Source organism: Malaclemys terrapin, chromosome 5, assembly GCF_027887155.1.
Source record: "Malaclemys terrapin pileata isolate rMalTer1 chromosome 5, rMalTer1.hap1, whole genome shotgun sequence".
NCBI classification, from domain to species: domain Eukaryota; kingdom Metazoa; phylum Chordata; order Testudines; family Emydidae; genus Malaclemys; species Malaclemys terrapin.
This window is the reverse complement of record NC_071509.1, coordinates 114772634-114831356: the sequence shown is the minus strand read 5'-3', so window position 1 is coordinate 114831356 and position 58723 is coordinate 114772634. Positions and strand designations below refer to the sequence as shown.

At 40.9% G+C, this 58723-nt stretch overlaps 3 protein-coding genes across 4 annotated transcripts; all 3 read right to left on the bottom strand.

Annotated features, from left to right (window-relative positions):
* Positions 1 to 5022: 5022 nt before the first annotated feature.
* Positions 5023 to 20211, bottom strand: LRIT3 (leucine rich repeat, Ig-like and transmembrane domains 3). The gene is made up of 4 exons (XM_054030266.1): positions 19952 to 20211; positions 18146 to 18621; positions 8296 to 8601; positions 5023 to 6416 (listed from the first exon to the last, which is right to left on the bottom strand). The coding sequence occupies exons 1-4, from the start codon at positions 20065 to 20067 to the stop codon at positions 5350 to 5352; spliced, it is 1965 nt and encodes a 654-aa protein (XP_053886241.1). The 5' UTR covers positions 20068 to 20211; the 3' UTR covers positions 5023 to 5349.
* Positions 20212 to 20729: 518 nt separating this feature from the next.
* On the bottom strand, positions 20730 to 32870 carry RRH (retinal pigment epithelium-derived rhodopsin homolog). Its single transcript, XM_054030370.1, has 7 exons — positions 32684 to 32870; positions 27468 to 27658; positions 25997 to 26096; positions 25044 to 25197; positions 24492 to 24660; positions 24204 to 24382; positions 20730 to 22325 (listed from the first exon to the last, which is right to left on the bottom strand). The coding sequence occupies exons 1-7, from the start codon at positions 32820 to 32822 to the stop codon at positions 22223 to 22225; spliced, it is 1035 nt and encodes a 344-aa protein (XP_053886345.1). The 5' UTR covers positions 32823 to 32870; the 3' UTR covers positions 20730 to 22222.
* Positions 32871 to 38270: 5400 nt separating this feature from the next.
* On the bottom strand, positions 38271 to 47964 carry GAR1 (GAR1 ribonucleoprotein). 2 transcript variants are annotated; one of them, XM_054030961.1, is made up of 7 exons: positions 47761 to 47964; positions 45405 to 45613; positions 45167 to 45321; positions 41551 to 41610; positions 40746 to 40869; positions 39756 to 39830; positions 38271 to 39402 (listed from the first exon to the last, which is right to left on the bottom strand). In XM_054030961.1, exons 2-7 carry the CDS (start codon positions 45604 to 45606, stop codon positions 39389 to 39391), a joined length of 630 nt encoding a protein of 209 aa, XP_053886936.1. In that variant the 5' UTR covers positions 45607 to 45613; positions 47761 to 47964; the 3' UTR covers positions 38271 to 39388. The 2 variants fall into 2 exon arrangements, with proteins under 2 accessions (XP_053886936.1, XP_053886937.1); XM_054030962.1 differs by lacking the exon at positions 47761 to 47964 and adding an exon at positions 45709 to 45734.
* Between the last annotated feature and the right edge of the window lie 10759 nt (positions 47965 to 58723).

The window sequence follows — 58723 nt, the reverse complement described above, 5'->3', positions numbered from 1 at the left end:
CTCCCTCCAGGCCTTACACATCCCTGCCCACGCCCCCTAAGTCTCCTGCAAGCCCATTCCATGTCCTTCTGTCTCCTGCTTCCACCTCCATCTCCTCCATCCCTTTTTCACACTCTCCCCTCTATTCCCCCCAAGACCTTGTATTGCCTTCCATTCTCCAACTTCCATGCATTTCTCTATCTCCCCACTCAACCTCCCCTTATCCTCTGCACTCCCTATCCCATGCTCCCATTTCAAGACCACCCACATGTCTAACTTATGTACAGAGCTCCAATCACTGCAGTATATAGGAAATATCTCAGTACCCACTTCATCCCTCCTTCCACACCTTGCCAGTCTGCTGTCCTACTAGATCCCCTGCCACATGCACCCTAGACCCCTAGGAAAAATCCATGTCCCATGTGGTCCCCTGCCATCTCATCATACCCCCTTCCCTATAAGTCTCAGTCTCCTACCTCCTTACATTCTTTTTGGTCTCCTATCCCCATCCAGGCCTTCCTCCTCTGGATCAACACACTTCTCTTCACTGTGTAATCCCAAGAAATAAGCTAAATCTAAAAGAAAATATCAGAGATCAGGCAAGCATTTATGTATACAAACAGCATTTTATTTTCACCTCTTAAAACATTTTTGTAAATGAATATACTATTTGAATAACTTTTTGGAAAAGGTAATGAATTTAAATGCCTTTTTATGATCTGTGTTCATTATCCTCTTAAACATAGTCGTTTCTTCAACTTTTGCTAGCCATATACATTTTCACCATATATATGTAAGAAGTTTCCCTTTTACTGAAAAAATGACTCAGATATATTTTTAATTTAAAAGAAGAAAGCATATAGTAGTTAGCTATGATAGTTTAAGGAATACAAAGTTTCTCTGAGAATAATGGCCAAGATTTTTAAAATTGCATCCCTACAGTTAGGCTCCTAAATCTATATTTAGGCACTTAATTGAGTAGCCTATCGAAAGTGCTGAGGCACCGTGAAAGCCATTGGGAGCTGCTGGGTGCTCGTTACTTTTGCAAATCATGCCTCTTACTTGGGAACCTAACCATAACCACCTATGTCTTTGAAAATCTCTTTTCAACTAATGTAATAAAAAAAACTAGGTCTAGCCTCCGATGGGAGAAAGAGAGAACAAACAGCCCTTGTAGCTACCCCTCCCCCCCATAGCCCTAGGAAACACAAGTCAATGTGTATCTTGACATCATTTTTACCACTGCATCTATCCATTGGCCAGATCCCTTCTTCCCCAAAAACTGGTTTACATTATGGATTTCCATTGTTTATGTTAATGATTTGTTCAATATTTTTCAATCCCCTCTCTCTGTAAATAAAGGACCAACATGTTTTGTGATTTTTGTGTGAATTTCTGTTTAGTTCTGGAGTTAAAAATGATTGAAAGGGGCATTTTGAGGTGATTGGAAGAAGTATCTATAGAACTCATGGTCTTTCTAGCATTGTACCCAGATGATTTTCCAATCTCAAGAATGCCAATCTCCAAGCCGCACCCTTTGAAGAGACTGATGGTGTTCCTAGTATAAAGAATACAAAAATCAAACTAGGATTCACTGTTCACTAAGCCATAGAGAGCCAAGTATAAGGCTCAGGACAGACAGCTTGGCAGGCAATGGAAGAAATCTCCAAAACCAGATGTATGGTGCACCAGTATCGTCGTGTCATACTGCACCCCTTCTGAATCATCATGATCATTTACTGTAACATAGCAGGGCAGATTTTCCACCCTCATTCATGTTGATTAGTACCATTATCTACAAATAGTTCCATTGAAATCAATGGGACATCTCCCAGATTAGGATATTATTTGGCTTGAGTAAGGGCAGCTGAATCTGTCCCATAATGATTCTCTCATGATTCTCAGCTGCTGGCAGTAGGAGACTGAGGCTATGAAAAAAAGTTAGCAGGGGCTGATTTAGAGAATTGTGTTACCTATATTATATCTTTCCTAGCAATGGAGTCACAGCATTTGGTTTTATGGTAACTATGAGTGAAGGTGCGCAAATGTGTGTGTTGTGCTGGCAGAGTTGTGTTGTTTTGTGTGTGGGTTATGTTACACTGGGAAATGTGTATGGGTGTGTTTGTTTGGGGTTATTGTGTGTGCTGGTTGTGTTATTGCATGGGTGCTTGTATCGATTAGTGTGTGGATTGCATTGTGCTGGGAAAGTTGTGTGGACTTGTGAAGGTTCCCAATGAAATTCACTGTTGATAAGTGCAAAGCAATGCACACTGGAAAAAATATTCCCAACTAAGCATACATACATGATGGGTTCTAAATTAGCTGTTACCACTCAAGAAAGAGATCTTGGAGTCATTGTGGATAGTTCTCTGAAAACTTCAGCTCAATGCACAGCAGTGGTCAAAAAGGCTAAAAGGGTGTTAGGGACTACTAGGAAAGGGATAGAAAATAAGACAGAAAATATAATGCCATTATATAAATCCAAAGTATGCCCACACCTTGATACTATGTCCAGTTCTGGTCGCCCCATCTCAAAAAGGATATGGTGAAATGGCATGGCAACAAAGATGACCAAGGGTATGGAATGGCTTCCATAAGAGGAGACTAAAATATTAGGACTGTTCAGCTTAGAAAAGAGACAAGGAGGATATGATAGAACAGTGGTTCTGAACCTTTCCAGACTACTGCACCCCTTTCAGGAGTCTGATTTGTCTTGCGTACCCCCAAGTTTCACCTCACTTCAAAACTATTTGCTTACAAAATCAGATATAAAAATACAAAAAAGTATCACAGCTCACTATTACTGAGAAATTGCTTACTTTCTCATTTTTACCATATAATTATAAAATAAATCATTTGGAATAAATATTGTACTTAAATTTCAGTGTATAGTATATAGAGAAGCATAAACAAGTGATTGTCTATATGAAATTTTAGTTTGTACTTCACTAGTGTTTTTTATGTAGCCTGTTGTAAAACTAGGCAAATATCCAGATGAGCTGAAGTACTTCCTGGAAGACCTCTGCCTACCACCAGGGATATGTGTACCCCTGGTTGAGAAGCACTGTGATAGAGGGCTATGAAATCATGAATGGTGTGGAAAAAGTGGAGAGAGAAATGTTATTTACCCTTTCCCACAGTATGAAAACCAAGGGTCACCAGATTAAATTAATAGGCAGCAGGTTTAATATGAATAAGAGGAAATACTTTTTCACACAACACACAATTAACATGTGTAACTCTGCCACGGGATGTTGTGATGGCCAAAAGAATGACTAGGTTCACAGAAGAGCTGGATAAGTTCAGGGAGGATAGGTCTATCAATGGCTATTAGCCAAGATCATCAGGGACCCAACCTCATGCTAGGGGTGACCCTAAGCTTCTGATTGACAGAAGCTAGAAGGGAAAGACAGGGATGGATCTCTCCAGAACTGCCCAGTTCTGTACGCTCCCTCTGAAGCTCTGTCAGCTCTGGCCACTGTCAGAGACAGGATACAAGTCTAAATGCACCATTGGTCTGACCAGTAATGCAGTTCTTATCCATTTAATAAACTGCAGAGCTATTATGCAAATAAATTTATCATACACCTTTGACTAGCTTACCTGCTCTCTGCCCACTACTCCATGTTTCTCTAGCACTCCTTTTATCATCCTAACTCACTGAGCAGTTTCAAACAGATTCCTTGGGATGAAGAGTTTACACTAAGTCAATTTAGGACAAAAATATTTCTTCCTCCTTACCCAAGTTTTCTCCACAAATTGCACCTGCCCAAGATGAAAAAGATTTAAACCCAGCCTAATGACACCTAAAAGTGTTATGCCTTGAAAATCCATTATGTCATGTTATTGTAGAGGCAGAAACAGGAGCTTTATCTTGTTTATCCAAGAGGCCTGGGTTCTATTCCCAGCTCTGCCACTGGTCTACTTGGGCGAGTCACTTTACCCGCTCTGTGCCTCAAGTTGTCCATCTGTAAAATGAGGAGAAAAACACTGGACTGCTTTGTAAAGCACTTTGATGTCTATGGATGAAAAGCACTACATAAGATCCAGGTATTATCATCATCATCTCATTGGGAAGGGAAGATTCCCAGCTTCCCACAGCACTCACATGGAAAGATATCAAGATATCAAAGATGCTTGCTCTTTTTTAAAAAAATCCATTTTGGCAAGTATTGTGTTCTCCCTGTTTACACACAGTGATACTCATGGAGTTGGAAGCTGCAGCAACAAAGTCAATAGGAGTCTTGTCAGGGACTTCAATGGATGCAGGATCAGACTCATGGTAGGCAATCCTAGATGTTTATTTTTAAAATATATAATATGATTTTGGAAATGTTGAGTTGTGCTCTTAATTCGCCTACACACTTACACATTCCAAATGTTACCCTCACCCTCTCGCCTCATTCCCTTTTGCTATTTGTTACATCTCCTGTTGCATCTTGTCTGTAGCTATTGGAGGACAAGACCTCATCTTACCACGTGTCGAATACATAAACGTATGTATGATATATAGTGTCAAAGGTAAATAATTGTCAAAGAAGTTAATTAAATTGCAGTATGTATAGTGTTCTAAGGCTGGGATTTTGCAATAGGACCATATTAAGTACCAGTAGTTTCAACTTATTGTTAACATTTGTCCCTTACAAAGCTACCCACAGCAAAACCTTACCTTAAATTCACCAGCCAAGAGAAGCTCCTTCCAAAAGCATCTGTAACTTGATGAGGATGGTCTATGTTGTATCTCAAGAAACAAAGCACATGATCTCTGGGTAATTGACTTGAGCCTTGATTAACCCAAAATCACTCCCACTCCAAGACATTATACAATGTAGTGCTCTATCACATTTTGAAGCACAAGCTGTCATTGGAAAATCTGTATTTTAAAATATTAAGTATAAGTGACTATCTTCGACTCAAGCAAAGCCAGAATTTAAGCTCTACTCCTATAGCTTTTCTCCAGTACATAATATTTTTTAAAAGAAATGTGGGAAATATTTGATAGCTACAACTTGCATGTTGTACACACGAAATCAGATGACAAGATAAATACCAGTATGTTTAATAAAAACAGAAAATATAAGAACATAAATCAGGCAGAGTTACTTTATGCTCTATTTACTCTCCAAGGAACATCACTATCTCATATCAGAAGTCACAGGATGCATAACAGGATGTAAAAAAAAAAAGACAAAAAACATATACTGGCATCAATTTCCCTTTCCCCCTCCTACCACAATAGTCTGCGTTGTATCAGATGCTATCTGATAGTGGTATTTCCTAACTGGCACTGACCTGCTTTCAGATACAAGACTGCAGTTTGGAATTAGTTTTACCCTTAGTGTATTTCACATTGTCCACTGTATACAACATTCAACAGAAGTACTCAGACCTGGAGCCCTCACTTTTGAAGGTCATCTGAGAATCCATGCTTGACCTAGAGCAAAGCAGAAGTCTTTCTGACTCATCAGTGTTTCTTCGAGTCCAGAGCTCTCCTCCTGTGCCCACTGAACGGGGCTTAAGGGAAAGTGTTTCAAATTTGACATAGGTCTCTTTTGCAAGGTCAGCTTCCCTAGCAGATTTTGGTTTCCTGTGAAGTTTTAAAACTTTATAGAGCAAAAAAAATATCAAAGGTAGAACAATCACACATGCCACACTGCTAGTCATGACCAAAATGGAAACTTGAGAACCACTCTCATCGTTTAGTCCATCAGTGGAGAAAATAATGCATTGATCTTTTGTAGGTGGGACTCCTTTGGGACAGACGCATGCCATGTATTGTGTACGAGGCTGCAAACCATCTATTGTGACTTTGTTTTTGCTGGGATCTGTACTCAGAGGCAGCATATCTTTCTCACCATACTTTGAGTACAATACAGTCAGTGCAGAGTTGCTTGTGGCATTGATGGTTTTCCAAGTTAAGGTAACTCTTTCATCCGTTTCACTAATAACTTTTAGGTTCTTTATGGTGACGTTCTGTTCAGCCAGTGCTGCTGCATTCAATGAAGTCTCCTCATCTTTCTTGCTTGTTTCTTCAGACTTTTTGTTGTTTCCATTTGTTACTCCCTTTGAACTTTTTTTCCCATCAGCCGTGGACTTGGATTGTTTTTTGTCTGTAATCTTGGCACTTGTTGCCCTTTCAGTGGTAGCCATTGTTGTGGGCAGCGATGTTAAGGGTGGAGGAGGTGTGGTGCTTTTTTCAGATTCTTGCTTGGCTTCCTCCTGTGTGTTATTTTGTTGCTCTGCTTCAAACTTCTTCCCATACTTTTGTGGTGACACAGTCGTAGTGACAACACCAACCACAGTGACAGTAACAGCAGCTTCTGACATTCCCGCCAAATTTTTGGCCTTACATCTGTAGTCCCCTGCATCCTTGTATGAAATCCCGGTCAAACTTATTATGGACCATCTGACACCCTCTCCTGGAGTTTCTTGAATTACTGAAGGAAAATGAAATGCATATAGTAAAACAGTGTAACAGTAACATTAAAAAGAAAAGGCAAGGCTATGACATTACCCCTTCCATGCTTTTGCTATGTTAGAAAAAAACATTTGAACTGAACATATTGTTTTTTTAAACAACTTGCAGAACTCCCTGGCATATGATAGTATTGAAAAAAAGAGTTGAGGTCTGGTGTACACTACAGACCTACATCAGTATAATTACACCATCAGGGGTATGAAAAATCCACACTCCTGAGCGACATAATTATACCAACCCAACACTCTATGCAGACAGAGCTCTGTCGGCAGGAGAGCTTCTCCGATTGGCATAGCTACCTACCCCATGGGTAGGTTATTGCATAATTACCCATTATGGGGCTTTACGCAACTGTCTGAGGCACTATTTTGGACTACATAGGACAATTATTAAGTCTATCACATAATCCAGGAACTTTATACACCACCTCACAAGGGAGGTTAAAGTCTAAACTTGTATTGGAAAGGGAATTATCCTGTTTCACCTAAAGGTAGCCCTCAGGTCAGGCTTGGATCATGTGGCTGGAGTAAGAAGCAGCAGCCTGCACTATCCAGGCTTAACCTGTCTTGTGGACTGAACTTTCCCAGAGCTGTCTATCTAGACCCCTTAAGAGTGTACACACACACACACACACACACACTTACTTTTAATTATTGTAAGCTCCAAAGGTGAAAGACAGGCACTGTAAATAATTAAACAATTGTAATGTATAACATATCGATTTTACAGACTTCTGTGTCTCCACTATTTGTGTGCTCTACAATGACAGTTGTGACATGAACAGCAAAAGCAAAGACAATTTTATATATAGCATTCCAGTTACAAAAGCTCTCCAAATTTTGGAAAAGTTTGGATTTGAATTCACACTTCAGAGTTCAAACCCACCTCTACAGAATATGTAATCATCAAAATACTTTGAGTTATTAAAATAATTGAGTTCTGAGGCACTTTAATTTCCAGACTTTTCTAGGAGCTGCAGATTTTATATATTCACTAGCTTCCCCTACTCTCAGACCCTTACTTTTTCTGTCTTTCCTCTTCTACAGTTCTTCCTTAAATCCTAAAGATAATCCTTGGATGCTAACCATGGTGCCATCTACTGGCAGCCTCCAATATTGCACTCTAACAATTCATTTCCACTGATATGCTTATTTTGTTTTAAATGAGTGATATTAGCTTGCTGCTTTGAGTTAAAAGAATTTTTCATAATAAATATAACCATTTATTATTATGGGCTTACAATAAGTTGTCATACAGTTTCATTCTCACGAATCCATTACTTAGAAATAAGAAAACTTCTGAATTGCTAGATGCAATTACTAACATTGGCTGATATACAAAAACAGTATCAGATATTCACTGTCTCTTTACTGTTCAGTATGGACATTGGTGGTAAATGACCAAAATTCAAACAAACTAATATTTATGACGAAGCCAATACTTACAATAAAAATTGCTGTGTTTAAATAGCTCAGTTATGGCTGCACTGGCTTTTTTACTTGCATTTTGTCCCGGAGACAAGCCAAAACTGAAATTTCAAGTCCAAACCACCCCCTCCAATTTTGGGATCCTGAATCTAAGCCTCCTACCCAGTCTTGGTTCCACGTCATGTTCTGAATTGGAAGTGACCTGTTTGCCCTGTTCATGTTCAGATATGGATGAATTTAACACAAATAGGGGCAAGGAGATTCTGGACCCAAACGGTAGAACTATTGTGAGAAATATCTGGCCTTGTTCATTTTTCACCATTCATAATAATGATCTCAAAGATCATTTCCAAGCACAAACGATCAATGTTTCTAGGTTCTCATATTTCTTAGTAATAAATTATGAAATACCTGTATAGTTCACCGGTAAATTGTCTGACCTGATCCAGGTAAGTTGTGGGGTTGGATATCCAGTAGCATCACAGCGTAGCAGTACATTGCTTCCCAGAGGCGATGTGATTTTTGTTGCTGAAGTCATCACTGATGGTTTAAGACACTGTTCCAGCTCTGCTCTCTGGAACAAGATACCTGCCAGGCTCTCAGGTCCACTACAAGCCACAAGAGGATCCAGAAGTACAACAGATGTGTCCACTATTTTGGAAAATTCAATTAGCTTTGAAATCCGACAGTCACAAAACCATGGATTGTCCTGCAAACCTTAAGCAGAAAAAAAAAACGTATACACTTAGTTTCAAGCATTACTTGGATTTCATTATTAGAGTGGGACATACCATTGTGTCTAAATGCTAATAGGGAGAGTTGTGTGCCTCTTTTAAGTTCATGAAATATTTAATTTGTTCCTTATATACTTTTTTTTTTTTTTTTTTTTTTTTGAGGTTCAGGAAGGAGGGTTAAAGCTGTTTTGTTAACATTTGATAAACTAGATCTTTTCCCCACAACCACCTGCACAGAAAATGGTACATGAGTTGACATATTCTACACTAAATTGTACCATTTTTTCATTCCTTTGGAACAACCTCAGAAGTAGCAGCCTTGGTTAGCTGCCAAGTAAGGTGTTTCACCAGCATTTGGCTTCTTGGCAGACCCTTCAAGTACAAGTAGATCTTCTAACAGCTATGGTTGTCTTTTGACCTCCACTGCTCTCCTTCTTCCCCTTCATTGAGCATGGAGTTTTCTAAGCTTCTCTTTTCTTTTCAGGCACCTTTTTCAGTGCTTGGATTCTGGCTGAGGAGAGAGCAATGATAAAAGTGTTTATGACTTATACCAACTCTTCTGCCATTGAACAGAGATGGCTTTAAGCCAACAAAGTTTAGATCTGGATCTGAACTTTCCCAATGTTCAGGGGTGTTTGGATTCAGAGATCTTGTTCAGGCCAATCTTTTAAATACAAAATATTTAAAAGTTGTGGAGGGATGCAGAGAGAGAGAGGGAGGAGGGCAGAGGAACTGTCAAAATAATTAAAGGATCTTAGCATTTTTGATGGCACACAAGGACCCTGCCTCTCCCCATTTGACTTCAGACTATTTGCCCTTTGATTATGAAGAGCATAAGTGAGGGGACATTTCTTCTATTATTGAATTTGATTTCAGGTGAATTACATTGGCCATTTTATAGTAATATAGGTCCAGCTCTTATATTGGTGTAAGACAGCATAGCTCTGTTGACTTCAATAGAGAAATATCTATTTATACCAGCTGAGGATCTGGTCCACAGTGTTTCATTCCTGCCTTTAAATAGCTTCTGATTTGACTTTAGATCTTTGTACACATCTCCCTGGAACACTCCATTTCCTTTGAATATTAACAATAAATAGAACTAATTCCCAATGCAAGCTATTGTTGTAGGTAACACGGGATAGCCTCCAATGCTATGATGATGGGTGCATTAAAAGTGAACAGGCAGATATAAAATAAAAGCTACTACTTTGCAATGAAAACCTGTAATTACTGGATACTCTGAACAGTTTAGCAAACCAGTCATGACTGAAACCCAGATAAGGAGACATAGTACACAGCTCATGATGTGAAAAGATGCATTAACTTTAGGAATAATTAAATAAAAAATTGGAATTATTCCATGTTACCAACATCTTTCTTTTTCCCTTTCTGAATATTTCATTTGCTTCTAATGTCTTTGCATTTTTAGAAAAAATCTGTAGATGTAGAAATACATGCTTCCTTTAACCACCAGACCAAGATTAGGTTATCTTAAGCACAAAGTCAGTGATTGGTTAAGACAGTGGTAAACCCTGACTAATCTCACCCTTTAAAACAAGACTTGACCTGAAGAGATTCCTTGACTATGAGTTTATGACATCACAATCCAATTGTACTCCTTCCAGACACGAGTGACTTTAAATCTATTGACTAATTACCCACAAGAAAAGGAATAGGCAAATCCAAGAAAACTGGTTCAAGTATTGTATTTTAAAAAGCTAATCAACAAAAAGAGAGCGAGAGAGAGCGCGCACACACTTTGGAGATTATATATAGCTTTGGAGACGTTTATATATATATATATATACACACACACACACAACCTGACAACCTCTGGTGAACTGGGCATATATATAAAAATATATACATAAAAGACCAGTTCACCAGAGGTGAATTTCAACAGGTTTCCTCTAACATCAGTCCATCCTATCTATAGCTGCCCCTTTGCACCGTATACTTAAGATGGGAACGTGGGTAAAACTAGCAGGGGAAGGAGAAGGTCAATGTTCTCAATTTCCAGCCTACTCCCTTAGTAGATAAGATAAACTTCCTTCCAATTCATATACGCAGTACAGGTGTCCCAGAAGCCATTAATTGTAAACAAATCCAATGTAATGCCCCTGATTCCCAGGATGTCTAAATGTACATGTCATGTAAGGATGTTGAGACCATTGTGCAAAGTAAAGGTGTCCAAGAACATAAGAACAGCCATGCTGGGTCAGACCAAAGATCTATCTAGCCCAGTATCCTGTCTTCCGACAGTGGCCAATGCCAGCTGCCCCAGAGGGAATGAACAGAACAGGCAATCATCAAGTGATCCATCCCCTGTCGCTCATTCCCAGCTTCTGGCAAACAGATACACCATCTCTGCCAGGGTAACTTAATGTTATTTACCCACATTTCCTAAATATACATTTCCCATATATTGGAAAATTTGTATGTTGCTGAGTTGGGACAATTATGTCTCTTTAAAAAAAAATTAAATAACCTAAATCACATTTTTTAATGGTCTGATCCTGCAAAGTCTTACTCGTGTGAGTAATAATGATAATAGGGATTTGTAGGATTAGTCCCTTAGACAGGTAAATTATTCACCAATATGACTGAGTGATTGAAATATATAAGCCTATTGTGAAATTTTTAAAACATACAAAGGCGCACAAAAATATCAACAAATAATTCCACTGAAAGCAATTATGGTAAAAGAAAGTGAAGGTTGTAGGATTAAGCACTTAATAGTCAAGCACCTCACATGCAAATGAGCTTCTTAACTCAAATTCATTTCTCACTAATCTGTCCATGCTTTGAAAAATGCTTATTAGGGCAATACATGGTTAATGAAGTTTGTGTGACATATTAATGCCGTGTAGTAAAAAAACAACCTCCTACTTAGAGAGACAAGATGGGTACAATGTAGTTATAGCCTTGACTCTCTAATATCCTGGGACCAACACAGCTAGAATGACGCTGCATACACCATCCTGCTTGTGCCACCAATCTCATTGCAGAGAATTAATTGTAAGACAGCTTCTCAGTGTCCAGGGAACCCCAGCATGCTCTGGAGCATACTTATTCTACTGAAAGTGGTCCTAACGCCACAATCCTTTTCTCAGGGAATGCTCTCCCTGAAATCAGTATAAGTTTTGACCGGAAGAATGGCAGGATCAACTGCAGCGTTTGTTCCTACTGCTGTCAAAAAACACAGATTCCAGACTGACAGGAAACAATGTTTCTCCTAGTGCAGCGGTCCCCAAACTGGAGGAGTGTTGGGGAAGGCCACAGGCCAGGCCAACCCCCCTCTTCCCAGGATGGCAGGGAGGGAGTGCCACCCAGCCCCCTGCTCTGCCCCCAGATTCGTTCCAACCCCAGCAACAGCTCCACTCCACCCACAGCTCCACTCCACCCCCAGTCCAGCTCTGCCCTCATTTCTCTCCACCCCCAGGCCAGCTCCACCTCTAGACCCAGCTCCTCCCCCATTCCCAGTTCTGCCTTTAGCCCCAGCTTCTCTGCTGAGCCAAATGTGCAGTAAGGGGGCATGGACTGGTTCCATTACTGGTAAAGTGGGGCATGGCAGGAAAAGTTTGGGCACCACTATCCTAAAGGAACATACCACTATTTCAGTTGCACAAGGGGAATTCTTTTCCCAAATAAAACATTCAACGCACATAAAATATATGCTAGGATAAAATCTGAGCTGTAATAACACATTAGGGAAGCTTCTTGTGGAATATGTTGTCTCATTTGAGGTATTGATGTCAGGATTATTTGAGCTTTGTTTTGTGCTGCATTAACCTCTAATAGTCATTGCAAAATTCTTATATATAAGGTAAACACTTAAAGATGTGTATTACTCAAAAAGGCAACTAACCCTAATAACCTGTTGAACTCTCTGCCACTGGAAATTATTAACATTTGCAGAGACAGAGTTTCAAAGTCAGGCATGTGCAACTGTACATTGACCTTTGAACATGACTAACTGATGCCTGGAAATAACTGGTGTTCACGAACATGTCAGATACAACATCTGAGGGTGCACAAGTTGAGTGCCTGCCGTCCATGTGTGAATGCACAGATATTTGCTCACAAGTCCAACTCACTCAAATACACAACTGCATGTTTAAAATCTGTCTAGTTTTATTTTTTAACTGGTCTAGAGGCAGATGCCATTCTTATTCAGAGAAATGTCCATTCCTGCTTGATATTTTACAAAATGACCTGTTCTCTTCCCTCTGGACTGGAGAAAAAGAGTATAAGGAGATGGAAGTACTCCTAAGATATTGGAAGTGGCTTCTCCTGAAAAACCCCTTAAACGCCAGCAGCTTTCCACAGTAGTAAATTATGCTAAAAACCAGGTTAACTCCCCTATAAGGCCTCTGTTCTTTGTGGTTCAAAGAAGATAGAAACATACAGCTGAGGGGATGAGGTGCAGTGGGGAAGTGAAGTTCAGGCATCAAGAGTAGGGTGACCAGATGTCCCAATTTTATAGGGACAGTCCTGATTTTGGGTTTTTTTTTCTTATATAGGCTCCTATTGCCCCCAACCCCCTGTCCCAATTTTTCACATTTGCTGTCTGGTCACCCTATTCAGGAGACCCCAGGATTCTCAGAGTTAGACGTTTGCTTTCTGCATGGACCCTCAAGATTGGTAGGGCTAGCAGCTTGTCTCCCTTCACAAGATGGCTGAGTCCTTCTCCCCATAGACAGCTTGTAACAAAACCTCTTTGGCTGACTTTTTCCCTCTTGCAGGTTTCCCAATAGGAAGTTATGATTTGCTATTTATTGCTCATATTGCAGTAGTGCCCGAAGGATTCAATCCAGATCCAGACTCCACTGCCTGAGGCACTGTACAAACAAACATGAGACAGTCCCTGACCCACAGAGTATAAAATAGAAATAGACTGAGCAATGAGTGACAAACAAAAGAAGAGACAGGGAAGCAAAGAACAAGATAATACGGTTACATGGTTATTTAGGCTAGCCTTGAGGGTTCTAGATCATTTGGAAGCACTGGATTTTGTGAATGAGGAAAACTGTAGAACTCCAGACCCACTCCCCTTGCCTCTTTCCCAACATATAAATATACTCCTGCATCTGCAGGTAGAGACGGAGGCTCTTTTCTTAACGTCTTCCATAAGAGAGACAAAGATTTTCATAAGTTATCTAATTAGTTCTGAGATAAATAATTGTTTTCACTGCAGGCAGACAAAATGCAGTTATTTAGAGTGGATTCATTAACATTGTTTCAGTTCCACGGGTCCAACATTGACTCTGAGGAGGTAATCTCCTCATTCACATGATGGCTATTTCCAGCCAGTTATGAGCCAGGATTTTCTTCTAATATGAAACTAACACTTAAAATTGTTGCACAATAAACATTGATTTGCCATACATAGATATGGTATGGTACAAGTAGAAAACACTGCACAATGAGCAACTGACAAAGCTTCCTTCCTAATGAACCACAATGGAGTTTCTTTGCAAATGGACAGAAAATGGCAACATCCCACAAAGTGTCCTTATCTGATTCATTTGGAGACAAACCTCGATGCTGCAGTGATCACAACAAATTCAAATAATTTGCTTCCTCAGTAACTCATTGGTTATTCATCCCCATCAATGCCTAATAACAGCCCATAGTTACAGTTGTGAATTATAGACTCCAATGTGTATCACAGAAGAATACAGTTATGAGGTCCCTCCTTCTTGGTAAACAGAGTTTCCCCCACACCAGTACATGCTGCTGTGTCAATATGGACTTTAGCTTAGAGGCGAGCTATGTAGGACATTTTCTCTGTAAATCAGTAACCAGCCTCAGAGTGTAATTAAATGCACATTATTCCCCTTTTAGTGGGTTGTAAAGTGGCAATAAATAAAATATTCAAGGTTCAAAACGAAATCCAGATGTTATTAACAAGGTGATGTTTCCTCCACCCCAGCTGTGATGTTTCCTCCACTCAAGGCTCTCTGTAACTGCAATACCATCTGCAGCCCCTGCTGCTCAGCTGGGGTTTAGTCAATGGCTTCACATAGTAAAAGATTGACTGGCCCCTTTTCCCACTGGCTCCCTGTGCTTCCCTTTCCCCACACTGCCACACACAGTGCCATGGAAACAATCACTACAGAGCAGACCCCAGGAAGAGCCGAGTCTTCCCAACTGCCTGGCCAGCACATTCTGCAGAAGCCTGGTGGTTCTGCTGCATTCAGGGTCCTTGGCATGTGGGAAGGCAACGAGGGCAAGATGTCACCCAGCGCAAACAGCAGCTCTATCATATGCTGTATTCCCTCGTCCTCTCAATGGCTCTCTAGGAGGGAGACCACAAGGGGAATGATATTACCCTTGTGCATGCCTCAGATTTCAAACCACAGTATGCTCCTGCAGCCATGTCCTGCCACCATAGACTTCGGAGGGAGTGGGATTGAGCCCTTGGTGCCCAAATTGACTGAAGAAACATAAGGAATTAAAATGCGTCAAGCAAGGGTAAAGTTGGAGATTACTAACAAGCCTAGTGAAAGGCCAGGTTCTTCTTAGCTAGACAAAAGCAGCTCCTGGTTTTCCAGGGGCACAGTCAGTCACGTCGCCTGAAGATTTGGAAAGGGAGCCTTCTCCTGCACTCTCTCCTCAGGTTCACTTATGACACTGCAGCTAGCAGAGTCTTCTAAATGTTAAAAATCACTTGGTTTGGGTTTGAGGTTTTGTTTTGTTTAAACACACCAGCGAATAATCTTGTTTTCCTGATTCTGCCAACCATTGCTCACATTGTGCAGAACGCTGACTGCCATTTTACTGGCAACATTTCAACAACTTGACTTTGCTGTAAGTACTGCTAGGAAGCTCTGAATTTCAGCTTCGAGTGACACTATGCTTTCAGCTAACAAGCCAGCTAGAGCTAGGGCACCTAACTGGATGCTCCCACAGGAGGGGGACAAAGTACCCAGAACACTCTGCAGGTTCACTTTGCAGAATTTTCATCCAGAGAAGGCAGAAGGTGCAGAGAACTGCAGATCTGTGAAGAAGTGAAGCTTTAGTCCAATGGTCTAAATGGTTTAGTCAGCTCCTTTGGCCCCTTCTTATTCCTGGCAATGTGGTTCCTGCAGGAGAAAGGTTACCATTAGCAGGCCAGCCTCTCCGAGAGGTGCAGAAATGTAGCCTTAGTTAGCACTGATTCAAGCAGAATTAATTAAGGCATGGAATCCAAACAGATACTCACCACCTCTGGGAAGGGGGAAAGAGCTACACAGAACAACTGCTCTTTGGTTCCTCTCCCAGCCCCAAAAACCTCAATGAGCCCCAGCATATCTTCCACGGGACATCAGAGAGGGCAATGTCACAGAGCCACCAGTCTCCCTTTTTCATGGTTCCTACCCAGAATCCCTTCTGCTTGGAGAAGTGAAGAAGATGGTCAGGCTCATATAAATCCTACTCAACATGGTACATTTTTAAGCAACAAAAGTACAGCAGGGAGGGCCTTTCTCTCTGATTTTGTCACCAGATCCTAAAAATCTATCAGGTAGTAACAGCCATGCCCCTCTGGCACAGACCTGAGGGTGAGACTCCTGCAATGAGTGTGTGTGCTCATGCGTGAGTGTGTGTGTGTGCGCACGCCCTCGCACATGAGTGAGAAACACGACCAGGGCTCCTGGGCACTACAGTAATACATTCAATAAAGAGGACGAAAAAGCAGGTTTAGTGGGAAGGGGATTATGGGCTTGTCATGGAACAATCCAAAACACAAGCAGTGTGACACTTCAGATCTCCAGATGTTCACATTCAGATTAATTGTATAACAATCATTGTCTAATTGCACTCTAATAGACTCACAATAAATGGCTTTGGTAATGACTGGAAATGAAGTGAATCATTCACAGCTAGCCTAATTTATAGTTGCTCCAAATTCTGCAAAGAAATCATCATTTTATTTTCAGGGTATTTGACTTCAGTATGTAAGTCTGAAGGTAGGTAATTGCATACTATCTCCACAGAACATAGGATCCAAAAACTAGAGGCAAATTGGCGCCTGAATCCAGTGAATCTACTGCCCTTTCATCTCTGGAGATACGGGTTCAAATCCACACTTGGTTCACAAATGAAAATGAGCTAAAGGTCTCATGCTAATTCCCCTGAGGACATTTTTGCACATTATAAAATCATCACATAACATGGCACAATCAGTCACGTGTGCTCAAGGGAATACAGATGCTACGGCTGCAAGGCTTGTCAGGATTAAAGCCTATTGACAAACTTTGCGAGCACTCAACCAGATTCCACTATCTTTGCACAGCAAGGGCAGCACAAAGAGACTGGAACTTGGCTAGATCTCCCAAGATGAGGATTCTGATATGGGCAAAATCCTCAGCAGGTTTAGAGCTGACATACACAGCAGCTGGGAGGTTAAATTCCCAGCACGGGTAGATAGACATGTGCTAGCGCTGCTCGAGCTAGGACTTAAAAAGAGCAAGGTTGCCACAGTGGTACGAGCAGCCGTTCAGACTAGCCGCCTAAATGTACAGTCAGGGGGTCAAGCAAGAGTGTGCCAGGGCAGCTAGCCTGAGCTACTACAGCCAAACTAGCTCATGCAGAGCGAGCACACGTATGTCGACCTGGAACTGCACGTCACATCTGCTGTATAGACATACCCATAGCCAGCTCCTACTCTCCTCCCTCCTGTAACCATCAGTGTAGAGGGAGTGTGCAGGGGTAGAGACAGAACACACTGTGCTCCAGCCATCACCAGGTGTGTAGATTAGAGCAGCCCTCACCTACGTGAAGGCTGGTTGTCCCAGGATCAGGGAGTCACCCCCTGCTCCCACATGCAGTCCATCCCCTCCGGACACGCTGCATCCACAGAAACTGAGTGCAGTGGAGAATCCCTCATCAATTATACCTACTCCTACATACGATTATTTTTGAGCACCCAACGATCAACATATTATAAAAAACAAGTATTAGCCAAAATATTTACAGAACTGATGAGTGATTCCTGTGGGCCACACAAGTTACAAAAAGCTAAGTGTGTTATACTAACATTTTAAGACATGCATTAGTATTTTCTACACAGTGTTTGTCCCAAACGTTAGCAGTAAAAATATTTAAAATGAAGAGCAGGCAGCAATCAGCATAGCATAAGCAGCTTCACACTATATTTTAACTAACATATTTGCATTGATAGAACAATATTTTGCATGTTTATAGCATCTTTTATCCTGAATGATCCCAAAGCCCTTTGCAAACTATGACCTCAATCCTGCAAACACTACACTAAGCTGCTTCCCTTTTAAAGAGAAATATTTTGACATGTTTTATGGAGATATACCTATACCTATCTCCTAGAGCTGGAAGGAACCCTGAAAGGCATTGAGTCCAGCCCCCTGCCTTCACTAGCAGGACCAAGTACTGATTTTTGCCCCAGATCCGTAAGTGGACCCCTCAAGGATTGAACTCACAGCCCTGGGTTTAGCAGGCCAATACTCAAACCACTGAGCTATCCCTCCCCACAAATAAGGAATCCAATGGCCTCCTGAGTTTACCTAATATGACTCTCTGTGCTGCTGGATCTGTGTTCCTGGATGGTGTAGCTTCTGAGAAGGGGGGCCAAATGTCCATTAGTTCGGATGGCAGGGTGGTTAGTTTGTTGCTGGATATGTCCAGGTAGGTGAGGTTTCTCAGGTATCTACCAGCCTCAGACGGAATGCTGGTCAATTTGTTGTTATGTAAATCAAAGGTTCTTAAGTTGGGCATCTCCACAAGAGACTCCCAAGGGAAACTTGACAGCAAATTCCCATCCAGACGCAACTCATGCAGCTGCTTCAAATTATAAAAGCTGCTGGCATCAATGTTAGCCACACAATTGTAGGTCACCCACAGGTATTTAAGGTCCACCAAGTAGTAAAAGGCTTCAGTGGGGATTCTTCGTATGACAGTTTTTTCTACGCGAAGTTTTACTGTGTCCACAGGAACATTCACAGGAATCTCAAACATATCAGGGTCATTACACAGCACAGACCTAGCACCAAACAACAAAGAGAGATCTGTATTTCATTACCAGAGACTTGCATCTCAAATACATAAGTGCTAATACCTTTTTCACCACCACTACTGCCAAAATAGCAGATCAAGCGCGATCTTCTATGTTTAAAAGATAGTAACAATTAGGAGGTGGACTTTCTTTCTAAAGAGAAAATAAATATAAAATAGCAATGATACTACTGCATTAATTCCAGATAAATTCAAATGCTATCTTTTACCCAGTCATTTTAGGGCCAGCAATGTAATTCAAGAACAGAAGGATTTTATTTGTATTTTTATCATTGAAACAGGAGATTCATGACTTCCGTTTTAATAAAAAGTCTATAATTCTGTGAGTCACTTTTTCTAATTTCTCTTCAAGTGTGGAGATATCAAATATTTAAGGCATGAGGGTAAATATATTTGTGGAACTTTACTTTGAAATTAGGTTGAAGAATACGAGAAAAAAAAAAGGAAAATTTTTCAAACTGGGTGCTTAAATTTAAGATTCTAAATCCACAGGTAGTCACCTAAATAGAAATGGCCTAATTTTCAGAGGTTCTGTGGACTTTCTACTTCCATTGACATCAGAGGTGCTGGGTTTTCTCAGAATCTCTGAAAATTAGGCCATTTCAATTTATTTTAAGTTCACACATATGGATTAAGGAGTCTAGGCATCCAGGTTTGAGAATTTTGACCAAAGTTAATGTCTCTCCTTTCTCTCCATATAGATGCTGATTTATGAAGAATATCTCCTTTCCTTTCTCCCCACCAGAACTTTGTATGAGATATAGTACAAGAATAAAATTAGCTGAAATTGTAATTCCCAAATGAGCAACAATGCAATGTCTAGTGCATCTGCTGTAAAATATTTCAAAGTGGTTAAGCTCTTTCTTTATCGTCACACTTTTTCTATTGTCTAACAATGAAATAGAGTAAAGAAAACTTTTGCATTTATCTAAAACCAGGATTACCATACCAGGGATAACTGGTTTGAGAATGGAATTTTCAAGGAAATATCGACATTTAGTAAAGTAGAGTGCAGAGAGAAGTCTCTGTAAAAACTGAAGATTTAAAAGGCGTCCAGCTGCTAAGTAAAAACCAATAAGACAAGATATTATTGCTACCTGTTAATATCCATGCACATTGCTTACCATGTAAAGTGGCCTAAAAATGGAATAAACTTCCCCCTTTATACTTCTAAAAAGTACATGAACTAAAACTACACAGTCTGCACTCATCAGTGGTGTCAGAGAATGTTATTCTAAATTTCCATCAACCTATTTTCCTATCATTACGTTGTGTAACAGCAATAAAGAAAGGCATACCTTGTTCCAGTGCCATCACTTCTGCCATGGTAAATGCAAGTGCATTGTGAAGGACAAAAACTGTTTACCTCTTCAAAAAAGCTAATCATGATGCATAAACAAACAAACAGATACATGACTACCTCCCAGCAAAATTGATATGAACAAAATCTAAAAACTTTTATTCCCAGGCACTCATGTGCTGTGTGCTATGAATGTGAATGTAGACATCCATTTAGTAATAGCAGATTACACTGGATTAGCTGAGATCTGTAGCTACTTAACCTTCAAATGTATCCTTAAAGGGATCAGTTGAACCAGCTTGTTCTTTATTATGTCAAAGGAACATATTCTGTTAAAATTATATCTATCACATATCAGGACATAATCTTTATAGTTAATTATATTGAATACAGATTTTCTAGATATATTTTGACATATCCCTTTATTTCACAGGGGTGTTGTGCAGTTTAGTTAGCTAATATTTGTAAAGCACTCAGATTCTGGAAGGAAGTGTACTATATAAGTGTAACATGTCAAAGACAGTACTAAAAGGGGCTAAAAGTACTGAAAGGGGCATATTCTAAGACTGAATAACTATACAGTGCAGACTGTACCTGCATTTTAATATTAAAAACAGTCAAGATTAATAGCACAATGAGGTTTTACAACTTTTTTTAAACAATTTTTTCAGGCTTTACCAAAAAGCTTAAATATGTTTAAATAATAGTTGAATTCTGAAAAGAATACAGATGACTTCATATAAAACTTAAATGTTAATAAAACAGTCAAAAAATAAACTAATTGTTGGTACTATCTACTGATTATCAATTGATAGCACCAAAAATATCACGTGAAGTGAAATCCCCTTAGATTGTGCTTTAAAATGTGTGTTCTTCATTCTTCCTTGAAACATGAGAATGTTTGCTTTTTAGAACAGATTAGCGGATCTTAGAACAAACTATATTCTCTCTCTTTATTTTATTGTTAGTGCAAGGTAAAGAGTTCAACATCCAACATCCAGCATTCCAACATCCAGCATTCTGTATCACTTTAAAAAAGACACAGGAACTGGGTAACAGGAAGTGAACCCAATATATTAAGTAGTGGTCGTTGGATGAAGCAGTTTTAGTTGAGGTCAACCTGAGTGTTGTTCATATTTTATATTACCAGTAGACAAGATATTTATTCTCCAAACATCAGAAATACCAATATCAAGTTAACTACCACCTACAATTGAATCTTTGAAAAGATATTCATCCCTTCAGCCCTGAATAAACTGATTCCCAAGATGGCCAATCCTAGGCATTCAAAAACCATGAGTCAGGCCTCAAAAATCATGAGATTATCTTAAAATAATAAATTTGGGGGTTTTTTACTTGCCTTTTGGTTTGAACTTTTAACATGTGCTTGGGTCACATTTTCAAGATTTTTCTCTGCAGTCACAAAGGTTAGAATCTTACTATTTTAAAAATGAAAGCTGAGATTCTCACATACTCACTTGGCTCCAGGAGCCAGAAAAACACCAAATACACCTCTACCCCAATATAACGCTGTCTTTGCCAAAAAGTCTTACTGCGTTATAGGTGAAACCGTGTTATATCGAACTTGCTTTGATCCACCGGAGTGCACAGCCCCGCCCCCTGGAGCACTGCTTTACTGCGTTATATCCGAATTTGTGTTATATCAGGTTGTGTTATATCGGGGTAGAGGCGTATCGCAAAACTGATAAAGAGAGTTGGCAACACTGGAGTTTAAATACACCTGCATACTACAGTACTCATAGAAGCAACCTTTTCAGGTCAGATCAATCTGCGTTTGAGATATGGAAGGGAATGCAGGATACAGTAGTACTGTGCCTGAAGTTTTGGGAACTGCTTTAGAGTTCAAAGGGGGAAATTACACATACCAAAAGAATTATCCATACACAACATTTATTTCTGTTACTGTAGCACAATTAAGCATGTCCTGCTTTATTCTCCCTCCCACACCATTTTATCCCACTATCCAAGAGTTGCAAAACACACTGAGCTTTCACGATCGCCTTTTGAGAGGGATAAGCATATTATGCCAATTGGCCTAGTCTTCAGTACTAAAATCTTGGGATTTTTAAAAAAAACTGTATTAAATATTATTGGAACAACGAGAAAAACAACTGGCATGTTGGACTGGATTATTATTACAGTGTGATACAAATTTAATTGTGGCCCAGGTTTGACCACTTTTTTCCATGTAGTGTACAAAACATATACTATAGGGTAAATAAAGTGGCAGTGCTTTCGAGCAGCCGCGTTATGTTAGCGTGCTTTGAGAGACACTCATTGGTAAGGCATTATTAATAGTTATCTCCTGCCGAGTCTGACATCGAACCATTGCCAGGATTGCTCTCCGGAACCTGCAATGTGAGGAGGGAAGTAAAAATTCAGATGATTAGAGGCATAGATAAAGAAGCAAAAACAGAGACAAATTAAGATCAAATTACTCAAATGTGCTATAACAATAAGGCTTATTATTTTCATAAAACTTTTAGAATTCAATTAGTCTCTAGTGTCTTCCTCTGCCAGTGTAAATCAAGAGGAACTCTGCTGAGGTCCATGGAATTGCATCAATGTGAAACTAGCATGAGTGGAATTTTGTTCGAGTGACTTTACAATCCATTTTTTTCAGGACAGTCTCATTTTTCAAGTGGTCTGTCTCAGAAATTTGGCTCCTTAAAATGGGATACCAAAATATCTCATTTTATCATCATCTCCTAAGTTCCCTGTAAGCTGCGCAGCCACCTATTTAGCACCACGCAGGCAGTCAAGGAACCCACCCGGGGACCTGCCCCCAACCTGCTGCAAGAGGGGCGCCCCTCCCCCGGCCCCAACTCAGCCTGCGGCCCAGACCTGCTGGGGTGGCTGGGGCAGCGCAGGCCGAGCCACAGCGGCAGCTGCCATCCCCCAGCCCAGACCTGCTGGGACCAGAGGAGGGGTGCCTATCCTGCAGCCCAAGTCCCACAGTTCCTGTGGCGGGGAGAGGCGCCTCTCCCTCCCAGCCCAGGTGCTGCTACAGGGAGACAGTCCTGGGGAGAGTCCTCTCTCCCCACCATAGCCCTGGAGAACCATCCTGCACCCCAAAGCTCATCACCTCCATATTGGTGCACATAACAAAATTCATTCTACACATGGGTGGGAAAAATTAGAGGGAACACTGGTCATCTCCCTAGCAGGAGGCACAGGTGCAAGCTCTAGGCCTTGATTTAACTTGGCCCTAGCCCCTAGGGAGAGCACCCACAGCAGCACCACCACCTGCGGTGCTTGGTGGACACCATGAGTCAGGCCAGCACAAGTTGGGCCTGTCAGCACAACTGCATGATAAAATGTAGGGAGATGAGTGGGTGAATGGAAGCATGCTGTGTGTAGTAAATGAGGGTCTAAGCAAAGGGCAGATCTAAACCAACAGAGTTGGAAAGAAGAGTCAGACCATATCAACTACTCAGCGGGAACAGTTCAGCTCATCTATATGGATGTCCCAGACCCTGCTTGCAGGTTGGGGAATGGGAAGGGAAGGATTCCTGTGTCCCCAACCTCTGTATACTTCTGAACCACAGGCAAAACCCTCTTGATTTTAGCTGTTTTTGTGAAACCAGGAATATGTCCGAAAATTATTATCTCAATTCAATATGATACCTATGCTCAAAACTGGTATAGTTTTATTTTGACAGAAGAGGAGCCAGCTGTGACTTGTAGGTTTGCTCTTAATCATCTCAAACCACTCCACTATGACACTGCCCAAGCCAAGCAATGATATCCATGGGAGTCACTAAAGCCCAGATCCTCCAAGGTATTTAGCCTCCTAACGTCAATGGAAGCTAGGAGGCTAAATACTTTGAGAATCTCTTGAGGCTAAGCAGCCATACGTTTTAGCCAGTTTAATTAAAAGCGGACAGTCCCAGATTCAGATAGGACTCAAATTTCATCCCGATCCCATCTTGGCAAAGGACATTATCTGAAATTGTTTTGCAAAATATTTTTATGAGGATACAACTGAAGATATCATGGAAATGTTGTCAGACACCTTCAGACATATATGGTGCAGACACTACCACCTATCTTTATTAAAACCTGTCCAAAAGATCATCGAACCCATCACAGATAATTCAGCACTGGTTTAACCTTTCCATCTTTGTTAAATATTTTGTCATATCTGACAGAAGGTCTTTCTGCACAACTAGGATGCGCAGTAATCATAAAGCAGATGGAGGTTGTTAATTTAAAAATGGGACACTTACTTTTTGTTTGCAATGACATAAATACAGGGGTTATAGAATGTGGAAGATTTTGCAAATAGAGGTGCTATGATGGCCATTGCAGGGGAAATCTTCTTTGGGTCTCCAAAGGAAGACCATAAGCATACAATGGAATATGGAGACCAAGCCACCAAAAACATCACAATCATCACAACAGACATCTGTAAAACAAGAAAAAAATGTTTGATAGACCAAACCATTTATATCTGCTTACCAATATCAAAATCAAACATTATATTTATTTAAGAATTAAGACCCCGCCCCCATCACCTTTGTTACATCTACTTGATCAGACCAGTCTATGTTGATGCTCTCCAGGCAGTTACTGGTAGTGTACTGCTTCATTGTGCGGGAAACATTGTAGTAACAGTAAAACATGACTGTTAAGGGCACGACAAAATTAACAGCAATTACAGTCATTGTATAAGAAACAAAGGACCTGTAAGCCAAAAAATAAATACAAGGTATTACAACTATGCAGCCATGAAAAATGACTGAAAAATGCATTGTTCCCTTATGTTTTAGTGTTAATAAAACAGTCAGAAAACACATTTTCAAAAGGTAAGTACAATTTCTTCAACTTGATAAGATTTATTAGGCTCAGTGACCCTTACACCTAGGATTCCTAATGCTTTCCAATGTCAAGAATTCTTACATCCTTTTTTGATTTATTATAGATTGCTTCAGTCTCTACTTCTGAACTGCCATTGTCTTTTAGAAGTTGCATGGCATGTTCTTAGGAGAAAACATTGACCACGGTGATGAATAAAAATAAGTGATGGTTCATATTTGAAAAGTAAAACAAAGTTTTTAAAATCTTACACATCATTTTTCCGCCAGTTTATCGTGCAGGTGGCTCCTGTTGGATCTGGGGCATAGCTAGCCCACCCTACAATAGGCATCAAGGCCCAAAAGACAGCATTTATCCAGGCAGCTAGGATCAGGGAAGTATAGTTGCGGGTAGTCATTCTTCTTCCTGTTACCAAGCAAAGATTTTTACATCAAACCACTCTATTCTTTTACTTCTCTCCAAGGTTTTATTTGAACCAAAAATGTTTCCAAGCAAGACAATTAGCATAGTAATTATAAATGATCCTTACAAGCACCTGGCACACTGCAGCACCCCCATTTTATTTAAGCTCTCCTATATCACAGATAAATGACATTTAAATACACCCAGAAGAGTTGGAATACATCTCTGCATTATCACACCTTCCCCCACACAAAGCTTAGCAATAATAGATGTTGGTGATGCCATATCAAAGAATTAAGAGAAAGAAAAAGAGCGGAGGGATGTAGGGAAAGTGAAAGAATTAACCATTATAATTTTTAAACCCATAATAAAGATCAAGAGAAAAATACAGTATAGAAAACAAACAATATTAAGAATACGCATCAGCTTCAATTAGTATTCTTAGTATTATTCAATTATTCACCTGAAGAAGAGCTCTGTGTGGCTCAAAAGCTTGTCGCTCTCACCAACAGAAGTGAATCCAATAAAATATATTAGCTAACCCATCTTGTCCCCCCTGCTTCAATTATTGTCAGGAAACATTCCACAAACAAAGGACTATGGCTTCCTTCTATATACATGCCTTTGTTAGCTATATATGGGATAGCTCACATAACCAATTACTGTAGAACTGTGCCCAAATTTTGGAAGTATGTTTCCACAAGAGGAAATAAAAGAACTTGCATAAAGGTTCATAGATGTCAACTAATAAATGATTTAAATGATCATTTTTGTGCAAGAGTTACATCCAAGAGTACAGTACCTATATCAGGCCTGCAGATTGTCAGGTAACGATCAATTGCAACAACTGTAAGCAACCCAATACTTGCCATTCCAAAAAAGATATTTAAGGCAGCATAGATCTGAAATTTAAAAAGATAACATGTCCATTTCACTTACTATTGCAAATGCTTTCAAAGGTTTGAGTCTTCTCCTGTGTCCTGAAGCTAAGTGTTATCATGAGTTGTATTCAATGCATTCTTCGATGACCAATTTGTTTAACAAACTATTAACAATTTGAGTTCGTTAAGTAAAATTAAACATGTTAAGATAAGTGTGCTTGCATATGCCCTCATAAATCCCATTGAGGAAGTTTGCCAAAAGCCACCATTTATTTTAACTCATGTTAAATAATGAATTTCATGATCCTGGGATGCAAAATTGTTTATTTTTTATCTAATGTTTTTGTTTCATATTGGGGAAACACAAACAACATTTTTCTTACTGCAGAAGTTATAACCAGATCAGTTTAGATCAAGTTGAGTTTGGAGTCCTAAAGATCCTAAGAACTCAAATTAAGGCACAGTGGAAACTCTCAGATCTGATCCCAAAAATATAAATAATCCTAGGTGCAATCAAATGAGAGCCCTGAATCGCTGGTGAATATTGGCTGAATTTTGAATTTGAAATTAAATCTGCAATCAGGCAAGTTGTGTGTGATTTCAGATCTTGTTGGGAGCATTCTGCTGTCCTGTTTAATTTTTACCAGACAAATATTTTCAGGGTGTATAATTAATATTACTGCTAAATACTCATTTCCTAGGTAAAAATCATATTTAATTAACTGCATGCATAGTCAGCAAAGATTATTACATTTCTGCTAATGATATAATGTTTTTTGGTGACAATTTTACATGAAGAGAGAAAAATTGTGCAAATTCTAAAATAAGATGGCCGTTTCTTTGAATACTTACCAAGATTTTCAAGATGACTACTGGTTATGCAAAAGTCCATTTTATGGGTACCTTAATAGACATGCCTCAAAAAGGCCTGATTTCTGAAAGTGCTAAGCTCCCACCCTCTGCCAATCAGATACTTTAAAGTGTATCAGTTTGACCATTCAAAGATTGAGGCACCCAAAATCACTGGTTACTTTGAAAATCTTGGTTATTGAGTGGTGAGAAGCATCCATGAATTCTACAATAAGTAATGGGATTTACTTTGTTATAGCTATTTTAATATTGTATATTTAACATCAATACAAATTTATGCTTCAATAACCTTCGAAAGTTTAAACAATGAAAATTAGCAATGAGTCCTAAGCAACTGCACAGATCCAAATACCACTGAATTTTAAGGAAGTTCAGATCCAGACCTGGACCCAAACTCTGCAGCTCAGACTCCTCTCTAAAGAGCATTAAAAATCAAAGGAAGGTATTTTTCATATATTCAGGTTTGTGTTTAATTCTTAGTACTTGTTTGGTCCCTGATTTAATATCAAAAATCTCAAATACCTGGCATCCGGTGTATCCAAATTTCCAGCTTCCATGTAGGTCTGAAGCAGCAGACATAGGATAACCAATGCCACTAACACCGATGTCGGTAAAAGCCAGGTTAATAATAATTGCATTTGTTGCTGTCCGAAGTTCCTTGTACTTAACAAAGATGCCTAACACAATTATGTTACTGAGAAGGCTTATTACCCCTGTGAAAACACAGAAAAAGGAAGCCTTACAAGTGGCAGAAATAACAACACAGTATAGGTCGTAACAAACCAAAATACATATTCATAATGAAATCTAAATATAGAATGGGTTTATTTTAATCTGCAAAGATCATATTTAAGAGAGAGCTTTCCTAATTTATAGACTCAAACTCTGATTCACCAAGGTCTAGAAGGAGATGATTAATTGTAAATACTAAAGGACATGCTTTAGTATCTTGCTGAATCAGGGCCTCGCTATCTCACAATGGGTATGGCAGGGATCCAGAATCTCTCAGACTAGAATCTTAAGAGCTCAGTCCTGCAGAGGTAGTGCTGAGCCCGCACTAGCACTGCTGAACCAGTGCAGTGTCATGATCCAGCAGAATTAAGTACACTGAAAGGAGTGGGTGCAGCAGGCTGGTTGGGCTGGCAAAAATGCTCTGGCATTGAGCAGCTGGCTGTGACACTGCTTCACAAGATCCACATAAAGGCTTCTGCTGTAAGCCCCTCACAGCAACTGCAGTAACTTGCTTTCTGCTAAGGACAGCTCTGCAGCAGAACTCTAAAATAATGAAAATGGCACAGGATTTGCATGTGCTAAATTATGAGCAAGCTAGAGTGCCTTGATCATCCGTCTCCATTCTAGGCACACCCACTTCCTCCCTGCTCATCAGTGCTCAGTTCATTGCGGGCATAAGAGTTTGCTCACATGGTTGAACATTGTATATATTCCACTCTGTTAAGTCCAGTCCTGCTTCCTTTGAGTTCTCCAATTGACTTCACTAGTAGTCCATGGTTGGACCCAATGTGAGGGCCATTCTGCACAGCAGCTTCGTGCTGAGCACTAGCCCTTATGCTGGAGACACTACTTTCAGTGTGCTCGGCATGCTATCTACAGGATCAATGGGAATGAAGTCTCCATTTTCTCCTCTCTCCATTAATGATTTCATTTAAAACAAAGCACCCTAATTTTTCCTATATTCACAACCAGTAGGGACAGCTTCACAATGAGCATCTGTGTATGGTTGTCTCATTGAATATACAGCCAGAGAAACTGAAACAATAGCACCTATAGAGTTCTGAATCTTAATGGAGTGTTAACTTTGAATCTTAATTACTAGTAATAAGGTGCTTGGCACACACAAGCATGCACATGAAATCAGGCCGAGTGAAAGCTCAATGCTATGCTGTTCAGACTGTGAAAGGCCCCGTTTCTCTTGGGTAGTGAGATAAGATCCAGTTCTTGGCTGTCAGTTACTACCCTCCTGGATCTCAGAGCAGATATAGTCCTGATCCTCCAATGCTGTACTTTTGAGTCTCTAATGTACTCTTCAACATTCCTGAACCCCAAGAGTTAATCCACTCACTGAAATCCTCACTTCCTCCTGCTGCTCCCTTCTGGACCCCAACACCAGTGTGATTTATGACCCCGTTGGCTCCCCTCAGTTCTGACAGACATTACTCAACTTCTGCTGACTCTGGCATACAGAAAGGAGAAACAAACTCTAGATTTTTAAATATTGAATACTGCTCCACTGTCTCTGCTCATGACAACGCAACAGTGGTCAACCAGTTCTCTGCTACTGGTTTACAGGAAGTATTGTGTATGTAGCAGAGAACAGATTAATTCTCTCACCAACAGAGGTAGTATAACTGTAAATGTTAATGGCTTCAAGCACCTCAGTTTATATGTACAACTCCCACTGGTGCTCAATAAGACATGCCCACAATGCACAACATGGGCAATATAGCTTTAAGTATACAAGTTACCTGTATAATGAGTAAACCGTTATGTCCACCTATATAGCCATGACACATATACAATTAATATGGAAACAGGAGAAAAACAGTAACAACTTACATATAGGGATAGCAGTGGTGAAATCCTGGAAAAGAGCCTCTAAAAACACAAGTACAATGCCAACATTTCAGTTCTTAAATGAAATGGCTAAATTCCATTTGTGTAAATCAGTGACATTTTATTATACGTGTGCCTCATTGTAGGAGTTCCACTGCAGTGTATCATTAATTAGTATTAATCACCTATATTACAGAAACTATCATATTTAAATCAAACACTTTAAACGCAAATGTAGCAAAGTCTCATTGATTTTTCAATTATATTTCATTCTTTTTATTATCACAAGCTGTTCAGAACATTAGCAGCTATCAGAGTGGGCATGTGTTCAGACAGGAAAAGTTTCCTATACAGCATGCGTTTAAATGAATAGAAGGTGCTGGGTGTACGTAACAGTACTGAGGCCACATATGTTTTGATGATTACCAATAGCAGGAATGGCACAGCAGCACAGACTATTAAAATGAAGGAAAAACTTCTCCAGATTCAGAAATAGCCATAAGGAGCCTCCACTTTGTTCTGTGAGAAGTCTCGGCATGAAAGGATTACAAATTCTCAGATTTCCTCAAATAAACCTTGTGATATTTGCCACAGTCAAGGTAACAGAGCCTTGTACATTCCTTGATCAAGAACAGCAAAAGGAGCTCCCCTTTCTTATTCTTCTTGCTAAAGGAGGGAAAGAAAATTAAGGCAGTCTCTTTAGGCAATAGAGCAGGACCCTGTTACTGTGAACTTAAGTAGAATGTAACTCCTGAATAGTTACAATGTTTTAACTACAAAGGGAGTTTGCAGCTTCAGTTAGTGATCCTTCACTTGTAATGAAGCTATTCTGTGACCATGAAACTTAAGATGGTTCCATTTCACCATTGTGAGCAAGCCACAGAGACATAAATGCTTTCAATGGTTTGAACATACCAGTGGTCAACATTAAAACAAAAAATAACTACACTGTAAACCAAGCTCTAGCAGTTATTTCCTTTTCAGAGCATGGCGAAATATCTGCTGATGCTGATACTGTAGCACAGTAAAAACAATGAGGAGTCTAACAGAGACTAACAAATTTGAGCATAAGCTTTCGTGGACTAAAACCCACTTAATCAGATGCATGGAGTGAAAAATACAGTAAGCAGTATTTATTACAGCACATGAAAAGATGGGAGTTGCCTTACCAAGTGGGGGGTCAGCTAATGAGGCCAATTCAATTAAGGAAGTGGCCTTTTCTCAACAGTTGACAAAAAGGGGTAAATATCAAGGGAGGGAAAATTACAAAAGTAATTGGCCTCATTAGTGTCTAAAGTGCCACAAGGACTCCTCTTGTTTTTGCTAATACAGACTAACACGGCTCCCCCAATGAAACCTGTAGCACAGTAGCTGTTGATAAATGTTGACTTAATGATGACCACTGTATCTGTATTTCCTTTGTATCTTCTCCATCTGCTAACTAATACAATGAGGTTAAAGTCTTCCATTGATGAGCTCTTCCTCTCATGGCAATGGAACTGAATTACTGACCAACATGTTCAAGTTGAGAATTTGTTAGAATGAGGTGTTCAGAAATGGACCAAACTAATTGGCACAAGTTCCTGCACTAAACCTAGGTTCATACTACAACTGCAATCATTGCTAGCACGGCTTCCCTAATCAACTAAGACAAAGTAACGAGAAAAAGAAAGAAAAGAAAAAGATTTTTCAGCTATAATTATTTCAGACCGTATTCGTAACAGTTAGTAAAACATTTTCAGACAGAAGTGTGAATATTGGGTAGACCATGTCCCTTTAACTCAAAACCCAGTACTGTAGGTTTACACAACTGGCAAATATATACATCAGACCCATTTGTAGAGCCCACATGTCAGTTGCCAGGTGAGAGAGAAAAAGGAAAGGTTTTTTCCCTTGCTAATCTCTGTATCTCCCCTGTTAATATTGCTCTTCATAAAATGGTCAAACTATTTGATAAACCAGACATTGATACAACCCTAATCCAGTCAATTTGAGTTAAATCAAAGTCTGAACAAATGACCTTCATTTCTGAGAGTGTCAATATTATCCATTTATCTGCAAATGATCTGATGGCACCAACGAGTAGAGTTTCAATATATTATTCAATAGATTATTATTGAATACAATAGATTCTTAGCAAAACTATAAGAAGAACTAAAAAAAACACATTAGAGCTGTTTGAAATATCAGCCTTGGTATAAAAAAAAAACGAAATGAGTTCATCTTAAAAACAGAAGTATTATTTGTCAAATACTATACAAAAAAGATTCACTGAGTAAAATTTGATCTTCATAATTAATGCACATAAACCATAAAATCTGAATAATTAGTTGAAAATTCTTCATAAACTAATTATAACTGAAAATAGTTGGAAAATGTGTGCCCAAAACATATGGTATTTCCTAACAAAATATTTATACCTAAAATGGCTTAATTTTTCAATTACATAGGCATAAAATAAACAGAGGCATATTTTTAAATATGCTAGATTGTAGAATGAAAGCATTTGTACTGAAATAAACAAATTTTCAAGAAAAGTTATTTCATATTTGAGAAGGATCTCAGCTTCTCTAACCCTTGTCCCAAAGCCCACTGCAATCAGTGGGAGTACACTGACTTTGGATCAGGCCCCCAACATGTGTGCTACTTTTCCTAAAATGCGTCATCAGTGAAACATACGACTGAAACGAGTGTCTGCTTGTCTCCCATCAATGAGCAGTCCCCTCCCTCTCAGTGACATTCCAACACTTCCGCTTACATCCCCCCCCACACACACACCCATGCACACTCTCAGACTACACATACATTGCTGTGAACATATGACAGATCAGGATAACTTCAAGCACATCACTGAAAAATGCAAAATGTTGCAACTTCTATTCTTATTCCTTTGGCAGAAATCTGCATTTTTTGCTAAAATCACATATAAGCAAAATACACTTTTTTAAATAATGCAACAAAGTCTTAAACTGTACACCTAATTTTAGAAGTTTCTACACATTTTAGTCATCCTGTTACTTATCTACTCATCTACCTTCAAGTTGAGAGACACTAGACCTTTTGCTTTTTGTATATAAAAGGCATTTCATTGGCATTTTGAACCAAAATGAATATTGAAGCCTAAATTCCCATGTAAAAAAAAAAAAATAACCCATCAACCTCCATACCTGCTGTTATTAAGTAAGCTGCGACTATATTGTGCTCAGTCTGTGAAAAGGCTGACTGAACTTCATTTTCGCTCTCTGAGGAGTTAGTTGAAACATTCCAAAACATTTTAGACTGAAGAAATTGGGGTATTCCCTCCATGTCAGTTCTTCAAGAGGACATACACAAAACACTCCAAGATCCTTTCATGCAAATTCTTTCATTATGAAACAGACTCATTGAACCATTTTAAAAAAAAAAAAGTCCCATCCCCCCCGCCCACCCTCCACTGACAAGCTACCAACAGGATTTAATTGGACTATGCAAAGGAGTTTACATTCCCAATTTGTGCAAGGAAAAGCTTCTAAGCAAAACAAAGAGCAGCACAGAACTAGGTGCATTTCCAACAAGATGCTTACATTTCAGAGTCTTATTGCTAAAGAGATTAGCTGTCACATGCTCCCACACTTTTTCCTTCAACTTCTTGTGCAACATTTCAGAAGATCTAGACAAGAGTTGGCTAGATTCAATAGAACTTCAGCCTTGTTTGGAATTAATCTAATAATCACAGAGCACACATGATAGGAACACTAAAAATAAAAATGAGTTTTTCTAAAGTGTAGGATACACCTAATCTAAACTCCACCTTTATTCCTTACTATAACTTCTCAGAAGTTTTTGTTGATTTGATTTAAGTAATCCTGCTAGTAAATATGAACCTTTCATAATTTCCATATGCTAAACTCTCATAATTCTTTTACTTGTTAACCACAATCCTTTTTATGTTGTATATTTATATGTTTAGTGCCCTATACCTACTGAAACTGAAAAGTTCTTTGTCCTTCAATTGAACCTAGTACACGAAGGGAAAGTGAACCCAGTCTTAGAATGTATGTAATCTTTTACCCTGATCTTACTAAGATAGCCAAGACATCTTGGGAAGGGACCCTACGGAAGTATGTTAAAATAAATAAGACTGGGTAATTGGTAAAGGGGTGCTTATAATCTCAACTATGTTCTGTCATTTATAAGGGACATTTGTCATCCCAGATGTTTTCTGCGATTTATGAAATTATGACCCATTGAAAGACGTTTTTAACTCAAAGGAAGTGCTTATTACAACAGGTTTCAGAGTAACAGCCGTGTTAGTCTGTATCCGCAAAAAGAAGAACAGGAGTACTTGTGGCACCTTAGAGACTAACAAATTTATTAGAGCATAGGCTTTCGTGGACTACAGCCCACTTCTTCGGATGCATCCGAAGTAGTCCACGAAAGCTTATGCTCTAATAAATTTGTTAGTCTCTAAGGTGCCACAAGTACTCCTGTTCTTCTTATTACAACAGGTGTTCTTAATAACTGAATTAGAAATTCCTTTAGCTTATCAATCACGTAAACTAAGTTTCCATAAAATAAATTCTGTAAGTAATTACAAAAAACAATACATCAAAAACAGAACACGTAGTGAAATTAAGAGTGGGAAGGTAATTTTTGCCTCACACCCTATAGAAGAAAGGAGAGTTTGGGAGTTAGTTTGGGAATAACCACAGCCAGAATTCCATCAGTTACCAAGGAAGAGAACAGGGTGCCGTCCTTTCACCATTAACAGGAGGAGGTAATGAAAGTTTCCTTTATGTAGTCTAATACTGTATTAATCTTTAATCTTTTTAATTAAATAATTCCATTTGAGCCTGTTATTTTGACATCTCCCTTTGTTATTAAATTCAAACACGTTACAATCAAGTGAATGGCTGAAATGAGAAAAAACACAACAGCCGCTATTTTCAGAAGTAGCGATTATGAGCGGTCAATTTGAACTTTTAAAGGGGCCTGATTTTCTGAGGGTGGGTGCTCAGCACTTTCTGAAAGGCAGGCCCTTTTGACGTGGCTCAAGTTGGACAGCCAAAACTTGAGGCGCCTGTGGTGGAATGCGAAAACTAGGTGGCTTCGTGCGCAACATACCTTACCTCAGTTGGCAACAGCCATACTTGGTAGTGCATTAAAGTATCTTAAGGAGAACACATCTCTTATATCTCTCTCCAGGAAGGAAGCTCTGTAGCCAGTCCAAACCTGGTACAGAAGCCTTACCTGCTAGTAGCAGCCCTACAACGTAATGTGTACAGAGTACACAACAGCACCCAAAATCACTAATTACGTTTGAAACTCTTGACCATTATAAAGGTTTTAACATTATTATTTGATCTTTACATTATAGTAGCACAGAGACCAATTAATTTGGGGACCCATTGTGCTAGATGCTGTACAAACAGTGACTGACACTCCCTCCCCTGAGAGCTTACGCCGCTTGTGTAGGGAAAGCCCCTGGCGGGCCGGGCCAGTTTGTTTACCTGCCACGTCCACAGGTTCGGCCGATCGCGGCTCCCACTGGCTGTGGTTTGCTGCTTCAGGCCAATGGGGGCTGCTGGAAGCAGTGCGGGCCGAGGGACGTACTGGCCGCCGCTTCCAGCAGCTCCCATTGGCCTGGAGCAGCAAACCGCAGCTAGTGGGAGCCGCGATCGGCCGAACCTGCAGACGCAGCAGGTAAACAAACCTACACAAGCGGCGTCCCAAGTTTGGGAAACACTGCTATAGAAGATCATGGATAAATCTGTGAGCTAGCCCCATCTCTTCTATTATGCCCAGAGATCTGCATTCACTTGTATAGGTTCTCGCATTGCAGCTAGTACTTGTATCAATGGGGTACTTTTTTGTCACACGAGAACTTGAGTCAGTCTTTGGAATGGGGGCAGGGTGGAAGTGTCTGTAAGAAGAGAAGAGATGATGTCTTGGCAATGAAACCACTTTCTCAGCACCTTGCTGTCTATATTTTACAAGACCAAACCATAAAATGTTTCTCCCCCACGAATACTGATATCTGGTTGAAATCTGTTCTTTGCTTACATTTTTTGGCACAATTTTCAGAAGTTCTATAGCTCCTGTAAATTCCATGTAAGTCAACTGAGGTTAGCACCTACGAAAAACAGGCCACAACTATTTCCAGTCTAAACTGAATATCAAACTCAGGTAATGGCGAATGAAAACATGTACTCATTTATACCTAGTCATCAGAAAAATTGCAGTTTTCTGATTTGTGCAGCCAGCTAAATATCACAGAGGTACCTTATATTCCCAAATTAGGATTTGTTTAAAGTAAGGAAATTCTCAGCCAAAAAATGTTAAAATTAAATTAAGGCTAATACCTATCATTAACTTAGGGATAAAAATTCATATAAGAACATTGTATTTAGCAAAACAAAATTAAAAAACCAAAGCAAGAAATTCAGAATTAAAGCATACAATAAACCCAGATATTTGGATGTGCATATGGAAATGCACAATTAACTTACCAAACTACCTTAAATATATATTTAGCACTTTGCCCTTTAGCACTAGCATGAAAAAAATCAGAAATTCAGACTACTGTTATCCATCAATAATAGTGTTATCTGTGACAAGAACTAGAATGATTTATTCTTAATTATAGTGATTATGCCACATCTAGCCTTATTAAATGTCAAAGACACTCCACAGAAAATGTTATTTAAAAAATTCCTAAACACAAATAGCTCACTGAAGGCAATCATTCCCCACTCTGTGAGGGCCCAGCCGTGCAAGGTTGCTGAGGGTGCTCAGTACCCTGGTAGGCAGCAGATTGAGCTTTGTGATGCTGATCCAGTGTAATTAGATGTAACCAACAATGGAGACAAGAATCAGGAAAAGCCATTGCTCAGGTACACTTTTTTAATCCCACTTGTGAACTCTACAAGTTCATTGGCTGTTTAAGCCATAGGCTGGAGCCCTCTCAAAAGTTCTTAGAAAAAGTCGACAACCCAAAACCAGCAGCTTACCAAGCAGCTACAAGGGTCACACAAAAGATGGGACACTGAAATTGTCCAGAGTCAATATTAAGGTAGTGTGGGTACCCTACCTGTGAATTTGCATATTTTCAGATGTTTGGGTTTCTTGTAAGCTTACTCTAAAATTTCCTGCCCTTTTAATGGCTGCTTTTTGCTACTCACAATTGGCTTGTAACAACTTTTACTTATAAAAAGTTTTACAGTTTGTCTGTGAATTACTCTGTATAGTTTCACTAGTATGTGGAACCACTAGAAAATGAGTTGTTTCATGCTGGTGAGTTTTGCTCTGAGTTATTCTCAGACTCTTCATTCAGCTTAAAAAGATACAATATCCTCTGTAGCTTTTAGATAGCTGAAGATCTGAGCTGGACAAAAAGACTTAACACAACTGTAACACAAACATCAAACTCTCCTCTCTGGCACCTTGACTCTTGTATTCACCCTTCAACTCCAAGATCACCTAACTCACCACTGCTCTATCACCAGCACCACCCCACCCTCAAGTTTATAATGGATTTTATTTTCCCATTATCACATTCAACACTCCTTCCTGCCTTTCAAGGCTATACAAACTCTGCCTCACACCTCATATGTAGTTGCCTCCCTTCCTTTCTGTGTGCTCTCTATGACTATGCTATGCAAATTTAACTTTTCTACAAGCAACTATGCACTCTCTTGCATTCCATACCTAGAACATCCTCCCAAGTGTGAGCACTACAGTCTTCAAATCCTTCTCAAAATAGTTACACTTCCATCACTGTCCTCCACTCCAGCCCTCACTTGGGACACCAAATTATAAGGGTAGATTTTCAAAGGCAAAAAGGGCAGTTAAGCACCTGACCTCTCTTGAGCATCAATAGGAGTTGAGTGCCTGACCACCCTTTGTACCTTTGCAAATGTCCCCTTTGTTAAAAAATGACAGGGAACTAAAGATGATGCATATGTAACAGTAATCATCCCATGTTCGTTTTCATCCTCTCACTTTGTCAGTTTTTGGTATGTTAAATATAATTTAAAATGGTAACGTCCTTTGCCATAGCACATTCTTCTTGTCCATAAAATACCAATCCTGTCTGTTGGACTGTATAAATAATGCAACACAAGGTAAGGGCATGCTTTGTGACTACAGGGGACAGAACCTTTCACTTCATTGGATCCAGTTTGGTCAAGACCAGTGGAAAGCTTTTGTTGCTATTCAAGAGTTATTAGTGGCATCAGTAAGAATATTTCCACCTGTATCTATATCATGTCTGTTAATGACAACAGATAAGAAAAGAACTGAACTAGCCATGGAGACTCAATTTACTCTTAACAGAGCAACATCTAAATACATTTAAAATCTCGGTTTAAGTGACTAGTTTAAGGTTAAATAGCAAATCTGTAGCAAAACCAGGAAGAAAATTCCTATCTCCTGAATCCAAGAGTGCCTGTGCTTGAACAAGTAGACACAGTTTCCTCCCATAAAACACAAGTACCAGAATTTTAATTTATACTCTCACATCTGTCTGTACCCATCTATTATACTTAGATTGTAAGCTTCTTGGGGCAGGAACTGTTTTTTTTGTTCTGTGATTGTACAGTGCATAGTACAGTGAACTCCAGGTCCATGCCTAAAGCGTCTAAGGGCTATGGTAATACAAATAATAATTCACCAAGTATGGCGAGGATTACAAAATAAATATTTTAGCAAGGGTGAACATGTTAAAAGTGATATATTCACAATAAAATGAGTTTAATATTAATGAGACTATAAAGGTAAGTTCCACTCCACAAAGTTTATTTTCTTCCATATTGAGAATATTACCAAAACATATATTCCCAGTTTATTTTGTACACCTCTAATAAAATATCCCAGTATATGGTATAAATGATATTACCAGCAGCTTCCCCTGCTCATTGATAAGAAGATTTTATAAAAATCTTCGTTCATGTTTGCCTGCAGAGTAGATTGTCCCCCCACCCAAATTCTGAAGAGCCACAGTAGTTATTAGCATTCCACCCATACCACAATGCACCTCATTGGACAAGCCTGCCAAAACCCGGATCCATAGGACAAACACATGCCAGCAGTTTGTGAAATCCTTTCTGCAACGCTTGTCTTACAGCACACCTGTAAGGGACTAACACTCCACACCATTTCACTGTTCCACGTAATCTGGAACAAAGACTGAGGTGGCCTATAGAAATATATGGTATTAACAACCTGGACTTTCCCAAAAGTTACAGGCCCATTTTTAGTTTTATGGAAGATTTATTCAGGAAAGTGTATTAAGCATTCTTTACTATCCTCCTTTTCTGGCATGGTGCATTTTATACAAATTTTCTATTTTTTAAAAGACAAATGTTGAAATATTTGGTTTTTAAACTTTGTTAGTCATTGAAAATATTCCAAAATAGTAAACGAGAAAAAATTAAGCACGGTATGTGCAACATACAGAGCACAACAAATGCATTAATAAAAAGAGAGAGAACAAGACATCAGTCAGGTGTAAACACAGATTCATATCTGTGCCCTTAGAGAATCTGCAGCTTTTTTTTTTTTTTTACTTCTTCAGTGGATCATTTACTTTCAACTTCAACATGAAGTCGAGCATTCACTAAAATAGACTGTCAGAAATGAAGAATCTAAAAACATAAAATTTAAAGTCTGCTTCAATAATTAAAAAAGTTCAAGTATATTTCAAGTGAAGAATAAAGAGCTGCCTCCAATTCTTCATGGGTGACCACATCCTCTTCATGTGTTGATAAGTATCCATTAGTTGTAACAATTAATGTTGGCAATACATTTTGTTACTTTGATTGCTTTAAAAACAATTTTTTACTTTTCAGGTCCAGTAGAAAAATTCAGCAGTTAGATGCCAATATCTCCACTTTTTAACGTCCTCTACCTGTTTTGAAAGAGAAAAGTGTACATTAAACAATTCATACCTTGAAGCAAATGTCTGAAGTGCACAAATATTGCACAAATTATTACACTGAGAAGCCAGCCATATGCCCCATTTTTGCTCAAGTTAGTTTTGGTCTTACACAGAAATACAGAAAACTGAATTTGGACTAGAGAATCTGTTGTGAAGTGCAGAAACTACCATACAGGTAATTTTTTGCATAAAACTAGTAGAAATTTGTGCTTCTTTACAAGACTGATGGCAGAAAAATTAAAGTGAATCAAGTATTCAATAACTGTTTTACATGTCCTGAAATTCTCTTTTAAAAACACCCTGAATTTAAACAGTACTCTTACCCCTGAAACCACGGCCTCCACCTCCACCTCTTCCTCCTCTGAAGCCTCCACCACCTCTTCCTCCTCTGAAGCCACCTGCAAAAAGGCAAGGAAATAAGTTTTCAGAAGTTAATTCGCAAGTCTGTTCTGTACTAAGAATGTACCAAGTTACTGCGCAAACATCCTCTGTACGAGAAAATTAAACAAAAATAACTGTTAAGACAAGCAAGGTTTAGTGTTGACCACAGTCCCCTTCTCCACGAGCCACCGCAACTCCTGTCCCAAAATACCAGAAGGCATTTCAAAATACCAGAAGGCATATCAAAAACAAAACGTATTTGGAATTTCTATACCAAGCCATTTTGGACATATAGAGAGCCAAAATATGCTAGTTTTTAAGTAAACAGGTAAAGTTTTCAAGACACCATAACTTTGAAACTGATGTTTCATATGAAACTTCTCAGAAATTATCTACCCTTGGCGGAGATGCAAAATAAAGTTTTAGAGCAAATTTTTCTTTTTGGGAAGTTAGATGTTTGTGTGTACAGATGCATGTCAGAGAAAAATCAGTCTTTTAAGCAGAGATCTACCTTTGACCTTATTTGTGGAGCAGCTACCACAATGAAGTTAAATGTAATAAAAGATGGAAGAGATCTAGTAGGTCATCCAAGCCCACACCCCAAAGCAGTTTACCATACACTATTTTTAAGTATTTTGTCCAACCTAGATTTTAAATGTGTTGTGAAATTGGGCTTTTGCCATTAACTTTGGGAATATATTCCATCATCTAATAGATTTTACCACTGGAAAACTATCACTGGTATTCACCAAGTTTTCTTTTTCGTAATCTCGTGCCTTTGTTTCTCCATTAAGTCATACTTCACGAGCTTTCACTATGGTCTCAAAGACATTGTATTTCTTTAAAAATATACTAATGAAATGAGTGCTTGCTTGGCTGTATGTTTTAATAAAAAAAATTGTCATTTTTTTTTTTTTTTAATAGACACTTACCTCCACCTCTACCTCCTCCTCTTCCACGTCCTCCTCTACCACCTCCTCTTGGAGCACCTTTCTCACCCGGAGGCCTAGGCAAAAACCTTTGCAACGGCAATAGCTTTGCTGGGTCAATATAAAACTGCAGGAGAAAAGCACTGTTAGGCTTCAGGAACAGCATAACATGAGTGCAATATTTGCCACCTTCCTCCCTCTCTTCTATACATGCAAAATTTGGGCTTATTTTTTCTTTATGTCATCAGCATTTTTAAAGTCTTCTTTGCAAAGAGCGACATCAAACACCCAAAACTTTTAAAAATGTAGTTTGTGTCAAGATCATAAAATTATTTCTGTAACAAGATTAAGATTTGTGGTTAAAAGAATAGATTTTGCAAAGGCACCAATTTTTTTTTAAAAAGAGGTAGCTAAAAAAAGTGTATGTGAGAGCAGATAGTTAAATGGATTATGAGAATTTTGTGTTCATTTACGTTTCCTATCAGTGTTAACAGAGAACTACTAACTAGAGAAATAAACAGATTAAAGATTTTTGGTTAGAGTGTCATGTAAAAAAGAGAGTAAGTTCCTTATGAGACTAAATGTATATTAAACCAATGCACAACACAAAAATAGTTGTTTACTGCATAAGGTGCCAATTAAACATGCACTCTTAATGTTTTTCACTTCAATTATGAATGTATTTTTAGATTATGTGGTGATAGAAAATTCAGATTATATAAAGGTTTATTTGGAAATTCTTCATAAGGTTATATTTTCTTCTCTCGCTGAATATATCAGAATAATTTTATGCAATTAAGATACCCACCTTTTGTAATTTTTTAAAGGAAGAGGCCTTCATGTTCTCTGACAGTTTAACTGAAAAATACTGTTAGTTTGTTTAAGGAACATAAAAGGTAACTTAACTGCATTTATAATTCTCTGTATAAATGGACAGAGGTTGGTATTCTAAAAATGAGGTTATCAATTTAAATCACAGCCAGTGATTTTTTTCTTTACTGTTACACTCATGATTACTATAAGTGAAAGATTAGAGACATATTTCTATTCTTTTCAGTTTACTTTGTGCATTTGACAGCATTTTACGGACATGGTTAAATCTTAATACAGAAGGAAGAAACTCAGAAACACACCAATAGGGGGAAGGCTAAATGATAATAGTAAAATGTTGTTGCATAACCACACATTTGGCAGGGGAAGAGACTAGATTTCAATGTCTCTGGCATCTTGACAATCAAAGACTGAAAAAGTAATGAGCTGCAGATTCTAGGTGGTTCATTTTTTACTTGGGAATGTATATTCTAGTAGGAGAAAACTGTTCCTGAAATTCAAGTACAATCCTGATGCAAATAGTAAGTCAGTGAGTTAAAACATTAAGGCCAATATTCTGAAAACAGAGTGCCAAAAATTAGACACTAGATAGGGACTTATAAACAGGGCCGCCGAGAGTGGGTTCGGGTCTCAGTGAAAAAAAATTTTCGGGTCCCCCAGCAAGGGCGGACCGGCTAAACAGGGCCGACCAGAGGGGGGAAAAGCTGGGGAAGCCGGGCCCCCTTCCGGACCCCAGTAATTTGTACCAACTTCCCCCACCCCACCCCCCCATCGGCCCTGCGTATAAATTTAAGTATCCTGATTTTCAGATATACTGAACACTCCAGTTCCCAATAAAGTCACTAAGAACTGCTAGGAGGTCTGTATGTTTGAAAAACCAGGACACTCAGCTAGGTACCTAAATATGGACTTAGTAGCCTAACTTTAACCATCTATGGTAAGTGAGAAAAAAGGAGGGAGAAAATTTAGCAGTAAAACTAAAAAGGACACAATCTATTAAACTTGCTTTGTAGGTTTCTGCTCGTCTTTCAACCCCCCTTTAAACTCATTATGAATATCATCAATAGTAAAGTGAAAAAAGCAGCAAAACAAAGTCATAACCCACACACAATCCAGAGTCACCACCATTTGGAATACCAAATTAATGTCTAAAATGTATGCTTGCGTAGCTTATTGAACACAGTATTTTCACCTATACGTAGGTTAGTATTTGTTTAATACACTTTGCATTAATGAACAAATTAATGTATTTTAATAATCTTTAAAGCAGATTAAACAGCCTTTACACACAGCCTATAAAGTAAGTAAATACCACCTTTATTAAAAAAAAAAAAGATATGGAGAAAATGAGAAATGAAAGTCAACTAACTTGTCCAAGGTCACACATGGTGGTAAAAAATCCTGACTTCCAAAACCCAAACTTAATCTTCAACACCACCAGTGTTTCAAGTTCAGATATTCCAGTACTAAGTGCTGGGGGAGTTTTTTGTGGGGTGAGATGGAAATGGAATTGGTTGAGTTTTTTTAAGCACTGATAATTAGGATGATTCAATCCTATTACCAATACCCAGCACAGGGGACTCCACTTACAGATGTGAACTATACAAAATATATTTGCAAAAACCCCAATGCCTGCCTGTCTTGTTCTATCACTACAGTCATAAAGTTAGTCTGTTTTAAGATATTATAGATTATCTGCTGCCCACGTGGATCCACCATCTCTGCTTCTCCTGCAGCATGCCCTTCAGTAGATCCATAAACAAGTTTTCACAGAAAGTTGAGATGACCCAGACTTATAAACAGTAGCAAAGTTTTATAAATGGAAAATGCCATCCTTGTGGTTCATAGCAAAAGGAAAAACACCAATAGTGATGTAAGGACCCTCCAAAACCAATATCTACTCCTGAGGGCATTCTGCGTCAAAAAAATTAAAAATTCTGCGCACCATATTTTAAAATTCTACATGTTTGAATTGTCAATAAATAAATGCAGAAGCTCCAACATGGCAGTGGGGAGCACAGGCCACTGGCTGCACGAAGGTGGAAGATCACCCTTCAGCCTCCCCACACACACACCCCGACACAGACTCAGCGTGAGGCTGCACCCGACCCTGACTCAGCACAAGGCCTGGGCCTGCCCCAGAAACACCCTGGGGCCCTGTCCCTCTGCACCGGGTGCACCACGTGTGGGACAGGTAGGCTCAACTAGGCAGGATCCAAGTGTGTGGGGGGCAGAGGGGGGGATCCAGGTGTGGGGTGAGAGGATTCTGTGTGGGACAATCTGGGTGCAGGCAACTAAGTGGGGGGTCTAGGTGTGGGGGGGAATCTGGATGCACAGAGGCTCATTGGGGACGTTCCAGGTGCAGGGGCAATGGGACTCTGCAGGGGCTTCCAGGTAAAGGTTGCTGGGACTCAGTGGAGGGGTCTGGGGGTCTTAGCAGGGGCAGAGGGGCTTGGTGGAGTGGGGGGTCTGGATGCAGCTAGTTGGTGGTCAGTGGTGTGGGGGTCTGGATGTGGGGGCTCAGGTTGGTGCAGGGGGTGGGGAATCAGGGTAGGGGTTTGGGTGCAGGGATGCCAGTGGGGGGTGATCTGGGTGCAGGAATGCGGGTCCGAAGGTCTGGGTGGAGAGGGGCTCCAGATGCAGGGGTTGAGGTTCAGGTATGGAGGGCTGGGGGGTTCCGGCTGTACCGGGTAAGGCTTGGCAGGGTGTCTGGGTATGGGTGGATGGGGTTGGGTGGATGGGGGAGCAGCTCCCCATATAGTGACCCCTCCCCCACAGCTAAGGAGTGATGTGGGCTGGAATCAGGGGAGGATGCTGAGCTTCTTGAGGCTGGTGGAGGTTTCTGGGAGTGGGTCTGACACAGCCCCAGCCACTCCTTGCAGGGGAAGAGGAAGTCCTGTCCTCTCCTGCCTCCAGCCCAGCCGGGACTAGCAGCTGATCCCAGCTCAGGATAAGAGCCGCTGGCTGGGGTGTCCCCAGCCCCGCGGTGATTTACCACTCTGCCAACTGCTCTGGGTGCCCAAAACATTGTATCTGCACTGCTAGGGAGTGGTGCATGACTGCTCAGGAAGTCATTTTTCTGCGGGGAAACAAAGCAATCTGCGGGGCACATGAATTCTGCACACACGCAGCAGCGCACAATTCCCCCAGGACAAAATAACTATCTATTTATAGTGCTTATATTAGGCACAAGTCAAGAAAAAAGAATTCAGTCTTCCAATGCCTAAAACAAAGAGGCTAAGGGCTTCTTTAACAGAAAGTTATAGCAATACAACTTAAGGTGTGAATTTAAAACAATATAATTATGGTGGTAAAACTCCTCTTGTATAAACACTTACCCCAATAAAAGAGTTCCTTTTTTTTTTTTTTTTTTTTTAAGTTTAAGCTTACGTCACTTTGGAAGGAGTTTCAGGTAAACCAAAAAAAAGCCACCACTGTACCAAAATAAGTGTCCACGCTATATTGGCATATCAGTTTGACTAGTAAACATTCTCATGTACACATGCCCTATGCTATTTTGAAATGGCAGAGCAACTCTCTTCAGTTACTGGCTGTACCACAAATATCCAGAACAATCAACTTTTGAAGGATACAAAGTCTCTTAGCTGTCCAAATATTTCATCCACTTTGCCAATCTGCTCTTTATTATCCAAGTAAACTGGTGCATTGAAATAAGGCACTCTGTTTTCTTCCGTCGTGCATTTACAAACAATGTCATCTTCACAAGGATGCATGAACTCTCCCAATACTGTAGTAAGGAAAAAAAGATGTACTGAAAACTGGAACATTCATTCCAAACGAAAATGAGTACAATCTCCCGAGATAACTTACTAACTACACTTTCAGGAGGTCCTTGGTCATATCCTCTGTTGAAGCCTCCGCGTCCACCCCCTCCACGCCCAAAGCCACCTCGTCCACCTCGATTGAAGCCACCTCGTCCACCTCGATTGAAGCCACCTCCTCCACCTCGATTGAAGCCACCTCTGCCTCCTCCGCCACCTCCTCTGCCGCCTCCTCTGCCTCGAAAAGACATTTTCTACCTGGTAAATGGGAAAAAGTCAGTCAATTAAAAAGAAAAGGTCAAGGGCACTTCATGACTTACTAAATTTCCAAGTTAGTTAAGACCCCAGAGTACCATACAACTTTGTTTGCCGATTCAACACGTATTTATTTGGCTCTTAACTGAAATATATGTTCACTGCTCAACTCAAGATTCCATCTAAAATTAAAGCTACCACAAAATCCATTCATAGAAGCAGAAGGGAAGGATTTTAGACTGGAACTTTTTAAACACACAGTGCTGTTTGACAAACTTCTCCCCCTTATTTTTCTAGGACTGGACACTGCAACAGATTTCAGCTATGACACAAATTAATGATTGCCACAAAACAAGCACTATTTGGCATACATCTGCATTTTTTATCCCGAACGTCCCCAAAATGAATCTTATTTACTCCCAGTATTTTTGCAGGCTAATTAAGAGTACACAGAGACCAAATATTTCATCCACATTGTCAATCTAGGTAAAATCCTAGTGGAGATGAGATAGTTTGTAGTTTTCATCTGAGTAGGCAGGACAAATTAGGATATGTCTACACTGCAATAAAAGACATGCAGCAGCAAGTTTCAGAGCCCAGGTCCACTGACTCAGGCTTGGGCTGCAGGACTAACACTAGCAGTGTGGACATTTGGGCTGTGAGGTCTCAGAACTGGGCTTCAGCCCAAGCATCTATGCTGCTATTTTTAGCCCCACAAAATGAGCCCAAGGCAGTTGACCCAGGCTCTGAAACTTGCTGCCACAGGTCTTTTATTGCAGTGAAGACTTACCTTTAGGGTACATGTAAAACACCTGCGGCTGGCCCGAATCAGTGGGACTATAAAACTGTAGTGTAGACATTTGAGCTCAGGCTGGAGCCCAGGCTCTGAAGCCCATTGCTGCAGGGGTTTTACTTTAGTGTAGCTGTACCCTTAGGGTAAGTCTACACTGCTATTAGACACCCACAGCTGGCCCGTGCCAGCTGATTTGGGCTCATGGGGCTCCAGCTAAGGGACTGTTTAATTGCGGTGGAGGTGTTTGGAGCTCTGAGACCCTCCCACCTTGCAGGGTCCTAGAACCCAGACTCCAGCTCAAGCCTGAATGTCCACATCATACTTAAACAGCCCCACAAAGGCCACTGACAGGTTTTTAACTGCAGTATAGACATACCCTTAGAAGGCTCAGAGATAGCGGGAGCCTAGGGTTTACCTTGACATGCTAACTCAGGGGAAAACTACGAACTGCCTCGTCTGTACTAGGATTATAGCACAAGTTAGCTGAGAGGAGCTGAGACATCTTTCCCTGGCACAGACACAGCCCGAAGTGACTTCAGCATATTCCACACTGCAGGCTACTCACGTCAACCTGAGACCCACGGGGCTAAGGCATTATTAGTAACATAGACGATGGGTTTTACTCAGAACCCATTGGAGGTCCTCACCAGGAATATTTTTGCCCCCTCCAATACTAAAACAGACAAGATATTATAATAAAAATTGCTTAAGGTCCCTTGAGGTGCTCGGGGCCTTAAGCAATTGCTTAGTCTGCTTATGCCTAGTGCGGGTTCTGTGTTTACTGATCAACACAACTCTTTGTCAGATGCATACGGGTCCCAGCCTACACCGCCAGCTTAGGCACAAGGCACAGCAGCACCTGGCCACACTCGGGGCCTGGCCCCAAGACTGCTGGGTTCTCTCCCTGGATCTCCCCAACACCGGGCCAGCAATTGGGGAGCAGGGATCTGCAGCCACACCCCGCAGCAGATAGAGAGAGAAGGCGAGCAGTTCGCACGTGGCAGCCCACCTCATAAGCATAAGCCTGGCGACGGGCCCCCCACAGCAGCACCAGGGGAAGGTGAATGGTCTCGGGGAGGGTTAATGGTAGGTAGCACCCTAAGACATGGGGCATGGGCCGGGCCGGGGGGGGACCTCATACATAGAATGGGACCCAGCCCAGAGACAGGAGACGGGGGAGGGAGCTCTGAGGTGCGATGGGACCCAGCCCAGAGACGGGGGAGTCAGTATTTAGTTCTAAAGAGACCGTTAACACCGTTACTCAAAGGGCCGGAAGCTTCGATCCTCCGACCCCCGAGCAACGCAGGCAACTAGGAGAAAGTAGCGGCAGCCCCCAGTGCGAGCACCCCTCACTCACCCACCACAAGCACCCCACGTGGCTCCTTACACCGGCCGCTACCGATGTCGTCAACAAACCGCGCCCGAGCAGGGGCGCGCGCCTCGAGTCCCCAGCCAATCCCAGATGCGGGCAGAGGAATCTGCCGTAAAGCAACGGCGGTTTTTCACCAACGCGGATTTGCTTTTGCGTCAGTTAACACGTTCACGACAGTTTGGGAGCCGCGGCAAGCGCCGCCCGGAGCGCCGGCGCAGTACTCCAGAAACGGGGGCGGGCGGAGAGCTTGCTGCGGCGACCAATGACAGAAAGCCTCCCTCCTTCCCGTCCCCGCCCCCTCCGCTGTGAGTGGCGCCCAGAGGAAGAATCTCTTCCTGTGTGGTGACACAGAGGCGGGAAGAGTAAGGAGGCGCATGCGCAGGAGTGTGGCGTTGGCGTTTCCGTCTTCCCTAACTAATCCTGACACAGCCGCCCCCCTGTCCCCGCGCGCGCTCTCAGGCCGCTGCTTGCCCCGCTCCGCGCGTGCTGCCAGCAGGCCAGGCTCCCTGAGCGGGCTGGAGCTGCGCACGGGGGGCGCGTTCAGGTGTCGCTGCTGTGCTGTGACTTGGCACTGTGTCCTGCTCTAGACAGATGGGGGGCGCATGCAGAGGAGGGGGCCGTGGCTAGCCTGCCAGATTTGCCACGAATCAAAGGAACAGGCCCGGCCCAGCCAATGGATGGTTTCACGCCACACTTCGAGGCTTTTGACACAACCCCCCTTGACACTATCATGAGCAAACTCGGGAGACTAGAGGGAGTCACTGTTAGGTGGGGGCACAACTGTACTGAGTGGTTCACTTGCAGGCTGGGGGGCTGCATCTACTGGGGTACCTCGGGGGGCTGTCCTGGCTGGGGCTGATACAATTTGGCTTCCATAGCGGCTTGGATGATGGCATGAAGAGCATGCTCCTAGAAGTTGTGGATGACACCACGCTGGGAGGAGGAGTAGGGAGGACACTGTTAGAATTCGGAATGATCTTGATAAATTGGAGAATTGGTCTGAAATCAGTATGATGAAATTCTGTAAAGTCAAGTTTAAAGTGCTAAAAAAAAGGGGGGGGGGGACAAATGCACAGCTGCAAACTGGGGAATAACTGCCAGCCACCAGTACTGCAGAAAAGGATCTGGGATTATAGTGACTCACAAACTAAGCACTAGTCTACACTACAAACTTATGTCAATAAAACTACATTGCTTAGGCGTGTGGAAAATCCATACCCCTGAGCAACATATAACTAGGGCTGCTAACCCTCCCGGAATTGGGCTCCATCTCTACTGAAGCCAATCCGGAAGATTTTAGGCTGCTAAAAGTCTGAAGGCACAGTGGGGCTAAGGCAGGCTCCCTACCTGCCCTAGCTCCACGTCACTCCCAGAAGCGGCCAACATATCCAGCAACGGCACGCCCAGGGGGCGGGGCTGGATTACCCAATAGGCAGACCAGCTCGTGTTTAGGACACCAGCAAAGCAGGGGGCACCCAAAAAAATGAGATTTTTTTTTTAAAATGAGATTTGATATTTCAAAAAAAGCATCGAAATAGTCATCATGGGAAAAATCAGAACTTTGTTAGACTTCCTTACACTCCACTATACAGTCTTCCCCTGTTTTTCTGTTCTCTTTTTATTACTTATCCCCACCTAAACCAGGGGGGCGTCCTACTAATGTAGATCGAAATAATGCGAGGAAATCAGATCCTGTCATGTATTGCAATAAATTTATGTTTTATTATTGATATATTCTGAGTTATATGTACTTGATTCGTTTTTTTCCCTTTTTTATATATGTATATAAATGTACACTATTTTTATGTGTGTGTGTGTGTATATATATATATATATACACACACACACACACACATAAAAATAGTGTACATTGTGTAATTTTTTTTTTTTTTTTAAGTTCAGATAACTGAGATAAGGCGCAGGATGAAACGTAACCAACTGAGTGGAGCACAGAAATGTAAACTGGTGGAAGAAAAGAAACAAAAAAACAGTGAAATTTCCCCAAATCTTCCAAAGCTGACATCATTTTTCAAAGCAAATCCATCAGAAGCAACATCTTCTCTCAGTAGCACAGACATTGTTCCAAAACCTGTAGGTGTTTCAGAGACTGACCCTTCTTCTATTGGTGAAACAAACACCATTCCAGAGCATGTGGATATGTCAGAGACTGTAACTGATCATCCTACTCCTGGTGGTAAAACAGACATTGTTCTAGAAGGTGTGGATGTGTCAGAGACTGAACCTGCTCATGCTGTAAATAATAGGAGAAAAGATCCTGGTATGTGGGTTGATTTCAGTACCAATGATGTAGCTTACTGGATAGATTGTGGACCAAATGACTGTCAACACCACACTGGGCCATTTGAGAAATCACGTCGGACTTTTACCAATGGCAAACAAACAAGATATTGTCCACAAAATATATTTTTCGGCATGAAAGCGAATGGTGAGAAATACACTCGAGAATGGCTACTGTATTCACCATCAACAGGGTCTGTGTATTGTTTTGTTTGCAAACTTTTTGCATATAACCCTTCAACATCCCGGTTTGCTGCAGATGGATTTTGTGACTGGCAGAATACTGTTTTAGTAGAACAACATGAAAATAGCACTACTCACAGAGATTCAATGTTGACATATTTAAATCGAAGACATGGTTTTGGATTGACACAAAAATTGGAAGAACAAATTAAAGGGGAGCGTGAATACTGGCAACATGTCTTGCAGCATGTTATAGCTGTTATTCAAACATTAGCTGAACGTGGTCTGCCTTTCTGGGGATCAAATGACACATTTGGATCATTGCAGAATGGAAATTTCTTGGGATTGTTGGAGTTTGCGGCTCAGTTTGACCCATTTTTAGCAGGCCATATCTCAGAATATGGGAATTCTGGCAAAGGTAACCCATCTTATCCAAGACAATATGTGATGAACTCATTGGTTTAATGAGTGACAAAGTTCGTTCAGCTATTGTGGATGAAATAAATACTGCTGGGTACTTCAGTTTATCTGTTGACTCTATACCTGATCTTTCACATATTGATCAATTGAGTATTGTACTAAGATATTTGTCTCCCACAGATGGAAAACCCCAGTTGAACGATTTATAACATTCCTCAATTTGAAAAGCCACACTGGTGAAGAAATGGCAAATCAAGTACTGCATTATCTGTGCCAAGTTTGCAAAATAGATTTCTCAAAGTGCAGAAGTCAATCTTATGACAACGCTGCCAACATGTCAGGGCATTATCAAGGAATGCAGAAGAAGTTTTTAGAACAGAACAAATATGCCGTATTCATACCATGTGCTGCACACTCTCTCAATCTTGTTGGCCGCAGTACTTTTGATTGTTGTCCGGGGGCAGTCAGGTTTTTCTCAACAGTCCAGTTACTTTATACATTTTTCTCTGCCTCAACACACCGATGGGCAGTTCTTAAAACATATTTGGGCAATGATCGTATGTTGAAATCTCTTTCTAATACTCGCTGGGAGGAACATGCAGTGGCAACAAGTGCAATTCTAGAGTCCTACTCAAAGATTGTGGATGTATTAGAAAGTATAGCTGAAGACCAATCACAAAGGGGAGAAACTATACAAGAGGCAGAAAACATTGCAAACAAGATGCAAGAACTAGAGTTTGTATTCATGTTGACCATGTGGAAAGAAATTTTACAACACTTTTACCACACAAGTCAAGCTCTCCAAGAAAAAGAATTGGATTTGAAAACATGTGCAGACCTCTGTCAATCATTAGCAGACCACTTACACACTTTGAGGAATGATTTCAAAAGATTTGAAGACATATCAAAAGATATCTTGCTTGATACTAACTACAAAGAAGCCCAGTCCCGCAAGCGAATCAGGAAAAAACAAGCAAATGATAGCAGTGCAACAGAAACAGCATTGAATCCTAGAAACAAATTTCGCGTGTCTACTTACTACGCTATAATTGATACACTTGAAGCTCATATGAAGAAGAGAGGTGAAGTGTATAAAGAAGTATCAAGTAGATTTTCTTTTCTAAACGATATGGACTTATCTGATCAACAATATTCACAAGGTTCCCAAAAGCTAGTTGACTCATATCCTGTTGACTTGAACATAAATCTCTGTGGAGAAGTACGACAGTTCCACTGTTGTATGCACGCAAAGTTTAATGAAACAGGAAAAATGAAATTCAGTCACATTGATCTTCATGATACAATATTGAAAGACGGAATACAATGTGTATTTCCAAATGTAGAGATCGCACTACGTATTTTTCTAACATTGATGATTACTAACTGCTCCACGGAACGCTCTTTTTCTCAGCTGAAAAGAATAAAAAACCCTCAGAGAACAACAATGTGTCAGGACATACTTGATTCACTTTCCCTATTGTGTATGGAAGCAGACATGCTTCGTTGAGTCAGCTTCGATGAACTTATCCAGAATTTTGCAATCAGAAAATCTAGAAAGAAGCTATTTTAATTTCAGCATGCATGTAAATTTTGTGTCATTTCGAAAAATAAAATTTTATTTTACGGTATAGTATTGTTTTTATTTTGAATTACATGGGGGGGGGCACCATAAGCTTTTCAGTGCTTAGGACCTCTAAAGGTCTTAATCCGGCCCTGCGAGGGGGTCTCTGTCCCGAGCGTCAACTCCACAGCTCCCATTGGCTGGGAACGGGAACAGCCAATGGGACCTGCAGGGGCAGTGCCTGCAGCCAGGGGCAGTGCCTGCAGCCAGGGGCTGGCTGCCCCTGGGCCTGGAAGCCACTGCCGGACATGCCACCGCTTCCAGGAGACACCCAAAGTAAGCACCGCCTAGCCGGAACTTGCAACCCAAGCCTCCTCCTGTACCCCAAACCCCTACCCCAGCTCCCTCCCACTCCCAAACTCCCTCCCAGAGCCCGAACCCCATCCCGCACCCCAACCACCTGCCTCAGCCCTGAGCCCCTTTTGCACCCAACCCCCTGCCCCAGACTCAGCCGGGAGCCCCCACACACACTCTGAACCCCTTGGCCCCAGCCCAGAGCCCGCACCCCCTCCTGCACCCCAACCCCCGCCCCAGCCCAGTGAAAGTGAGTGAGGGTGGGGGAGAGTGAGCGACAGAGGGAGGGGGCCTGTAGTGAATCGGAGGCGGGGCCTCAGAGAAGGGGCAGGGTGGGGCAAGGGTGTTTGGGTTTGTGCAATTAGACAGTTGGCAACCCTACACATAAACCCACTCCTGGTGTAGATAGCGCTGTGTCGACAGGAGGGCTTCTCCCATCAACATAGCTTCTGACTCTCGGGGAGGTGGAGAGCCTACACCAGAGGTGGGTAAACTACGGCCCACAGGCCACATCTGGACCTCGGGACTCTCCTGCCTGGCCCCTGAGCTCCTGGCCCAGGAGGCTAGCCCCCAGCCCCTCCCATGCTGTTCCCCCTCCCTGCAGCCTCAGCTCATTGCGCCGCCGGCGCAGTGTTCTGGGCAGCAGGGCTGCGAGCTCTTGCCGGGCCTGACCCGGTGCTCTGTGCTGCACAGTGGCATGGCTGACTTCAGCTGGGCAGCATGGCTGCCTGCCCTGGTGCTCTGTGCGGCACAGCTGTAGCGCCGCCAGCCACCAGTGCTTCAGGCAGTGCAGTAAGGGGGCAGGGAGCAGGGGATTGAATAGAGGGCAGGGGAGTTCGGGATGGTGGTCAGGGGGTGAGGGTGTGGCTAGGGGTCGGGGCGGTCAGAAGGCGGGGAACAGGGGGGTTGAATGGGGGCAGGGGTCCCAGGGGGCAGTCAGGAATGAGAGGAGGGATTGGATGGGGCGGCGCAAGGCAGTCGGGCAGGGTTCCGGGGGCGGTCAGGGGACAGGGAGGGATGGATGGGGCAGGGGTTCCAGGGGGGCCGTAAGGGGACAGGTAACAGGGGGGATTGGATGGGGCAGGAGTCCCGGGGGGGCCATCAGGGGGCGAGAAGCGGGGGGGAGGTCACGCCTGGCTGTTTGGGGAGGCACAGCCTCCCCTAACCGACCCTCCATACAATTTCGGAAACCCGATGTGGCCCATCGGGCAAAAAGTTTGCCTGCCCCGGCTTACACCGATAGGAGGAGGTCTCCTGTCAGTATAGATAGCATCTTCACTAAGCGCTACAGCAGCACAGCTGCAGTGCTGTAAGGGTGGACAAGTCCTGAATATGAGACAACAGTGTGATGCTGTTGCAAATGAGGCTAATTTTCATTCTGGGGTGTATTAATAGGAGTATCGTTTGTTAGACACAGGAGATAATTGTCTCGTCATTACTAGGCAGTGGAGAGGCCTCAAATGGACTCCTGTGAGTAGTTTTGAGCACCACACTTTTAGAAAGGTGACACTGGAAAGAGTCCAGAGCAACAGAAATGATAAGAGGTTTAGAAAACATGACGTATGAGAAAAGGTTGAAAGAATTGAGCATTCTTAGTCTAGATCAGAGAAGGCTGAAGGGGACGTCATAACATACATCTGTAAAAGGTTGTTTTAAAGAAAACAGTGATCAATTGTTCTCCATGTTTGCCAAGGATTGGACAAAAAGAAATTGGCTTAGTTTGCAACAAGGGAGGTTCAGGTAGATGTTAGGAAAAACTTTCTAACTATAAGTATAAGCAGTGGAACAAGTTACCTGGGGAGGTTTTAAGAACAGGTCAGACAGACACCTGACAGAGTTGGTCTAGGTAGACTCAATCATGCCTCAGTCTGGGGGATGGACTAAATGACCTCTTGAAGTCCCATCAAGCCCTGCATTTCTATAATTCTAGCACCCTCAAAAAGAAATCTAATTAATCTCAAATAACACTGGTCTACAATTTTTGAGAAGTCGTCTGCTTCAGAGATAAAATGTGCTATTTATTATGTATTTTGATGTGCTGAATTCAAATATGACAATTAAAACAACTGATTGGCTACTGTTTCTAAGATATTTAAGTTTTTACATTTTATGTCTATGTATATTGTGTAGATAGTAGAGTTTTAATCATAAATTGTAAACCTAGGTCTTTTCATGTGTTTATGCTTGCTTTACATGATAATATTTCACTGGTCCTGTTTATGTAACACTTTAAAAATCAGCAAAAGAGTTATATAAATAAAATTTATTGTGAAACAAAAGGCAAAAACTATTATGTACATAGTTTAGTCCTATTCAGTGTCTACTCGTCACTTCTTGGCTTGTCTCTTGTATTCATTAAATGGAGCGTCTCTTGTCACTGTCCAGCAATAGACTGCAAGCATTGATGGGCTCCATTTGCCCTGATAGCGTTTCTCCATTGTTGCAGTGTCCTGGTGAAATTGCTCGCCGTGCTCGTCGCTCACTGCTCCGCAGTTCGGTGGAAAAAAATCTAGATGAGAGTGCAAAAAATGTATCTTTAGTGACATGTTGCAACCAAGGCTTTTGTATGCCTTGAGGAGGTTTTCCACCAACAACCTGTAGTTGTCTGCCTTGTTGTTTCTGAGAAAATTTATTGCCACTAACTGGAAGGCTTTCCATGCCGTCTTTTCCTCGCCACGCACTGCATGGTCAAATGCATCATCTCGAAGAAGTTCACGAATCTGAGGACCAACAAAGACACCTTCCTTTATCTTAGCTTCACTTAACCTTGGACATTTTCCACGGAGGTACTTGAAAGCTGCTTGTATTTTGTCAATGGCCTTGACAAAATTCTTCATCAGACCCAGCTTGATGTGTAAGGGTGGTAACAAAATCTTCCTTGATTCAGCAAGTGGTGGATGCTGAACACTTTTCCTCCCAGGCTCCAATGACTGTCGGAGTGGCCAATCTTTCTTGATGTAGTGGGAATCTCTTGCACGACTATCCCATTCGCAGAGAAAACAGCAGTACTTTGTGTATCCAGTCTGCAGACCAAGCAAGAGAGCAGCAACCTTCAAATCGCCACAAAGCTGCCACTGATGTTGGTCATAGTTTATGCACCTCAAAAGTTGTTTCATGTTGTCATAGGTTTCCTTCATATGGACTGCATGACCAACTGGAATTGTTGGCAAAACATTGCCATTATGCAGTAAAACAGCTTTAAGACTCGTCTTCAATAAGTCAATGAACAGTCTCCACTCATCTGGATCATGAACGACGTTGAGGGCTGCCATCACACCATCGATGTTGTTGCAGGCTACAAGATCACCTTCCATGAAGAAGAATGGGACAAGATCCTTTTGACGGTCATGGAACATGGAAACCCTAACATCACCTGCCAGGAGATTCCACTGTTGTAGTCTGGAGCCCAACAACTCTGCCTTACTCTTGGGTAGTTCCAAATCCCTGACAAGGCCATTCAGTTTACCTTGTGTTATGAGGTGTGTTTCAGAGGAGGAGGATGGGAGAAAATGTGGGTCCTGTGACATTGATGGTTCAGGACCAGAAGTTTCATCCTCTTCCTCTTCCTTGTCTGACTCAAGTGAGAATGATTCTGGTGCATCAGGAACCGGCAGTCCTTCTCCGTGGGGTACTGGGCATATAGCTGATGGAATGTTTGGATAATGCACAGTCCACTTTTTCTTCTTTGACACACCTTTCCCAACTGGAAGCACCATGCAGAAGTAACAATTGCTGGTATGATCTGTTGGCTCTCTCCAAATCACTGGCACTGCAAAAGGCATAGATTTCCTTTTCCCGTTCAACCACTTTCTTAACCATAGTGGTTATACTGCGCTTTTGTGATGCAAAAGTCACTTCACCACAAACATAGCAGAAGTTATCTGCACTGTTCACACAAGTACGAGACATCTCTGCTCACTTTGGCTAAACAGAAATGTGTCCCTTTGCAAAATCAAACACTGACAAATAAGAGAGCACAACACTGTATGATTTCTAGAGCTGATATAGGGCAATTTGTTCAGCAGAGTTATGTAAGCTTCATTATGATTGCACCATCCATGACTTCTAGGAATAACATGATGCAATTCATATCATGTATGACGCAATACCAGCTTCAGATTGCATCATTCATTGTTTTGCCTAAAAAACAAGTACTGTCCAAACCCAGTCATAGATTTATTCATAGATCCAGTCAAAGATGTATTTTAGTCATTTCTGGTTTAAATTGAGATCCCTTCCCTTTATAACTCACTTATCCTCCGCCATTCCCAAGTCAAGGGTTGTATATACTGAGCCAATAGCATATCTTGAAAACTAGAGCCAATCAACAATTTTAAGCATCATTTTCATTCTCAGTGACCCAGAATTAGTAAAGTTTGACTACATTTATTTCAGAAGCATTTTGGCTGTAGAGCAGTGAATCATATCAACCCAGTAGTTTGAGGTCCCACCTTTCTGCCCTGACCCTAGCTCCCGATATTTGTTGTTGTACAATCACATTTTCCTGATTTTAAAAACATGTTCCCCTGTTGCTGTTTGATAGAACCTTACAAGTAGCAAGGGAATCTGTATAAAGGCCCTGATCCTGCAATATATGCCAGCACTATCACACTGAAGTCCCTTTGAACTGTGAAATTCTAGAGACATCTAAGATTTGGGTTTTTTTCAGCTACAGCTAATGACAACAGCTGTTGTACAATATTTTGTTTCATCCTGGTTTAAATTTGAATAAAGTTTGGGCTGCATTTGTATGATTAAAGAAAAAAGTCAAATCAGAGCCATAAAATCCTCTGACAAACGTGTATGATAGAGCCCACACCCTTCTAAAGTCTCTGCCAGAACTTTTGCCAATATTTTGATATCACTGTTAATAAGTGATATTGGCCTGTCATTGGAACACAGCGTAGCATATCTTCTTCATTTAGTAATAACCAATAATAGAGCTTCCCTTGTGTATAGGGAAAGGTAGTCTCCAGAAGTGACTCATTAAACAGTTCAAGCATCTTGATGGTGGGAGTTCAAGGAAGTGTCTGTAGAGCTTGTCAGAGAAACCATCCAGATGGGGGCTTTCCCTACTTTCATTTTCTTAATTTCCTCAATTAACTTGACCTCCATTAGGGGAGCATTAAGTTTTCCACACTGGTCAGGTGTAATTTGTGGTAATGTAATTTTTTTTTTGGAAAAACAGATCCAAAGCATGTGTGGAGAGGTTTGTTTCCAATTTGTACAGATCATTATAAACATTAAAGAACTATTTATGAATATTTTTAGGTGTATGTAAGCATATTTTTGGCCCTTTCCCTCCCTCTGCTCTTTTTAAATGCTTCAGCTGATTTTGCAATCTTTCCCTGGTATTTGGAATGATTGAGAAATACAGAAGTGAGTGATAAATTAGCACAGATGACTATGTTATTTTAGAGTGGTAGCTTTGTTAGTCTGTATATAAGGTCAGCAAATATATAAGGTGTCACAAGGACTCCTCGTTATTTATGTTATTTTAGTTCCTCATATTTTAAATGTTTATAAATTGGGTAATGGCTGGCACTAAGAAGAAGACTGATGCGGTAGCATTAATTCTGTTTATTAACTCACTGGTTAGTAAACAAGCACACTCTATCTAACTCATTTTATAAGTAAAAGTACTTTTATTGCATACTGATTTCATGATACTACTGGATAAAATAATGGAAGGATTTTGGAGTTTAATTTCTTCATATTATTTTCTATAGCATCTATGCTATGGATTACAACAATTCCTTCACTAAATTCTGGTCAACCAAGTAAATAATCTGCATTTTGAAATGTCTTTAGATTAATCTTTACACCAGAGATTATTACAATGCATAAAGTCATTTAATATTAATATAATATTACTTCATTTAAATTACAATATTTTTGGAGGCAAACTGTAAAAAAACCCCACAAAATCAAAGTTAACCCTAATATTCTGTCCTTAATCTGCAATGCAGGCTATAACAGAAATAAATTAAGGACCCATGTCTTTGTGCTCTCCTCCATTTCTGCTAGCAGAGAGAATTAAAACCCAAGAGAATGAGGACATAAAAGAGGAGGAATGCTAACTCTACAGTATGCTCCCTAATTCCCTACGGACCCACAAAATTCTTTCTGTGT

Bases quoted from the DNA above. Each gene is read 5' to 3' on its own strand.
- LRIT3 (XM_054030266.1), bottom strand. From the start codon at position 20,067: ATGTATCTGTTTGTTTGTTTATGCATCATGATTAGCTTTTTTGAAGAG. The intron at 18,622-19,951 runs GTATGCCTTTCT...GTTTGGTGCTAG, and splicing joins AGTGATGGCACTGGAACAAG to GTCTGTGCTGTGTAATGACC. The intron at 6,417-8,295 runs GTATTTCATAAT...ATTTTCCTTCAG, and splicing joins TTTACCGGTGAACTATACAG to TAATTCAAGAAACTCCAGGA.
- RRH (XM_054030370.1), bottom strand. From the start codon at position 32,822: ATGGAGGGAATACCCCAATTTCTTCAGTCTAAAATGTTTTGGAATGTT. The intron at 27,659-32,683 runs GTATGGAGGTTG...GTGTTTTCACAG, and splicing joins AGCTTACTTAATAACAGCAG to GGGTAATAAGCCTTCTCAGT. The intron at 22,326-24,203 runs GTAAGTGTCCCA...CTCACATTGCAG, and splicing joins TATGTCATTGCAAACAAAAA to GTTCCGGAGAGCAATCCTGG.
- GAR1 (XM_054030961.1), bottom strand. From the start codon at position 45,606: ATGTCTTTTCGAGGCAGAGGAGGCGGCAGAGGAGGTGGCGGAGGAGGC. The intron at 45,322-45,404 runs GTAAGTTATCTC...TCCTTACTACAG, and splicing joins ACCTCCTGAAAGTGTAGTTA to TATTGGGAGAGTTCATGCAT. The intron at 39,831-40,745 runs GTAAGTGTCTAT...GCCTTTTTGCAG, and splicing joins AGGAGGAGGTAGAGGTGGAG to GTGGCTTCAGAGGAGGAAGA.